Here is a 62,231-nt window from a genome sequence, read left to right on the forward strand (position 1 = left end):
CAAGGCATATAGATGTCATGGCTCCTGGGTAATGAGCCTTTGCAATTAAATGTTCTTCAGACAATGGGTGTCGTAAATCAGTCGTTATGACAACTCACCAAATTAACAACGCATGTCGGTCTGACGTTGATTAATGAATAATTTTCATACTCGTATAAGCAAGGGGCCGACGTATGGTTCCTGTAGGAAGTGACAACTTGGAGACGATGGCTTGCGGTATATACAGTTTTACTTTATACATGTAGATATATACATACAAAAGACACTATATGCCAGGTCAGCACATAGTGGTAGTGGTTGTTGTCTAGGTGCCCCGCAGCACCCTGCCTAACCCTAGCTAGGCTAAGGGTAAGACCTTTCTTCTTCTTTTTGTCAATCTCTCTGGACCAAAGCTTATATAGCCAAGGTCACCTGACATTTAGTAAGTAATAAATATTAATGTAAACAGTAAATCATCAGTGGCATTCTTGCACATCTAGTTCAGTACACAAAAATGGGGAATCAACAAATAGGATTAGCATCTTACATATAACAGCAATTAAGTGTTTCAAGGCATATAGATGTCATGGCTCCTGGGTGATGAGTCTTTGCAATTAAACGTTCTTCAGACAATGGGTGTCGTAAATCAGTCGCTATGACACTAGAAAGACTGACACAAGACCTTGTGAAGGCACCCCGAGGGCAGGTCTACTGTAACTTTGTTTAATTCAATGAAGTCAGTGCCTAAGCTGCGGGAGTGATGTAAGTAATAAAGGACGTGAAAGATTTGTGAGAGGTAGATGTGCCCTATGTAAATGCCAAGAGAGACAGAACTTAACACAGAATTGTTTTCTCCACCTACACCTATGATTTCGGTGAGGTGACATGCGCCTAAATGACAGGGTTTGGTGCCAATTTTGTGAAAGTAGTCCATGCTGACACAGCTAACTGATGCACCTGTGTTAACAAGAGCTGTAGTTCCCACTTATATTTTATTGCATCTTACTATGAACAGTGTCCTAGGTCAAGGGAGGCACAAGTGCTACAAACGCTGAGTCTTGACTGACGCCAGAATGTTGAGTATCAGGTACAAGTCCCAGAATCTTTCCATATTGTGCATAGTATGCACGCATACATATCTTTGCATTGTGTCCTGTACGTGAGCAATAATTACAGACTATTTCTATGAGGACAATTGTGAGGAAACCGAAAAAAGTCAAACACATCAGCGACATCTGCCTCTAAGGTGTTGTGGAAGTGGCAGCCCATGACTGTTGCTGTGGCTGGATACTCCTATGGGGGTTGGCTGGTATTGCTGTGGTGATAGTTGGTATTGTTCCTGTGGTGGTTGATATTTTTCCTACAGAGGCTGCTATTGTGGTTGTGGTGGTTGGCACTGCTGCTCTGGTTGGTACTGTTGCTGTTTTGCTTGGTATTGTTCAAATGATGGTTGGTATTGCTTCTGTGATTGTTGGTATTGATTGTACATCAGAGGGTCGTCAATTGCTTAATTTGTTGGACCAAGCTGGCCGTTGTGTTGGCCTGCGATTGTACAGCCAGTTGGGCCTCTTGACGAACCTCATCCAAGGTCGATGGCTCCTTCATATACACCCACAGCCTAATCTGTGGGAGTAGCCCTATCTCAGATTGTGGTAAGCTGTATTGTAACGCAGATGCTTGGACACTGGTGATGAGGTCTTCAACGTTCACTTGCTCCGTCTGCGTCATATGGAGATGACTCCAATCGAAGGCTGATGAACGTCAAAATCATTGCTGAAAGGCCGCTTGTGTGTCCAGCTGTGTATACGCAGTCAGGTCCTTGAACGACACTTTAGCAGCTCCATCTTGGTAGAAGGGCAGAATTCTACAGGATTGGGAGTGCGAATTGTAGATATTTCGATAACTTAGCATCCTGTTGGCCTGTATATTTGGGGACATGTACCAGTGTCGTTACTGGGGTTTGCTGCTGGGTAAGATGAGACTGACTGTGTTGCTTTTGTTGCTTCTGTTGGGGAGGATGGTGTCAGCAGGCACAGTATGGTGTCAAACTGTGGGGGTGGTGGTGCTAGTGTGGAGTAGTTCTTGTTCTAATAATCAAGTTACTGTCAGACCTCAATATGGGGAAGTAGCTATCGGGAACTAGCCCTGAAACAAGAGAGTTTATTGAAGCAAGTGCGTCGAGACATATCATTCAAAATACATTAATTCATATATGATAATGACATACAATTATTATAATGATAATAATATCCTAATACAGTTTCTAAGTCGGGGAATAAAGCAATGTATGTTATATTGGAGTATGTACGGCAAATGTACCGCAGCATTTACTAGAGTAATACCTGTAATGGCAAATAGCATAAGTTTGCAGGTTAATTGAGTCATAACAACAGTTTTACTCGTCTCCACTGTCAATGGCTGCCAATGTTGTTGTTGACATTCTCCGTGCATCAGTCAAGTTACAATGAAGCCAGATGACAACCGCTATCTGTGGTGTGGTTCAACATTAACCTGTAGATTTAATACTGGGAATGATCCTGCTCGTACAATGTGATTGCCAATGGAAATGGAATATGACTGAACAGCCATTTTGTTTTGGCTGCAGACGGGCCAGCATTTTTGCAACTCAAGAATTGAATTCATGTTTCAAGTTTTAAGATTTTACAGCATTCGACGCCCGAAATGTGACAGTTGTGGCCTAGACACAGTGGTTCGTGTCTGTTTTGCTTAGTTGTGCGTGCGCTGAACTAGATTTCATCAAGTGTGGTAACAGTGACGTCGAGGCATTTGTTTGCGTGTTTTCGTGGCCTTTCAAGGGAGGAGAGTGATGGACTTTCAGATCCCCTCCTGCCTTAAAGATCTTGACGGATATATAAAATATCGATCATAAAAAGGTTGGTAAACATTAAACAACATTTTGACATGAATATAGTTTCTGAAAACGCTTTTCTATGATGTTATATTTAACTTTCATTGTCGTTTGTTTCAGTGAGGAAATTACCTGTTTGCCACCGAACAGTTTCATAAACGGCATCATTTGTAAGCAAAATATATGTCTTAGTTAAGTGCTGTCACCTCATCATCGAAAGCAGTCGGGGTGACATCCGATATTAAACGTACCGTATTTCCTCTATCAGACGCTCGGTCGTCTATTAATTTCGCGAGATCAGTTTACCAGCTTGTGTCAGAGACCTGGCTTGTATGAGAGACTCCGCGTCTAATAGAGGAAATATCGATACAGTAGTAAAGTCACTATACAGTTCTTATGGCTGATCGGTGGCCGTCTTTTTATGGTTCGGTGAGTAGGCTATCGATGCATTCATACGCACGGTTTTTTGTGTTTGAAAAGGCTTAATATATTAAAAGAGCTTTCTGTAGCAAAGAAGAAATCTCACTTTATCCAATCAGGATTATGCGATCTTCAATCTCATGATAGTATACAAAATCTTTGATATTCTAACGATTGTAATTAATAATTTCCTGCAAAGTGTATTTGCATTTTTTTAAATTTCTTTTTCTCGGTGTAGGCTCTGATTGTCGTTAGTCGACTCGGTAAAATGAACAATGAAGAATGTCTCTCCTCCCATGTCTGTTTCCTTCCCGACTTGAAAAAGCATTGTCATGACAACAGTACAGATGGCCTTGCCAAATGTATGAAGGTGCAGGTTTTTCACAGTATAAGTTAATAAATAGTTAATATTTTGCGATTTATCTGCAATTATTCAGCTAATAAGATGTACAAAACTCTGGAAGAAGAATACTTTATTAACCTTCTTCTCTTCTACTTCTTCGTGATGACGACATAAGCTATAACGTTATCCCATCCACAGGTGGAGATGTCTTGCTGCTTAATATGTTCAACCAGCAGGTCATAGAATGTGTTGACCACGTCCCGCCTGGAGTCGGGGGATCTACTGGAAAGGGCCTGCATGAACATATATTCCGTCCAGGATCGGATTGCTGAGACGAATTTAGAAACAGAACTTTCCAGGTCATCCATATCCTCTGAAACAGAAGGAGAAGCTCCAAATACAACCGCTGATAAAGTCTGCAACTGAATGTTTTACTCCGCATTGCAGCAATATTTCAGTTTCATCAGACCCGTGAAGATCCGGGGTAGAATAAGTCTTCAGCAAACCATGCTTGCCGTAAAAGGTGATTATGCTTGATTGATATCATGAGCATCGATCCACGCAATTTGGATACGATGACATGCATCAACCAAGTCAGCGAGCCTGACCCCCCGATCCCGTCGTCGCCTCTTACGTTAAGCGGGGCGGTCGGGTGGCCTAGTGGTTAAAGCCTTCGCTGGTCACGCTGAAGACCCGGGTTCGATTCCCGACATAGATACAATGTGTGAAGCCGTGATATTGCTGGAATATTGCTGAAAGCGGCATAAAACCAAATTCACTCACTCTTACGACAAGCATAGTCGCCTTTTAAGGCAAGCATGGGTTGCTGAAGACCTATTCTACCCCGGATCTTCACGGGTCTACATACATGTCTCGTCATTACACCTTCACTCTTATTTCATGAGTTCCATTTTTTTTGTCGGAGTTATATGTGGTAATTTGTTTAAAAAGGTCATATTGGCAAAAGAAAAAGAATATCATTAGCCAGAAACACAAATCGACATAATTAGGAATTAGTATTAACACTGCACTGGAAGTAATTTCAAAGTTGCAACTAACATTGCGGTAAAACGGGGAACACTTTAGTGCGAGTCCAAAGTGGCGCAGGGCGTAGACGTTTATCACATGGTTAAAATGAAGCTGACCAGTACCCGATTATGTCATTTGTGATGTATTGTGTGACCATTCTGCATTAATTTGTGTTTTTAACTTATAGAGTAACTTGTGGTTCTGGTTGATTATTTCAACATTTGATAACATGTTGCAATGAATAAAGTATGTATGTATTATTAATACCTATTTTTGCGTTTTTAATTTTTGCGATTGAGTCTCGTTCCCAAAACTCGCAATAATAAAACGGTCGCAAAATATTCCCTGTTTACAGGAATCATTGGGATTCTGGGATTCCAGTCACCACCCAATGGATACCGACAGCTGAGGGTCTCAACCCTGCAAGGTTTACTCATGTCCTGCAAAAAGGGGTATCACACCTGTTTCTTGCTCTATGTCTTTACACCTCTGCTTCAAGATGTGGATTTTTTCGTGGGTTAGTGTTAGGGACCTTATTCGCAGTCCAGCCTTGACAACCGGGGAGGCGTCGTCACGAAAAGGAGCTCTTAGTTCCTCCTCATTCCTGTAGTAGCCGGGGTAGTTGGCTGCCTCGTACTCACACTGTAGGAAATGTAGGCACCGTCAATGTCTTTGGATGCACAGCACAACTATCCTACACAACGGCCAGAGAAAGAGTGACATGAATGCAAAATGCCAAGTGTTATCCCAAATATAACATTTGTTATTTGTGTCCAATCTCCCACAAAATTGTTTAGCGAATAAGTGGCAAGTGTTAAAAAAGTGTTTTGCAACTGCTTAAAAACTCTGGAATTAAACCTCTAGGTTTCATTTTCAAACATGCTTTTCCTTTGGTTTGATAAGTATATGACTGAAACTCTCTATTGGGGAGATATATAGTGCCACAACCAAGGGGATTAGAAATATAATTGATTGCCGGTGTGACATTGAAAATGGACCCTCGTTGAAAAGTGACCCGGGAGTCAGTATTCAACGTTGAAAACATACCAGGTCTCAGTTTTCAACAGACAAGGGTCAATTTTCAACAGTTGAAAAATGACCCTGTCAACTTAACAAGTCGTTAAATAGTGAAATAAGAAAATATTCTGTCACTAAACAAATACCCCCGTGAAAGACATATCAGCTACAAAATGTGTCGTTCATTGAGCTTTTGGACGTCAGTTTCGCGATCATATGACTATGATCGGAATGATCTCGTCCAAAGGGAAATCCGGATATCGTGCGCACAAATTCACATAACTTACTATAAGAAAAACATATCATCAGGCGTAGGTTACCAGATGGTAATAACATACATTTTGACGACACCTTCACTGTACGTACCTCTGTCACTTGATGCAGATCCCTTAACAATCTCCACACTGTCGTCATGGCTACCCACAGGTTCTGCAAATGAACTCTGCTTTCACCATATGTCATGTCTGTATCTTGTGCAGGAACTATCAGCAACATACACCCACCTAAATGATAATCAATGTCGATGCACGCAAAATTTAATTGTGTAGTTATAACGTTTTACAAAGACAAATGTTCAAACATGTTGACAAGAGGGATGACTTCAACTTTCTAATAGTCATATTGATATTTCAGCAGCTCCAGCTTTTGCTATGTACATTTCACAACCTTTTAGGCACAATTGAGCATGCTCCTTCAACATAGTTTTCACAGAGTCTCATACGACTCATGCTCGGACGTTGTGTGATCAATGTGACAAAATACATGGCCAAACATCTTTCATCTTTTTACAGTAGACATGTGAAGGACATTACAATATTTAGCGCATGGGTGACAAAAATGATGTCCGAGGCTTTTCCATATTTTCACTTGTACCATATGTTCCAGCCGATTGTACCGGTGAGCAACTGACTTGCCTTTCCATGTGTTTGTGACGAGGGTAGGATATGCTCACCTTTTCACGAGCACCTGGTATCATCACTATTTGATTGGGATTCATAAACACCTGCTTACCATTTCACCGGAATCGTACACTCGACTGCTTATTGCAGATATTTCTAATGAATATGGCAAGGGTTTTGTTGCTTTTATGTATTTATGATTCTGAATATCAGTAAGGGTTTTCTCGCGTATTTTTAGCTGTATGAATGGCATTGAATACAAAAGTTAACTTTTAACTAAAAATGAAAATTACTTTACCACTTTTGATTTCCTTTGCTCTAATGAGGAGGAATCGTTGCCATCCATCGCACGCCAAAGCCGCCATAGCATCGCATTCAGCACGTGAGCCGTCAGGAAACGTATTCAAGGAATCTTTATACCATACAGAACTGAAAGCAAAACAAAGCACGCCTTCGTGTGTGTTACCATATTATATTCTCACATTGTAACAATGGCCAGACATGTGTGCGCCTAAAATAGATATATACCTTATTACAAGGATTGAACAATGTGGCATTATTTCACTTTAAGTCTCCTCTGCCATAATTGGAAGTGATGAAATTGGTATGGAATGGACTGTCGCAACCCGATGTCATGGGATCTTTATCATGCTATCAACGAAGTGGCCTGTACTGATTCAATGATTTACAGGCCACAGTGACATTGTTTGAATATCACTGACTGCAGCGTAGAGCTATCAAAAATCAAAAGTAAATTTAATCATTAGACACAAATCAAAACAACGTTAATAAAGAGAAATGGTGCGTTAGGATAACGGTACGCCACATCTGGTTGTCGCAATGGCGGAAAGAGACATTGGCATTGGAAGTCAAGGTGAGAAGCTGACGTCCTTGGTTCTAAGAACAAGTTGAACAGGCATTTACATATTGAGGAAATTCTGCAGTGTGACACGTTGGCACTTGGGTCCACTGGGAGTATTCCGCTGCCTACATAAAACCTCGATCAGTAGTGGTATAAGGGTATTGAGTGAAAACACTGTATACATGTAACGCTGCTGTTTTTGAAGACAGGTTATACTGAAATTAGGTATACACTTTGATTTCGAGACAACATATATAAAACCAATTTGAAAAGTGATATAAGGTTCACAGCAGATGCCTGGCTGTGTTCTGTCATATGATGACACCAGCATGAAACTAGTTTCAATATAGATCCCTGCCAGTGTTAGCCGGGGTTCCGTTTACTTGGAGAAATACTTACTGACAGTGAGTTTTTTTAATTTATAGGTTTTTGGAATTTGGAACCGAACGCGAAGTGGTCATAGTGATTTGAATCGAGTATTTCCCAAATTCTTGGCAGAATAAAGCTTTACTCACCTAGGCAGGAAGTGAACAGACCAAAAACTGAGGAGCACGTGGAACGTGTTGTCAGGAACACACTGCTCATAGAAGCTGGTGGGGCACATGGACAGAAAGACCTTTTGGTGGTTAGGTGACTCTCTCCAATTACCTTAAACACATAGAGGGGACACCCAAGTAGGTATAAATAAATTACTTGCAAAAAAACCAATTATCGCTTACAGCTATTGTGTTGTCAGTCCAGATTCGAAGAGATTATTCCACGACAGACTCGTATTGGCCATTCCAGATATACACATGAATATTTATTGAAAGGATCCTTCATTTTGTATCCCTTGTGATGAGAGAATCATAGTCAGGCATGTCCTGCTTGAGCGTATTGATTTTGACATCACAATGGACAATTATTTCAAATCATCATCTGTCAAGGATCTTTTTAATAGTATTAGTTCTCATGTATTTAAAATAAATAAAATAAATTGAATTGTTTGAATATTTTTGATGTTTTGAAATGATCTACATTTCGTTTTAAAATCTGTAGATTAGATTCGCAAACTGAGATTTTTAGTGGCTGTACTCGAAAATTATTCCCCCCTCAAAGAGTACGCAAGTTCCACATAATTCAAAGTACATTAGGGAAACCGTGCTGGGGAACTGTGCTAGGGAACTGTGCTGGGGAACTGTGCTGGGGAACTGTGCTGGGGAACTGTGCTGGGGAACCGTGCCGGGGAACCGTGCTGGAAAACCGTGCTGGAAAACCGTGCTGGGGAACTGTGCTGGGGAACCGTGCCAGGAACCGTGCCGGGAACCGTGCCGGGAAGCGTGCAGGGGAACCTTGCTGGGGAACTGTACTGGGGAACCGTGCTGGGGAACAGTGCCGGGAAACCGTGCTGGGGAACCGTGCCGGGGAACCGTGCCGGGGAACCGTGCTGGGGAACCGTGCCGGGAAACCGTGCCGGGAAACCGTGCTGGGGAGCCGTGCTGGGGAACCGTGCCGGGGAACTGTCCTGGGGAACCGTGCTGGGGAACCGTGCCGGGGAACCGTGCCGGGAAGCTGTGCTGGGGAACCTTGCTGGGGAACTGTGCTGGGAAACTGTGCTGGGGAACCGTGCTGGGGAACCGTGCTGGGGAACAGTGCCGGGAAACCGTGCTGGGGAACCGTGCCGGGGAACCGTGCTGGGGAACCGTGCTGGGGAACCGTGCCGGGAAACCGTGCCGGGAAACCGTGCTGGGGAACTGTCCTGAGGAACCGTGCTGGGGAACCGTGCCGGGGAACCGTGCTGGAAAACCGTGCTGGGGAACTGTGCTGGGGAACCGTGCCGGGGAACCGTGCTGGGAAACCGTGCCGGTAAACTGTGCTGGGGAACTGTGTTGGAAAACTGTGCTGGGGAACCGTGCCAGGAAACCGTGCTGGGGAACCGTGCTGGGGAACTGTGCTGGGGAACCGTGCTGGGGAACCGTGCCGGGAAACCGTGCTGGGGAACCGTGCTGGGGAACCGTGCCGGGGAACTGTCCTGGGGAACTGTGCTGGGGAACCGTGCTGGGGAACCGTCCTAGGGAACCGTGCTGGAGAACTGTGCTGGGGAACCGTGCTGGGGAACTGTGCTGGGGAAGTGTGCCGGGGAACTGTGCCGGGCATCATCGACAAATAAAAAAGCAAAAGTCATTCGACCTGCATTGGGACAGCCAAGGAAATTGTGTAAAATATCATTAAAGTTAAGTTAAGTTAAGAAAAGGTATAATTTCAGCCCGATTTGACTCCCATATTTTTATTAATTATCAGTCGTCAGTTTGCTCAAAAAGTCACCTACAGCAAACCTTCTTAACCAAGGCATTGAAGTCATTATTGGCGGTGTCTTCGTAGATTATATGGACAGGGAGGTCTTCTCCATGGTGCTTCTTGAGGGCGCCTTTAATGACAAATAATACAACGACACAATATGTGACGTACATACTTTAATCAATAACCTCTTGATTTATCACTGTAATCAATGACAATTCTACCATGACATTGAACAACGAGTGATTCTGATTCTTCAGATTCTATACTAAAACGTGTATATGAAAACGTGGATCTTATCGAACGACAGCCTATGTAGACATCGATGAATATAATAATTGATGCCGATAACCGGTATTGTCCTATGGGTTCGTGTAATTTGAAATAAGCACTGTCACCAAGAACAACTATTTGGGCAACTATAATAACGGAAGTGAGTGTTTCCAGAAAAATATTTAATTATATTACAAAATCAATCTCCATTGAGAGCTCTCTGTAAATAAAGAATATCTCTACATAACTTCTATGCCAATAAATGTCATAGAATCAAGGATGTTGGTTTTGTAAATTGTATCAGTTGATCGAATACCTCGTATCTTTTCATTTGGAACCTCGGACTGTGTTCCAAATCAGAATTAGTGGTGTCTTATCTACAGTGGGACAACATAAAATTTCAGAACACTGCAGGGTTTTTTCCTGAACATGTAATTCAGGCAGAAAATAACAAGCGTCGAGTTACCCCAGTGGCTGAAGCGATGCTTCGTCACACAGAAGGTTTGGTTTCGAGTCCCTACATAGGTGCACAGTGTGAAGCTCTTTTCTGGTGTGTACCCAATTGCTAGAAAATAGCTAAGGTGATAGTAAAGTCATACTCACTAACTCGTACACATCATGTCGAGGTAATTACCTAGTAGGTGTTCGAGAATATCCTTCGATGAAGATCCGTCATGACTCCCATAGTCGCCAACTGTAAACGGTTCGCCTCTCGGAATGATTGAAGTTTCTTTGAATAGTGACCAGAAAAATGTCGTTCAAACATTAAGGCTGTCCTTCAAATCCCACATACATGTATGTATCATATGACTCACTTTGAAACTTGTCATGTGCTATGAACAACGTTTCAGTTCTATCACAGCATGTCAGCTTAACTGTGAAGGACACCTAACGGAATATAATCATTTACCCCCATTTTCTTTGTTTTGTGTGTTGTTTAACGCCGCACTTAGCAACATTCTAGCTATATGACGGCGGTCTGTAAATAATCGAGTCTGAACCAGACAATCCTGTGCTTGATATCATAAGCATCATTCCACCCAATTGGGATACGATGACATGCATCAACCAAGTCAGCGAGCCTGGCCACCCGATCCCATCAGTTGCCACTTACGACAAGCATAGTGGCCTTTTACGGCAAGCATGGGTCGACCATTTCGATCAGCGGATCCTCTTACTACTACGGAATGCAACTGTGCACACGGATAGCAATCCTAACTTGGATAAAACATGGATAAAATCCTTTTCTTTTTCAGAAATGAAACGTCAATCGTTCATTAATATTGGACGCGCATGCAGATATTAAAATTGTGTATTATATACTAAGTGAGAAATGGATTAACGAATATCTGGAAAAATTAAATACATATTACTCAAGTTATGCTTTATACAAGTTATATTTAGTACATTATCCATGTTAGATCTAGCAAATATTTAACAATGAAACCAGACAATTATACCAATACCTATAATCTGACGCACTGTGTCGTCAAAGTAATCGGTTTGCGACCTGACGATGGCGCCAACAGAGCTTGTGTACTGGTCATTAAAGACGGCAGGGCATTCGTTATTCATTGTGCTGCAAAAAGAATTGTCGAAATATTTTCTAATGTGGTAAGCCTGAGATTGGTTTCAACTATACATTTTCCCGCAATGATACACAATGAATATCGCAACACAATAAAACATATGTAGATAGTATAACAAGAAGGTTATGCATTTAAAAATTGACATTCACTTTGTGTGCGTTCATTGGAGTAAGAACCTTCATAGACTGAGGGCCAAATAGCGTGAAGGTCGGAGCTTGCATAAAAGGGAAAAAAATATAAATGTTTCAATGAAAGATGGCACCAGATATTCGCGAAAAGGGTAAGCATAACCGGGTCAGAGAGCAAACCAAATTGGTCACCCTGTATCATTGCAAAGACCGAGATTCATTTGAGGAATGTCTACGCGAAAATGATGTTATTTCTACCAAGCTTGAATGGGATAAAGTCAGAAAACTGTTAGCGAAAACGAAGTACCGTAAACTCGTATTAAAAACCGATCAACAAGCTGCTTATTCAATTGCTTATCAAAAATAGCAACTGTTGAGCAAAATTATAGCAAAAATATAGCAACTGCTGAGCAAAATTAAAACAAAAATAGCAAAAATATAGCAACTGCTGAGCAAAATATAGCAAAAATACAATAAATTAAACATAAAGGTTATCATGTAATAATGTGGTTTGAAATCCTCATTCATTTACCACAGTGCATTATTTTTGGCTGTATTGGATATGCAATATTTCATTATGCTAGACTTAAATATATCCTTAGGTATTACATTATGGAATGCGATGAACTTATCGAACAAATGCTCAAAGATGAGCCTGATCAACATACAGATAAACATAAAGAAAGACTCACGGCTGTGGTAGCTGGTGGAAAATGTTCCCAATATTTGGGGGGAAATTAAACCACTGCAAAAATTGATAATATGACCGACGAAGAAATTAATGGCAACAAAAGATATGCTAATCAAACAAGCGCTTATCCCAGAAGACATAATGAAGTAATTAAACATTTGAATATTTCATAAACATATAAACATATCATGGCATCAATTGCAATGATGGTTGGTGGGACTATTGTTAATGCTCTAGCTTTTTCAGGGAGTAATTTTTTATTTTCAAGTATGAGAGGAGAGGAGCAGAAAAAACATAATAAAGCATTAGAACAACTCGAAGCAGCCCAGTCACCATTGGCCAGACAGAGGATGTTGAGATTAGATTTTATTAATGATGAACTGCGTAAACAAGGACATTCAATTCAAACATTTAAGGATGTTGAATCTGCCATGCACGAATACTTCCTTGTTTATGGACACTTGACCCAATCCCGAGGCCAACACTCTCTCAGTTTTATAGAAAGACCATGAGATAACGTTTATAGTTTTGGGGTTGACTGGTGTGTCCATATTTAGCTACGTTATTATGCATAAGCTATGATCTATGTCGCGCTGACAGACTAAGCTATAAATAACGCTGACTGGTTGAGAGACTCTATGTGTGGTTTGCCTTTAAGGCAAATGATATGATAGGTGTATAACCATGAATCTGCAGATTTACACTCATGGGGAAGCCAATTCAATGCAACCTACGTTGCATGGGTATATATTGCGGAACTCATGCTTTTTACATCAGACAAGGAAATGCAAATTATACGTGTTCTGTATGTGGGATAGGAGTCAAAGGTCGTTATTGTCTATGTAAGAAACATGGTGCTGATAGTGTCAGGAAGCTTATTATTTATGCTAGTAAACAGAGATTACATCAATGAGAGGAAGAGGTTGGGGAGAATAAGATATATAGAAATATAACCATTTAGTCATTTGACTCATTTTGTATATACCATTAAACCACAATGGTTTTTGTCAGAGAGTTGAAGGCTTTGGCAAAACAACGTGGTCTACATGGTTATTCTCGAATAAGAAAAGCTGAATTGATTGATTTACTCGGGTTGGAATACAACAAACCCCAGACTGTTAGAGAACTCACAGCTCAAAAGAAAAAAAATTGGGCTGAGAGGTTATTCTCGAATTAGAAAAGCTGAATTGATCACTTTACTGAATGTTGATAAAAATCAACCAGATGATAAAAATAATCAACCCGTTGAGTTAAGGTTTGTGCCCACAGACGGCGTTGGTAAACATCTAAGAGGTTGGAAGATGGATATTAATTCCAACATGGATGTCATTGAGAAAAAATGACTCTGAATAAACCAAACCCAATCTGGAGCAGTCAAGAAGTTATAACCGAATCTGATACGATAAGAAGTCAATGATTTGTCATGTTTGTAATAAACCCCTGAATGGGGATTCCATAAGAGATCATTGTCATGTCAAGGGTAATTATCGGGGAGCCGCGCATAACGAGTGTAATTTGAAACTAAGAATGAATTCTCAAGCAATACCCCTCCCCGTTGTGTTTCATACCCTTATCATCTCATTATGCAATCTCAAAGACTGACGGCGGTTTAACGTCCATTCCTAATAAAATGGAAAAATACATATCATTCTCGTTGACTAAAACTATACATTATACGGACAAATCTAGAATAAAGCAAAGTAATGGGCTTAGATTCACGGACTCTGTACAGTTTCTGTTATCTTCCCTGGACAATTTAGCTAATGGGAACAATCCCGATGACTTTGCAATAACAAAATAACAATATACTGATCAGTTAACATAGCATTTGTTGCTGAGAAAAGGTGTACATCCTTACGAATATATGGATGATTGGTCTAGATTCGATGAAACTAAATTACCACCTCTTGAATCATTCTATAAACTTAACAGAATCTAAAACAACCGATGCTGATTATAAACATGCACTGACGGCGTGGGATAAATTAGGTCGTAAGAATTTAGGTGATTATCACGATCTGTACTTAAAAACCGATGTACTGTTTTTCGCTGATATATTCGAGATATTTAGAAAGACATGTTTAAAACAATACATCTTGGACCCGGCATGGTACTATTCCAGCCCCGGACTATTGTGGGATGCATTGTTGAAGAAGACCGGTGTAGAACTAAAACTACTCACCGATTACGATATGCACTTGTTTGTTGAGAAAGGATTAAGAGGTGGTATATCGATGATGGCAAAAAAGGTATTTTGAGGCTAATAATAAATTAGTGGAAGGATATGATCCGAGTAAACCCGATACGAACATATTATATCTCGACGCCAACAATTTGTACCAATGGGCTATGATTCAACCTTTACCTACGGGTTGTTTTGAGTGGATCGATGTGAATGATATCCCCACAGATTCTGATAAAGGGTACATACTAGAAGTTGACTTGGAATATCAAACAGAGTTACACAAAGATCATAACAGTTATCCGCTAGCTCCCGAAAGATTAATGGTTAACAAAGTCTGGATGTCGGAATATCAACACTCCTTGATGGGCAATACTAGGTTAGCTAACGTAGAAAAACTCGTACCAAATTTTATGGATAAGACAAAATCTATAGTACACTACAGAAATCTCAAGTTATATCTATTGTTAGGTATGAAACTAAAGAAAATACACAGAGTTCTAAATTTCGATCAAAGCCCTTGTATGGAAACATATATAAGACTGTACACAAATTTAAGAAAGATGGCTACCAGCGATTTCGAAAAGGACCAAAATAAGCTCAGTATTAGGAAAACCTATGGAGAATCTAAGGAAGCGTATTGATATTTAATTAGTCAGATCTAATGAGGAAGAAAGACTCAGGAAACTTATAGCCAGTCCGGCTTTTAACAGAAGCAAGATATTCGATAACGACTTAGCCACACTACATATGCAGAAGAGTAATATAAAATTCAACAGACCGGGGTACGTTGGTATGAGTGTTCTTGACTTGTCAAAACACTTAATGTATGACTTTTATTACAACGAACTTAAGAAGCAATACGGCGATAGGTGGGAGGTGTTATATACTAATACAGTTTCTTTGTTGATGGAAAATACAAACCGAGGATATATATAAAGATATGGCAGAAAAAATATACATGTACGACACGAGCGATTACCAAAAAGATAATCCACTGCACGGCGTGGTAAATAAAAAGGTGTTAGGTAAGATGAAGGATGAATGTGCTGGGACCCCTATAGCAGTGTATGTTGGATTAAGACCTAAGATGTATTCTTTAAAGAAGTCTGATAGTGGGGAGATAAGAAAAGCTGAGGGTGTTAAGAAGTATGTGGTAAAACAGCATATCAAACACGAACAGTATAAAGAAGCATTATTCAATGGTAGAACATTGAAACATGAGATGAACGCTTTAAGAAGTGCAGATCACAGGATATATGGATTAAGATATGGAACAAGACATCATTATCCCCCTTAGATACAAAGAGATGGATTGATAAGGATAGTGTAACTACCTACGCATATGGTTATGGTTATGGTGGTAATACTGTATCGTTGGGAACTATGAGCAACTCTTCTCGTACAAATGCCATGCCCTGTCCATCTTTAAGATAATAAAGAATAGGCTCTCCTTCTTTCATAACCAACTAATGTTTTATATCTTAAGGGACCAAATCGGATCGGTTGCACGACGTTGGCCTCCTTTGAGTTCACCGGGCTGGTATAAATATCTTACGCTTACTCTATCCGGAATTGTTTTGTTCTTTGCCTGTCCTCGGTGCTGAAGATTTGGAAGTCACATATTTCATTTTAATCGTATTGGATGGTTTCTTCCCGATTCATCTCGTTACTTCATTATTCAGCGCTGATATGTATCCGGTTAGGGTGGTGCAAATCTCACAAGGAAGACCAACGCCTGCTTGGAGTTGTGACCAAGAAGGCACAAGTTTATTTTCAATACCAATATTCACCCTGTCACATAATTGAACAAATAATAAATAAATAGTTATACACATTAAAACATTACACTTATCACCGTTATTGATATCATAATTAAAATGCATCCACCACATTATTATATGATGTCTTCAATATTACTTCAACTGCATCAATGCACTTTTATATACAAGACGTATGTTATACATATATACATGAAATAACAATAATAAATAACTGAATTACTATGCCTACAGGATGTGTGGCACTCAGGTGATAGTAGGCCAAATCACTTGTCACTCAGATCCATCTAAAAATAACATACACATGTCATTCTAACTTAAAAATATATATCATAAAATAATAAACATAGTAATCTACTGCCATATAAATTCAATCTAAACCTACTACAAACATAATCTCAAATAGAATGCCACAGATAAACCTGCATAAATATACTCTTATCTAATCCTTACTAACACAACATTACCTGTGCTGTAATATGCTCACACATTTCTCATGGCGAACAATATGGTGGACACAATGAACATAAGAACTTACCAGCCCAAGTTCAGCTTGGAGCAATCAGGCTGGAAACTTGTACCGTACATGATCTAATAAAATACACCAATTACACTGCCTAAAACCAGTACCATATATATACAGATAAATTATAAAAATGCCACTGACACAGATACAACAGCTGATAATCGTGTCACCCATTCGGTTAATCTTAATCGTTCCGATTTCATTTCAATCCCATACTGATAGCCAAACAAATGTTCCGCTAATGTCCGGTTAAATCTTTTTTACAATAGCTTGACTACGGTGGGCCTCTTTTTCACCACGCCCGATTTAAACATCGTGCTTTGTTAACAGTTTAGTTACTGATCCCATAAACTCGCGACCGGGATCTACTTGAAATAGCTAAAATCATTTTAGTGGTCCGCGTTTATATATGCGACTCAGTGCATTAGCTACTTCTGTTGAATCTTTTGAGGTTAATGGTTCAGCCTCCTTGTAGCGACTAGCCACGTCCACTATGGTTAAAGGTTACCTTATCATGGGGAAGAAACAAGAGGTAAGCTTGGTGAACTTCATTCGTTGTAAATATATCAAACTTCTTCCTCGGGATATAACGCGGTGCCGGTAAGTATATTTGCCACATCGCTTGTTTCTTCAGTCAATCCTTGGCCACATCTTTAGATACCTTAGCCGCGGTAGCTAATTTTTGTATTGCTCCAATACCTTTCCACTACAGGGGGATTTTTTATGCAAAAATGATGATGCGATTCAACGATCGTCATCATTCGTATTAAAAGAAACATCAATATTAATTAATAATGGATAAAATTTACTATAGCCCATGAGGATATTGGAAAGGTATAGGAGCAATACAAAAATTAGCCACTGTAGCTAAGGTATCCTGGTGGGTAAATAAGTGGAGTGAGTGAGTGAGTTGGGTTTAACGCCGCTTTTAACAGTATTACAGTTAAATCACGATGTGTCAGCTTAATGTGGGAGGAATGCTCGAAGTGATGCAGGTCTCAGACGTTTACCACTTTGGTGAAACCCACGAGCACGGGTATGGTGCTGACAAACCTAGAAACATAATCGGGGCGAACCGGAAGTAAATACGTGTAAGGGAATTGACTACATTGTATTTGATGGTAAGTGAATGTAACTAAATTTTGATGAAGGACTTATTCGTGTTCAAATAATAGAGAAATCTTTCCTGAAGACCGCTAAAACACATATAGTTGACACGCTAAATCCTTAACCTATACAATATATTCAGAAGTGTGTGCATCTCAAACTTTAATTACTGTAATGCGGTTTAATTCCTACATGTGCACATTTTTTCTTTCAGTTTGTGCTGGTAATGAACATACACCACACACTGCCAAAAATAGACACTGACAGTCATCTGACTTACTGCCTGACCTAGAAAGTAACCATGTGATCAAAACTCAATGATGATGTTTAAAATTAACAAAGTGGAAATTTCTCGAAAAGTTCACTTTGAAATATTTGTCATTACTGTAAGTAATATAATCATTAACGCCTAAAGTTGTTTTCACTTTAAAAGTATTAGAACACATGCATCCATTTTTGTTAATTAACAATCACGACATTTTGTGATTCTATTTCAAGTGGCGCCGACAAAACAGTACAACCAGTAATATTCCTAATCATGATAACTGCTGTCACTGGTTGTTTGGCTGACTGGCATATACTAGTAACAGTTGTGCGTGACAGTGAAAAATCTTTTTAATTCTCCATATGAAACAAAAGGAAGCAGAACATAATTACTTTGTTCGTTCACCGAACATACATGAATAATCGCAGGTGTTACATCATCATCATCATCATCATCATCATCATCATGTGTTAAGTAAATAACTATAGTAACCGGTATTCAGAATACAAATTGATAAACTGTTTAACTGACTCAAGTGTGGAGTTTTGCACATGTGCACTGACAGCCCAGTGTTAATTATTCTAATGAGACACTAATTATATTCAGATGACAGCAACACACAGATATACAACTGAGTATCTGACATAAAATGTAACTGTTGAATACAGAACAAAGGGAAACACTATTGATTAATTTTAGCAATTATCTAAATGTTGGTGATAACTGAGAGGTTGAACATACACCAACATCCTTCTCCTGGCCATTTACATTCCATCCCTCTTCTAGTCCATATCATTCTGTATTTATCAGATAGTTTATTTTAAGAGCATCATATCTGTGGGATATAATGTCAAACAGCAACAACCCGGGCACATCTGCCAGGACACAGGTTTTGTTGTTTCGTTTGTATGTGGGGCATGTACTAGAAGTAGTTTGTATGTGGCTTTGCTTTCTATTTTCTCGTATTGTTTTTCTAGAGCTGCTTCTTGCAAAGTTGCTAGCTTCTGGGTGTCTGATGATTCTTCTACAGAAATAGGATTCCAGGAAATTGTCCCCCTACTAGAATAGAATTGCTGTGCAGGTTGTACGCATATATACAACCCTACTTGTTCGGTATCGTCTTCCTCTGGGTTGTTTCCTGCTGTGGATCCAGCAAATTTCTCTTTCGAATCTGTCTACATGGCTTTCTAAAAGTCGTGGCATTTGTCTAGCACTTTTGCGAGTTGTTTGTTCGACCAAACAGCAACAACTTCTCCTCCTTCTTTGGGCACAACTACAACTCTGTAGGAGGACCAATTTTTGTTTTGGCTTCGATATCCTAGTATAGCCCCAACAGTTTTTACGTCTGCTATTTCCTTTGTTTTTGGAATTCGAAGTATATCTTCTACCAAGGTTCGTGTATTGTTCGAAATTTGTAAAATATCACGCTCAAAACGTCGAGATAACCACAACGTTCATAGAAAGTCCTGCTTTACAAATAAATTTCACGCTTTTTCAAAATGGCTGCTCCAAATCACGAGACTTTTGATAATGTCCCAAGTCTTTTGATTATACAGAAACATATACAGTCAAGTCCCGTCGGATAAACGAAATGAAGTAGTATCAACGTTCGTGATCGAAACTACACGATAGATATAAGGATTCAAACACGTAATAAAAAATATAAAATAAATATTCATATTGTTATGTTACATTAATATATTGTTGGCGGAATATGTTTTCTAACCATGCAACTTCTAAAGTTTAACACAAAACAACTGTTACGGACTGTATGACTTTTTCAAAATACTTTAAAAAGCATAGTCTGGAATGGAAGTCGCAACTTTGAAACTGGTACCTAAAGCTTAAGCAAGCTGCTTTCTAATAGGCTAACGTCGACTTCCTGTTGGTCATTTCATTGGTAGGTCATAGATCGCGAAAGGTTGTTCTGACGTGACCTGTAATGGGATGTCCTCCTCGTGAGCGAGAACTTGTATCCGATTTTAATAAGATTGAGTTAATCTAAGCATGTGATTTTTCCTGTTTTCTTTTTATTTAAAGCATTAATTGTTTATTGTAAAGCAAGTTTATCTCGGCAGCCGTTGTAATATGCAGCTACCAGCCGATTCGTCTCGCATCAAAACATGGGGCTGTGTACTCGTGGGCAGATGACCACAGAGTACGCTGATGACTGTGTCGGATTAACTTCACTTTACTTCAATTTATTCTCCAGAGAACCACGCATGGTGGTATTAGAGTACATTTTACATGTCAATCATTATATACAAGTAGTCAAATGGCGGCGGACTCAACAAAATATTGTAGGTAAACAGTTTCAGATATAATATGCATGTCTATTATCGAAGATTTGATATAACAGAGAAGATAACATTTATACACTTTGCTAAGTTTCTTAAAACAGTGAAATCTGATGATGTAAACAACCGTCTATGAGATACCATATTGGAAAATTTGGTTAGTTTTGTTGAAATAAATCTTTTTCTATTTTCATCAAAACCTTAAGCAGGACAACGAAATATATAATGAAGTCGTCTGCAACTGAGAGTCACACAATTTACAAGTTCTAAATTCCCTTGGAGTATTATACCAACGCCCTGTCTCAATAGGTAAACAATGATTGGATGTTCTAAATTTTAATAGTGGGTAGAAAATATATTTGGGCAATAAGATAAAGGCATCAAGTGGTTGTAGGGTCTTAATGTTGTCCCTTGGGACTTACTTCTATTGCATTCCTCCACACTTGGTAAAGGTGATCTTTTAGTGTAGTTTCTACTTTAGTAAGCAGCCATGTTCTGTTAAAATTACCTGGGAACATATAAACATTACCTAGCCCACATGAGTAAAGGATATTTTCAACAAACTTAAGCCAAGAATAAGAATGATTATTTTACACACTATCTAAAGACATGAAATTGTACAGTACCGAGTATAACTTGAGGTGAGACAGGGGCGTGTTGAGTTTATACCAATAACTAATAATTCTTTTAGAAACATGGATGCTGATAGGAAATCTTCCAAATTCGACATATAAGGATTCATTCGGTGTGGACATTCTGAGACCAGAGGCTAATTTTAAAAACTTGGTATGGTTTTTTTCAAGTATATCTATTTTAACATGTCCCCAAAATTCAGAGCCATATAACATAATGGATAAAATCATTAAATCGAATGCTTTAAATACGCAGTCAAGTGGTAAATCATTGTTACTTGCCATTTCAATAACAAAAACATACATTTCTTAGCTTGTGTGGCTAGAACACTTATACCAAATGTAAATTTTCTATTTTTGTGAAAGATAAAACCTAGATATTTATAATTATCAACTATTTCAATTTCTTCTTTGCCATAGTAAAATGATGGCTTATTTACTTTACACTTATCACTTCCAAAAATAACAATTTTAGTTTTATCACTATTTACAGTAAGTTTTCATTTCTGACAATATACATGAAAATAATCCAGGGACCTCTGCAGGGCTGACGCTGAAGTAGCAAATAGCACTGTATCGTCTGCACAAAACAGAACTAGTAGTTGTAGACAAACTAAATTCAAATCATGTTTGCAGGATATATCAACACCATTACAATCAATGTTTTTAGTCTGGATCATTTATAAAGATCGAAAACTATCACGGAGAAATGTTTTCTCCCTGTCGGACCCCCGAAAAACTTGGGAAAAACGCAGATTTTTCATGATTAAACTCGACACAGGATTTTATATTGGAATACATTTTTTGTACTAATGTAAAGAATTTTCCTTGGATACCATAAGTTAACATTGTTTACCAAAGACCAACTCTCCAAACGTTGTCAAAAGCTTTAGAAAAGTCAGTGAATGCACAGTACAATTTCTGTTTGTTGTGTTTTAGAAATTCTATAACTGAATTAAGAACAAACATGTTATCAACTGTTGAGTAACCTTTACGAAAACCGGCTTGGCAAGGGGATAATAAAGAATTAATGTTTATAAATCTGGATAATCTACAGTTAAGTATACTTGTAAAAAGTTTTCCCAGACAGCTCAAAGTTGTAATGGGTCAATACGAACTAGGATCACACGAGTCACCTTTACCTTCATAGATAGGTTTAATGACCCAAATTAACCATGAGTCGGGAACTTCACCTGTGTCAAGTACGACATTAAAAAGTTTCTCTAAAAATGGGAGAAATAAATCTATTGAGTCAATTATATATTCGTTTTCTACAAAGTCTTCACCTGATGCTTTATTTCTTTTCCGTTTTGATACTGATTCACTAATTTCTTGTTGTGGTATGGCAACATTAAGAACTGAGCAATCTAAGGGTACATGTGTATTATTAATATCTTCAGGAACTATATCATCATACTCTTGTGCGTTTATATTCTTAAAGTATTCATATAGTTCTTTAACACTAGGGGATGAGTGATTATGCACAGGCTTACGTTTACGCAGTAATTTCCAGTAGTCCCTTGGGTTCTTCTTCTGCCAATCTCTAATTTCAACGGCTAATTTACATTTATATCGTTTCATATATTTGTTCATACATTTCTTATACTCCTTAGGTGCATGACTAAAACAGATATGGTTGTCTTCATTCCTATGTCTTCGATATTTTCTTCTAGCTTTATGGTAGTGTCTTCAGAGTACATTCTTTTCCGAACCAAGGTTTGTTAACTTTATGTTTCTTATTGCCAGTATAAATATATGAGGGGGAAGAGCGTATGCCAAATGTATTGATCGCTGCATTTGTAAGAATATCAGAGAAGATAACAGTTGCATTATTTATTTATTCATTTGCCTTCGTAGTGTCATCAACCACTTTATCTAATAATGTGCTTACATCTTGTATCTGCATTACATCAATATTGTTCCTGTATTGGTTTGTTTTTGATGAGTCATATCTTTTGGGTTTTGTAGAAATTGTTACAGGTTTACTGGTAGATGATTTATGTACATTACCATACATTCTGCTATTCATACTTGATAACGAAAGTGCTATAGGACAATGTACATCTGAGTATAGGGGAGAACAATCAACAATGTTAAAGCTCTTAAAATATGACAGGCACCTGTTGGAACATATGACATAGTCAACAGTACTTGTATCCTTAGAAGCACCTTTCCGGATTTCAAAATATATTTATCGTTTCGGGATATTATAACCCGTGTTTGGTTTCTCAACTGATCACTTAGTTTGTTTCAGTTGTTTCACATAGGTGTCAAGTCTAAAAGGTCAGCTGAGAAAGCCCACGTGACAACTGTTTTCATAATGTCCACGGTTCTTTAAAAAAATCCATTGAGTTAGATAACAATGAGCAATCAATCAACGTGATATCGGCTTTGAACAAAGTATGTTGTTTTCACATCGGCACTTCACGCCCAGATATTTGGGTATTCCGTCTGCTTTAGTAAACATACACATGTAAACGCTAACTTTTGACAAATTCACTGTGCAAAATAACAGTGATTATTCAATCAACGTAATTTCTGCTGACCCTTTGATGGCGAGGAATGATGGTGATCACTCCTCTTGCTGGGCTGAAACGTGCATATACATAACATACATTTCACCTCACTTCAAACCGGGATTCGGTTTAAACCTGGATTTGAATTGATAAATACCCCAGACACACGAAATGCCTAATGGGAACCTTTATCAGGTAATCTGAGTGGTGCCTCCAGTAATTATACCTGTAATAAATTAACTGAGCATCAATTGAATGACGACAAATACGCAAGTGTAGGGTTATACCAGAAAACATGGATGACAACAAGGGAGTAGTTTACCCACGCAATCCGAAATCCGAAAATGCTTTCACTGCAGGGATACTTTTCTTCTTATAAACTATAACCGCCAGGGGTATTTCCAAATAACGACATCCGATGAGCTTTTGTCGTGCTTTTTGTCTGTTTATTTAGGCTGAAGAAATTTATTAACATGCTCCCTTTGTCCAAATCTTCATAGATCACGGTTGAATCAGTGTTGAAAAATGCGTAAAACAAATATTGCCTCCAAGTTTATTTAGCTGTCCTTGCAGACGGTAGCCCAGTCTCTTGTCACGCTCAGTTGCGTTAGCGAGCAAAATCGACTAACGGCAGCTAGTGTGCCCAAGCGGCAAATGTCAGACTGCCGAGAAGAAGCTAGAGATTAGCGGCATTAAACCCAACCCACTCACTGATTTCAGTGATTCGTTCTGATAAGTAGTGCCCCTTCTAACTATTCACTTATTATACCTGTTGTCAGTGTTAGAAACATTTCAATGTTCTAAAACAGATAATTAAATTGTTGGTTCACATACTCATCGACCCGTTGGACGCGGACATTTCGCAATTTCATAAATCAATTTCTTAAGTGGTCTAACGGGTTCATTTTGTGACACGTGTACGTAGCAAAAGTGTCAGTTTAATGTAGGTATATAACGTACGGGCTTTGTCTTAAATATATGCAATATTATTATTAAAGCAATACACAGACTTCAAGCCAATTGGACGTATCCGATAACACACTCGCGAGTAATCAGAGCCTCTCCTACCTTCTTAAACATATGTTCGAGCTCAAATTAATGAATTGAATTGTTTACAAATATCAAACGATGCATGGAACCCACGTCGCCAATATCTTCTCTATACAGGGAATATTTACAAGAAACAGCGTCAAAAGAAAATTAAATCACTCTATTGCGAAAAGCGTTTTTGTAAAACGATAGCCAATGAAGCGTGTTGATTGGTAAAACAATAGAGGATTATAGGGGCCGTCTCACAGGCAAGTGAGCGAAGCTCACGATGGTGAGCAGAGGTTTCAGCTCCACAGGATCCCAAACAACCAGCCAGGTCGAAGGCTGGCATTCTAATAAAAGTAAGCGGGGTTCGATCAGACACGCATTAATAGACGGACCAAAAAGCTACAGAAACCCTGGTCATGCAGCTGAATGCCGGGGGTCGCCTGACACCTAAGAAGAAAAAAAACCAGGGCGCCTGATAACGCCCTGCAGACCACCCAACACCTGCCATGGGTGGCCAAGCAACCATTCAGCAATATCATGACACTGTGTCAAATTATGTTTGCTTGTAAATGTGCTTATTTAGAACATATGTACATTCGTATTTGAATAATCGCTTATGAATCCTTGACATGATCATCATGCTTGTGACAACCGTTACGGTCGGGCGTAGCGGTAGTAAACCCTCCATTATAGCTAAAATGTTAACTTTCTTTAAACACGACCAGGTGCTATAAGCGTACGCATAGACAACAAAGGCACACATTTGAACCGACTGTCGCCGCTCATTCATCGTCATGTATATCATGAAGTAATTAGGGTATTGTCACTAAAGCTTCGCGCCCGTCTGTTAGTTCTGTTAGTGAGACTACATCGTTACCGATTACATAAGCTTTGTATTGATATGTTTATCGAGACGAATCAAAGTACGTGAGGGGTGTAAGAATGTTTTAATGCCTCACCGTCACACGAAATGAAAACCGGAGTCACTCGAATGGTTTAACCCCTTATTTACATTTTCAATTTTCTCATCAAAATCTTTTCTTACTTCTATTATCTCTGAGTCTAGCAATGTCTTCATCTTGCCGAGCATAACCTGTTCCATCTGGTTAAAACGTCTATCTACATGATCCGTGAGATCTTTTATTGCGTACCACAGGTCGGCCATTGTTTTCTCGTCGTGTTGTTTACAGACTTGTTTACCTTCATCGGCGGTGCTGGTTTTCAAACGCTTATTCTCACCTGTTGATTTATCTGAATGTCCTATATCATCACTTTCATCTTCTTGACTTAGATGTCTTTTCCTTTCTTCTGAAAAAGTGACTGGCGGTGTCGATAATGTTGTGGTCGCCATTACTGCATTCATGAAATCTTGACTCTCACCTATGTCCATGGTAAAGTCAACACTATGTACTCGCTGATGTCAAACACTGCTTGAAAACACGTAGACGGGACTGTTGGTTATCTTACATAGCTGACTTTTGAATATATAAAACCGGTATATGTTGCACATAAGTGCAGGGCGTCAGCAACAAAGACAGACCCAGCCAATCAAGCCAATCAAGACCCAAGCTATAGAGCTCTCCTCAAACACGTCTGCACCCTACGACAGCCAAGCCGGATTTCACCCTCCACGTTTATGATGTTATATAACGCATGACTCTTCCTGTTATTTCGTGCACCTGCTTAGCATTGTGAGAAGACAATGTAATTAACTATCCGAGTTGTCTCGCTATAAGTTACATAATAAACTGTGGGGTGCTTTTTTTATTGGAGTAGATATTCTGAGTATATTCATTGTGAATAATGCTGCAGTCTGGTTCGCTCTCAAATGTCTAGAGAATAAAGAATTCATCAAATCACAACTATATCTGCAGACCCCGCCACCAAAAACCCTAATCCTTTCAGATTCATTAAGTGGGCTCCAGGCTATAAACAAACTAAAACACAAAATGCGCCCAAAACTAATACAACAGAAAATTAAAAGCGTCAACAATCTACTTAAACTAGGTAAAGACATAGAAATAGTACGGATCCCTGCCCACGTTTGAGTGTTTGGCAACGAACACGCAGACAAAGCAGCCAAATCAGCACTAAAATTAGAAGAAGTAAGCATCAACCTACCAATTTAAAAAAAAAAAAAAAAAGTAATACAAAAGTGGCAAAATAACTATCAGAAATAACTAAACTACAAACAGGCCACACTAAGTTAAACTCCCACCTACACCAAATTAAAAAAACACCAATCCTGGAAATGTCCCCACTGCAACTTATAGAAACCCCATAGAAAATCCTGAACACGTAATACTATATTGCACACAGTACCAGCAACATAGAACAAAACTCCAATCCACACTAAACTGCAACAATCAAATGACACTAGCAACGGTACTAAACACCCTAAATGACTTACAAACCTTTAAAGCACTAGGCATACATCTAATCAAAACAGGCCTACTCGGCCGCATCTAACAAAGTACAACAAAAAAGCTGCCAATAAACCTTAAAATTCTAAACCTACAAAAACACACTTAGAACTACAACTGCTAAAACTACATTGAGTCCCCCCTCCACCTTTTGCATGGCATATTTCAAAATTCCAAATTTGTTATCCAAATTAAGTAAACAACCCTAAAAGCCCCCCTAGGTTGCCCCACCTTCTCGGACATACCCTTTTCGACCAAACACGAAATGGCCTGGCGGGCCCGTGAGCGAATTACGCATGTGTCGGAAAGTGCACGTTAAAGTCCCAATTTAAGTAAGTAAGTAAGCAGACCCCGCGTATCTGAGACACCCGACATGTGTATACGTGCACCAACTTTTGCACAAATCAAGTGTAGCAGTAGTTTGTCTGATTAACGAGCAGAAACTCATCTTACAACTTACCACTATGTGGAACAGATAACCAACACAGTATTTGACCTAACATTTTAAAACCGTCTATGTATCATATCTTTGAAAATCATTTACAAGTTCAACACATAAGGAAGACATCTTTAATTTGGGGAACACAATGTTTCGGAGTGTATTCTTACTCCTTCACCCGATGAAGGAGTAAATATTACTTCGAAACATTGTGTTCCTCATAATAAAGTTACCATCCATAAATTCTCTTCCTTACATGTATGTATCATCCGTGTATCACCTGGTTTCTACTTCGTTTTGAGGAAAGTTATTCCGTTTTCATAAGCACATCAAAACCGAAATGTATTTTCATATATTTAATCCTGAATGCTATAAATGCTAAACCGAGACTGTGATGGCCGCTGTTAACACTCAGCATTTCAGGCATTTACGGACGAACGCAAGTCCTTAGTGTGTATGAATCAGATGAGCTGAGGAACAAAATCGGGGTGAATCTAGAAAATAAGTGTTTTCAGGCACCACTAGGAATTGCGTTCTCATACACTACTCCCAATTCCGAAGTCTATTGATAACTTATAAAAATGAGTTACACACATCAGGGAATATATACATTTGTCAATGAATTTCTTATTGAAATATATAGAATAGGTCATGCATCCTTGCGGAAAAAATACAGTTTAAGAACATATCCATGTAAAGCTTTATATTGTTAATATACACCTACACCTCTTTAAATATAACACGAGCAACAGGCTTATATAGCTCCAGGTTAGATTGAACATACATCCGTCATACATGGGGAAGTAACGCACGACAGCATTTCTGAAGTGTACATGCAGTGTACCAATATGGCGCCACTTTCTCGGCACTATTACCGACTTTTGCGGCACTATCGCGCCACTTTCACGGCACTATCGCGGCACAATCGCGCAACTTTCACGGCACTATCGCGGCACAATCACGCCTCTTTTGCGGCACTATCGCGGCACTATCACGGCACTTTTGCGCCACTTACGCGAAACTTCGCGGCATTAGCGCGCAACTTTCGCGGCATTTTCTAGCCACTTTCGCGGTTTTATCGCGCCACTTTCGAGTAACTTTCGCGATACTTTCAAGGCACTATCGCGAACGTATAGCGAAATAGTTTCGCGATACAGGGGAAGTGACTTTTGAAATGTAGTATATATATATATATATATATATATATATATATATATATATATATATATATATATATAATTAAATAAGTGGAGTAAGATTGAACACAGTTTTAATAGGCTAGCGCTTTCAACTCGTACCACGTACGAGTCTCATCAGGCCATACCTGAATAACGGACATGAAGTAGTAACATATAGTTACGTCACGTCATAACATTTAGGAAACTATGACGTCACAATACCAAGGTGACAATGGACAAATAACTTACGCCTTTTCATTTAACTTATATAGAATACTAAACGAGCTCCCGTGTAATTCCAATTTTATGAAACGAGTGAATAGTTGTGGTATCTGACGAGCGAAAGCGAGTCAGATACCACAACTATTCACGAGTTCCATAAAATTGGTTTAACACGGGAGCGAGTTTAGTATTTTATTTATTACTTGCCATTTATGTTTTTAGAACTATAATGTTGAGGGTGAATAGGCTCACACCTACACGATCCACGGCATAATCCAATTGAGTTAAGACCAATAATACTTCAAACACGTCAAAAGTTGAAACGTATGAATTTAATACCATACAACGGCCCGCCTTTAGAATTCAGGCGTCCGTTCCACAAAATTATCGTAGCGTTAAGGTTATCGCAACTCACATACTTTAACCTAGACCAACGGCTGTCGTTGCGCTACAGTAAGATCGCCTTGTGGAACGTGGCCTTGCACCTCAAAGTTTATAATCACGTCACAATACCCGATGACGTAATTTGTGGAATTTTGTTGCAAGATCCTTCGGCACAACAATGCCATGTGACGTCAGCCTAGCAACAAGGTTGCTGGGGTCATCGAGTGTGCATAAGCTCCTCTCAGTGATCTATCATCTCCACACGCAATGTCGTTGAATACGCCAAGGGATGTTGAGAGCTTTCAATATGTGCTCGTGAAACGTGTTCCGAGAGTACATAAGCACGCGTTTTGGTATTACACAATGTGTAATACAGCTGTATGTTTATTAAACGGGTGATCTCTTCACGGGCAAGTAATAAAAGCGCGTATTTATGAATGAAATGTTGCTCTTTTTGAAACAATGTAGGTTCATGATCAACATTTAGCTTATATAGCGGGAAAACTAAAAAGTTGCCGTTTCCACATGCTTCTAAATGTTCACTGAGTGGAATCGTGCGGTCGTGTGGCTGCTTTATTTGTGAACGGTGAAGATTCATTCTTCTTTTTAATCTAAGTTCTGTCTTTCCTATATACTTTTCATTGCATCCGCTACAAACAATCAAGTAAATAACATTTCTAGTATCACGAGTCATATTTTGTTTTACAGTAAATTTATTGTCCTTGGTAATTTGGACTGAAACCTGTGGAGTGATGACAACAGAATCAAATTTAGAACTTGTCAAAATCTTTCTAAGATTTGGGGGTTGTCTTTGGCTGTTGATAATTTTGTATTTGCTTAATATCTTCTCCACTTTAATACTTTGATTCAAAATAAGCAGGTATCGTTGAACCATGGATAATGTTTTTTCATGATTAGGGTTGAAGGTAGATACTAGAGTTAAATTATTCCCCATATTGTTTTCTTCAGGCTTTTCTCTCAGTTTTAGTTGCTTAATACTTAGCGCCTTCTGTATGCTATCTTCAATTAGCTTTGCGGGATAATTTTGATGCAGTAGGAAACTCTTAAGTTCAGCAAGGCGAGTAGTTTTAACATCATTCCCGGAAACAATGGTACAAATACGTCTTGCGAGACAGTTAGGGATATATCGTTTTGTTTGATACGGGTGACATGATCCAAAATCCAAATATTGGTGCGTATCAGTATCTTTATAAAAGATATCAGTTTGTACAAATCTCCCAGATATTAAATTGATTCTTACATCGAGAAAGTTTAAACTGGATTCGCTTTTTCCATAGTGAAATTGAATGACGCATTAAGTGAATTTAAAATTTCATGAACAGCGGTAAGTTGACTTTCACTGGTTTTTAATATGATAAAACAGTCGTCTAAAAACCTTTTCCATGAATATTCAATTTGTTCTTTCATAGATTCACCAAGAGTATCTCTCACCTTATCATAAAACATATTCTCTAAAAATCCCAACACAAGAGTTGCATAGGAAGCCAAGGGGCTACCTTAGTACCAATGGCTACTCCTTTCTTTTGTGAATAATAAGATCCATAAAAATAAAACATGTTATTGGTAATAACCAACTTCAATGTATCAATGATAAACTCACCCGAAAATCTATCTGATATTTCATGGCGGTATTCTTTCAGCCAGTATCTGATAGCTTCCAGTCCGAGCTCAGTTTCAATATTACTATACAAACTAACAACATCAAAACTAACTAACATAGATCCTTCCGGTACCTCAGTAGGTAATTTACATAAAAAATCAATGTCATCCCTGAGAAAACTTTTTACATGTTTACATAAAGGCTTAAGAATAATATCTATGAAATTGCTAAGACGCTGAGTACAGCTCTCGGGTCCTCCCACAATTGGTCTAAATGGTAAATCTTCGGGATTTTCAATAGAAATGACTTCACAATTTTTATCATTAATTTCCTTTTGAATACATATATGTATATATATATGTATATATATATATATATATATACATATATATATATATATATGTGTGTGTGTACATATACACACATGCACACACATAGACACGCACACGCACACGAGCACTCGCACGTGCACAAACACACATACAGTGTTTCACTCATCACAGAAATCGTTTGTCTCTTTTCCTCATATTTGCTTGTAAATATTGTGTTGGAATCAGGATGAATATTTTCCACTGTGTGGGAAATGTCGCCTGAAGATACTTGAATACTGAAATAGCATATATTGAGTACATGAGGGGGCTGCTACGTCATGCATTTCAAGAACTAATATCCTGAGAACTAAATCTAACAACATAGCTTATCTCATTCAAAAAACAATCTTTGCACACTGTAGCAATTGAAGCTTGGGTCCCAGGCAGTGTATTGTGTAGTAATTCAAGACTGTGAGTTCAGATTGTTTCATAACCTTAGCCTTATCACCATCTCATTAGTAATCTAATATGATCTCTGTTTTTAAGTAGTAGTTAGCACCTCCTCTCCCCCAAAAATCACATACAAACGTCGATCAAATGGATAGCGCGTATTTTTGTGCTTAAGTCACTTGGACATTGTTTAGCTTCATAAACTGTTCATAAGAAACATGTCCCGACTAGAACAAGATATTAAGACAGGACAACTAAATAAACAATATACCACAGGCATCTTCTTAGACTTCTCTAAAGCTTTCGACATGGTATGGCACGATGGGCTAATACAAAAACTTTAAAAAATAGGACTCAAAGGTCAGATAATAAACTACATCCAGGACTTCCTAAACAATCATAAAATAACCGTGGGTATAGACCAAACTCTATCGGACCAATGTCCCCTAGAAAATGGTACTCCACAGGGCAGTATCCTCAGCCCCACCCTCTTCAATATAATGATAAACGATCTATTCGAGGGCCTATCCCCTAAAGAAAACACATCAAAATTCGCGGATGATGGAGCCATCTGAATCCGCACTAAAAGAATGAACATGGTCCAAAATTTACTCCAAAAATCTCTTAATAAAATACAACAATGGGCTGACAAATGGGGCTTCTCCCTTAACTCAGAAAAAACAACAGGAATAGTATTCAAACATAAAAACATGAAACCCGCCTCCCCAATCCTCCAGCTAAACAATCAATCAATCAAAATTTAAAAACAAACCAAATTCTTAGGACTTATTTTCGATGAACATCTCACCTGGGATGCTCACATCCAAAACCTAACAACTAAATGCAGTAAAGACCTAAACACCCGAAGAGGCCTAACTGGCTCTAACTGGGGAGCATCCAAAGATACCCTCCTCTCTCTCTACATATCACTAATTAGATCAAAACTAGACTACGGCTGCGCCATATACAACACCCTAAACAACTCTCTATCTAAAAAACTTGACTCAATACAATATCAGGCTCTCAAACTAATTACACGCACCCAACATGGCACCATCTAGACCTCACTTCAGGCCTTAACAGGAGAAATGCCACTAAGTCTACGCAGGGAACAGCTAAGCTTAAATTTCTGGGCCGCGTCCCAATCAAACCCTCTCATCAAAAACTTAATAAACCAAAACATCAGCCCCAAAAACCAAGCTCTAGCTCGTAAACACCCCTTACTTACCCCAATATCCCAAAGAATAACAAACTACCTAAATGAACACCAAATTAAAAATCTGCAAACAATCAAATATCTTCAACCCTAAACTTAAAATACCCAAAATAGACACAACACTAGCTAGCCAAATAAATAAACAAACCGACCCAAACATAGCTAAAACTACCACACTAGCATACATACACGAAAATTGGCCAAATTGGTGTCACATTTACACGGACGGATCCTCAGATCCGACCTCCAAACACACAGGTTTCGGAGTCCATACCACACAACCAACTAAAACCATACAATCCTTCCGACTCCCAAATCAATCAATATTCACGGCAGAACTAATGGGCATGGCCTCAGCCCTCCATAATCAAGAATCCAAAAAACACAAAAAAATCCTAATACTTACCGACTTCCTAAGTGGACTGCAAGCCCTCCAAAACAAAAATACCAAAAACCGACCTAAATTAATAAATCAAATACTTAAAAGCTCCAACGACCTAACTAAGGCAGGCAAACAAATAACCTTCTTGTGGATACCCGCCCACGTAGGAATATACGGTAATGAAAACGCTGATAAAGCAGCTAAACTATCCCTCAAAATCCCAGAAATAAGCTTAAACCTACCCATCTCAAAATCAGAAATTAAAAGTGTAAACAAGCAAAAAAACACAAACAAATGGCATAACCTATATCTAAACTCAAATAGCCAAATCAAAAAAGTGCTCAGCAAACCACTAACCAAACCAAAAATTCTCCATCCATCCCAAAAAATCGACAGAGTAATCACTAAACTCCAAACAGGACACACCAACCTAAATAACCACCTAATAAATTTTAAAAAACACACTACAGGTAACTGCCCTAACTGCAAACAACCAGAAACCCCAGAACACGCACTCATCCACTGCAAACACTACCTAACACATCGAACCGCATTACAAACCACCCTCAATCTAAACAAGGCTCTAACTCTAGAAGCAATACTAAACCCACAAAATAAACTAGAAAACTTCAAGGCCTTAGGCGTATTCTTAATAAAAACGGAACTAATAAAACGCATCTAAAAACACAATAACCTACCAAATCAAAATCACATAAACAAACAAACATCCACCATACCCAGCTCCCTTAGTTCTCCTCCCCAATCCCATCGGCATCTATTCCAAATCTCAAAACTCCCAAATTCTATATAAGCAACCCCTAAAACCCCCCTCTTGGGTTGCACAGACCACTTTCGCCCCTTTCGGAAACACATTAAATGGCCTGGCCGGCCCGTGTGCGAAATACGCATCAGTCGGAAAGCGCACGTTAAATCTCCAAAGTAAGTAAGTAAGTAAGTAACATGTCAGACAGCTTTGACATCATTGATGACTTAGTCTTATGAGATGATGTAAACATTAAGGAAAATGAGCTCAAGTAAATACAGAAACAGAGGGTCTAAAATTGCCACACTGTTAGGCCCGAAAGTCTATTTAGGATTTAAATTGTGATTAAGTAAGTAGAGGGTAGAGAGAGAACAAGATAACAAATCTTAACAAAACCTACCTGCCAAACAAGTTCTAGTTCGTTCGTATCCGTAAGCCTAACAACTGCATGATTCCCAAATAGAGTAGAAAGTCCCAAACTATGATGAACGCAGCGTGTGTTCGATGAAGGAAATACAGCCCCTCAGATCTGTGCTTACTGAATACACCTTGCCAATGTTCAGTGACATAACTTATTAAGATATTGAAGCTGCATCTTGATTTACTTCAATAATGCAATTCGACAAAGAAGATGTACAGATGCCTCGACAACATTTTTCACACATGAATGAGTTCAACCTTGGCAGTCCACTAGTACAGGTAAACAAGGCTATTAATGCTCATGAATGTCAGGTTGCCCTTACCTGGCCGTCACATCTGTACTAAAACAAGTACATAGTCTAAACTAGGCTGCCTACAGATGCCTCGACAACCTTTTTTCACACATGAATGAGTTCAACCTTGGCAGTCCACTAGTACAGGTAAACAAGGCTAATAATGCTCATGTATGTCAGGTTGCCCTAACCTGGCCATCACAAACTAGGCTACATGCATTTCTTCAGCCGTTTCAATAATGCAGTGCGCTGTCACAGCATGCTGTGAAGGTCTATACATCACAATGTATTTTATCAGTAATTGGTCGATCCTTCATAAATCATATTTTTGCCATTCATTTCACATATGCCTCGGTAGAATTGAGGTAGGGGAAGGACTTCTGGTCAGTTAACAAGGTATTCAGATATCCAGAAACTCGTTTATCCGGACAACATTTTAGAAAAAGCAATTGTCCGGATAAGCGAGGTTCGACTGTATAGCGCGTGATACATGACAAAACAGATGTGTTAGGACCTGATTCGCACTTGCTGAAGGGATACCAATGGACCCTGATCATAATACATTGGTTGCTTATAATTATTATTAAACATATTGTATTGTCCAAAAAGACAAAGGGATTGGGCACATGTGCAGCACTTATTACTGCCTTCTCCCTTATAAACAGTTATACATAATATTGCAAATGAAAATGAACAAAATACAGTTGAAGCTTCACATTGTGGAAACATAGTGCGCAATATATATACAGTGCTCATATGCAGGATATGTACAGTGTGCTGGAAAGTGAAGACAGTACCACAGCAAAAAAAGTGTAACCTTCCGGATACCTACCCATTTTGGATCCGGCCCGGATACCTTCCGGAAACCTTCCGAAAAAAATGTCAAAATTTGGGGGGTGCATTTTGTTCACTTAAGTGTGAAACACATAAAAAAATGATCTTGAAAATACCAAGAAATTTGAAGGTTGCTGAAGGCATCTGGTAGGTTTCCGGAAGGTTTCCAGAAGGTATCCGGATGCAAATTTTCTTCATGTCTTGTTTCTGGTTATTAATGTTAGCCTGTACATATGAGATAGCTGTTGTAATATTCTGTGTTATTTTAGTTGTAAATATCCTCCTAAAACTGAGATATGTGGGCATGCATTGTTCACAAGTTCGATTCGCGAAATGGGTACAAATGTGTGAAGCTTATTGCTGGTGTCACCCACCGTGATATTGTTGCAATATTGCTAAAAGTGGCATAACACCATTCTCACTCAGAAAAAATGGAAAGTCATTGGTTATGTGCTTTGGCATTTGGCCCCGGTATCAGTACTTGTTATATCTGGACAGTGTAGTTTCATGGGAACATGAAACAGAATACAATTGTCCCAAATAGGTGCATAAGACTAATGGCATCCATAGAAAACACCTAAATAGAGCACAGAAAAAAATATCAATGTCATTTGATTACTACTACAACTTTTGTTAAGTGAGCTGTATTCATAGTAGGAAAACATTCAGGGCATTATTATATTTTATATTTGTTCAGCACCTATGTTATGGCTGATCAGTATCATATTTCTTTATGCTTATGAAGCAAAACAAATAATGTTTTTGGAAAAAAAAATTATATTTATTGATTATATGACATTTCATTGGTACATATCACAAATTGAAATTTGATCAAGCAAGAAGAGGAACTAGCATAAAGTAACCAGTGGTGTTTGCAAGAACTTACAGAACAGACTATTCAATGCAATTTTCTAAATAAACAAATTAGTCAAATCTCAGAAGAATTTCATGGAAGAAGAATATGTAAAGTCAATTATGTTTCAGCAGTAAACCACAAAAGTCATTCAGATTTGTATAGTCAGCGTCGGTGTACACAACCTGGACATAGTCACAGTGCTTTGGCATAAATTCATTCAGACTTGATTAGTGTCATACTATAGTCACTATACTATAGTCACACTGATGTGGCATTATTCATTCAGAATCATCACTTTCTGAGGTGAATCTGTTGGTTGTTATCGGGAGGATTGTTCATCATCCGGCAAGTCCCTTGTCTGACATGTCTGAGCAAGATCTTCTTAAATGTAGCTGGTGTCAGATTGTGAAATCCAAGCCCTGAAACAATTCATAACATCTTTAGAAACTTGTTATTCAAAAATTATGAAACACATATTTACACATGTAAAAAGTTGTTTTCTCGAACAGTGGGGTATTGACAATTTATCTTGCAACTGATATTTAACCAATCTTTGAACATGTAAATAAGCCATTGCAAACAGAAAAGTGTTCAGAAAATACAAAAATGTATCCGGTCTTCAAAAACAATACCTTAAGCGCCACACTGTTCACCTGAATTTTGCTTGAATGTTTGCATTACAAATATATGGAAGGGTAAACAAGACAATGCAGAAACTAAGTTACATAGGTTCTTATACATAAAAACAGAACTATTCATAATAATCAAAACTTTCAATCAGACAGGTCATGTAAGTGATCTCAAAATACAACATAATGAGCGAGTGAGTTGGTATAGTTTCATGCAGCTCGTTAACAATATTGCAGCTATGGGCTTCACACATTGTACCCAAGTGGTGAATCGAACCTGGCTTTCAGAGATGGTTTTACCCACTAGGCTACCCTAGCACACCAAATACAAAAGAAAGTACATTAGGATTTCAGACAATAGATATTCTCACCAAATTCATTCATTCATTATTGGAAGCTATATTGAAATTCAAATTTTGACAAATTAGGATGAGACTGTAGAAGTATTTATCTAAGTTATTATGGATATTTAATATCTACTGTTAATTGGTAGTCCGACAAAGACAGTGGTAAGAAATTCAACTGAAAAGCACAACCTGAACCATCAACTAAAAACTATGTATATTACATTAAAGGGGCCGGTCATGTATTTCCGGTATGTTCTCATTCATTTCTGACACTACCCTCCCTGAAAGAAAATGCAAAGCACTTTATATTTTATTGTCCATTTTTTCATAACCCTTTTTACATGACCGGTCCCTCCCCTAGAGACTCTCACATTTTTTGGGTGACCCTCCCCGTTTGTTCTGATCTGAATTAAAATATTCATGGCAATATTCTTGACTAAAATCATTATCATATTTTTATCATATCTTAATCCGCCAAAAATATTGGTCTGGCAAAGTTTAAATTAATCATGATTACTGTTATAAAGTTTTGGATACATCGTCTGTTTCTAAATACATGTACAGTGAAACCCAACTTTGACTTGCATGACATTATTGAATCATCTACCCAATGTTCTTTATGCATTGATATGCATCTGCACAGAGTGGTCAAAGTCCTTGTCTGACACATAGTGTGCTACAAGGGAGACATCTGTTTGTGTCCAGCCAAACTGTCTGATAATCTCAAGGGCTGCCTTGGTAGCATCAAGGGATCTAGCTAATCCTAAATAAACATAAAACAAGTGACATCATCTTTTCTACAGAACACATGATCAAAGCCTGCCCCACCTTTGATGTTTATTACCTTGCTACTCTAAAAAAAGCTAATTAGCAAAATGAACTCAATGTCAACTCATTGTGGGCTAGGGATTAACAGGGCAATTAGTGTCGGGTGGGTATTAGCACTTGCAATTGTCTGTTAATTACTTAATTGAGTAGTGACGGCTTAGTCAGTTGTGCATTTACAACCATGCTGACTGCTATTCAACCTATCAAGTCAGTTTACTATGTAACATGCTTCTGGGGACGAAGGAAATGTATCTTGCTGGATAACAGTTTTTTTTCTTCTTCATGAGATATCTGATATATAATAATAACAGTTTTGATGGGCATTTCTTTGTTTTGTTCACTAGGATGATTAGTAGTGATGGTATTTGAATTATTAGACACTATTTATTCCAAAAGAGGAATAGGGTTGGTGAAGAGGCAAAGCTTATTTGAACACAAAGACATTTAACAATTAATAAACAGAAACTGTACAAAAATCAGATTAACTGTTTAGATTAACTGTGCCTACAGTTGAAACTATCATGATGCAAATTTTCACTGAATCAAAGTCATGTCTTTTCACTCAGATCAGGTTGTAATGATTTAAGTTCACATAAAACTTGCTAATCTCAAATGACCTATCCCGACTTATGGCGCTTTTTATGATTTGGTTTGGTTTGTTGTTTTATGCCGCACTCAGCGATATTCCGGCTATATGTAAATAATCGAGTCTTGACCAGACAGTCCAGTGATTGACATCATGAGCATCGACCCACACAATTGGGATCAATGACATGCTTCAACCAAGTCACCGAGCCTGACCGCCACCCGATCCCGTTAGTCAACTCTTTAGACAAGCACAGTCGCCTGTTACGGCAAGTATTGGGTTGCTATATATTTGTGTGTCCAAATTACCCGATTATTAGAAATAATATGTATTATCATACACATGAATATGATATAAAAATGGCTTAATATGGTAATGTTGAAAATTATGTACAGGAAAACATTGAAAGAATTCATCGATACATGCATTTTTGTCAGAATCTGTTAGATTTAATCAATATGGTTTCATACTTGAATTATCTACTTACAATTTAATGATTACATTATTGCTTAACTGATAGTATTGAACTTTATTGTAATTAATACTTTTTGAGTATTTGATAATCACATATATAGGCAATCAAATTGTTTGCAAATCCATTACATTTTGAAATAAATATGTTCAAAACACATGTAGAAGTACATATTATTTAGAAGATGGCAATAGTTATGACATGAAAAGATGTAATGTGTAGGATTCTCTAAATGGTATCCACAACGACAGGTAGTAGAAACATGTTGTGTTTGTTGTTTAACGCCACACTCAGCAATATTCCAGCCATATGACAGTGATCTGTAAATAATCGAGTCTGTACCAGACGACCCAGTGATTGACAATGTGGGCATTGATCTAAGCAATTGGAGCAGAATCGTGAATATTAACCTAATGAAGGAGTAAGTATATATTCAGAAATTTTGTGATCCTCATAACAAAGAAGTTGACATCAATACATTTCCTCCTTTAAGTCCTTATGTGTATCACTTGTAAATAACTTTCATAGACTTCAGGAGTATATCTGTGATACATGTGTGCACTTAAATAAATCACTGCATCCTTACCTGAGGCAGGAATAGATAATTTGACAGAGACCTGTTGTCAAATTTATAGCCAAATACAGGTATTTGAAGATTTTCAGTTGTGGCAACACTTTCAGTGAAACCCATACAGTATTTGATTTGTAGTAGTAAACTGTTCTGGTATTTTCTGTTTGTAGCTGTAAAGAAGTTCCAAAATTGTAGCGAGCACCTGCACTGACATTAGGAGAAACAAGATGACATAGATATTGACCCATTTGTAAAATTTACAGCCTGAAGTATGTTTGTTGCCACATATCAATAAAATAGTTCCATATTGGTTGATTTATTTGTTGTAATGTAAGGGCAGAAATAGCATCAGTTATTACTGACAAAAATCTCTTGTAAAACCTTTCAACATGTTCAAATGATACATCAGTGTGAATAATTGTGATCTGACAGCACCATGTTGGGACTTTTAAATACAGTTTCAGCTTGACATTGACTGAGTACTTTAAACTTCAAAGCTTATAATATATTCACAATAAGTTAGCTGCGTCTGCCAATCAGAGTCGGAGTAGGGAGCTAATTTCTAAGGTAAACTTGTTTTAACGTTTCACAACTATTTGTGTTTGTATGAGACGATGTGTGTTTAATTCCATATATTTTACTTCAAAGCATGTTATCACAATAAATTGAGTCGCGTATAGGATACGTTGGAGTAGAGGCTAATTTCTAATGTAAACTGTTTTAACATTTCACAATTATTGGTCTTTGCAAGTTATCAATCCAAGTTTAATTTCATTTATTTTACCAAGGTAAAAAAAATAAGGCGCCATTTTCGCCAAGTAACAATCACCGTTTTCGCTTTCGGCAAGGGTTTTGCCAATCGGTGACGTTTTAGCTATAACCTGCTTATTGCACATTATAAGTTTCAATATATAATCAATTTAACCACTGGAATAAGTAAAAAATGAAATAAAAAACATATAGGAAACAAAGGTGCTTTCATAAACAAGCACTTGATATAAAATGCGCAGCCGCAGGTAATATTTAGTAACCAAATAATTAAAACTGTCAACATTGCTTGGCTTAAGCAAAAACAAAGCGTGTGGAGACGATAGACCACTGAAAAGAGCATATATATGTACACCCAATGACCCCTGACATCACAAGGCATTGTTTTGCCAGTGTGTCAGGCAACAAAATACTACAAATTACATCAGAGGGTATTGTGACCTGTTTGAAAAGTTTGTGGTACTTCTAAAGGTAGGCCCAAGATTCTAGACAATCCAGTGATTGATATTCTGAACAACAATCAACGCTGTCAGATGGTCACTGTCAGATGCCATGAACCAGGTAAAATAAATAACAAGGTGCTGTTTTCACCGGGCAATAGCAGGCGAGGTGCCGTTTTCGCTATATAGTATAACCCTCTCATAGGTTGGGGACCAATTCCAACCCTGAATCCCCACATGAGTGGGTATGGTTTTACGCTGTTTTTAGCAATATTCCAGCAATACCACAGCAAGGAACACCTGACATGAACTTCACACATTGTACCATGCATGGTACCCATGACAAGAATCGAACCTTGGTCTTCAGCACTTCAACCACTAGGCTACCCCCTCGGCCAAAATTCCCAACATGATAAAGTTGTCATCATGGTATTCTTCAACAAGTTCAAGTGAAAATATCCATACCTTTCAAATGTCTTATCTTCCACTTCACTATGTTCACTGTTGCGAAACTTCTGTCATTTAATTTGTTCTTGATTCTTGACACCTGCAAAAGTAAGTTTAGTCTATTAACCATTCTCACAGATTGTTGAGTACCACAGATTGCTTTGACGGTACGATATGAACTAAGAAAATGAGTCACATTAGAGTATCTAGTTAAAGGAATATAAGTAGGCAAACATATTTCTACATCATATATCCCCATTAGCAAGGATTAACATAAGTTAGGCAGATTGCTTATCATACAAAAATAAAATCACACATTTACTAACATATATAAAACTGAATAAGTGGCTTACAGAAGATAAATAACTTTAATACGTGATCCATATTATTCACATATTCCTTACCTGAATCAGAGACCATGTAACAGTCTATATGCAATATGGTCTCTGTCTGAATATGTCACGTCTTCAGCTCCCTGCATGACATCAGCTGCCAATTTTGACGAGGTTGTGAAACATTTCTGCTGTAGGAATATTACGTCCCCTGGGATATCCCTTGTCACACTGCCTTATCTAGGCATGGTAGGCAAACACATATTCCATACACGACGTAGGTATACTTCCTAATACACACTGTCGAAATCCCCGCGGCTCCCAATATGGCCTGTACGAACTGTAATCGGCCAACCTCGTCTCTTTCCGTAACTGCTTCAGAAATGACCGCTCGTCATTCGTGACCAACTCGTGTTATTCCGGGACAAGCAAGTCTACCCATAATTCCCTGTATGGCCGAGGGCGCCATTTTGGAACACAAATGTAAACAAAACAAACCTCGTGTAATCCGTGATGCTTGATTGCGATATGCCTACCTCGTGTATCGATACATTGTTCTCAATCACCTCTAACACGGAAATCCCGGTCTAAATCCATCGGAGCCATTCACAACGAGGACGTCAAGTATTTCGAAAATTCGATTGACAGCCGAAGGAAGAGCAGCTTGCGGATGCCAGGTACGTAGCAGGGCTTCGAGACATAATGTTCCATGATTTCTATACAGAGGGGAGTAGTGTACTTTACCGGGCGCACTTTTTCAGATCCAATTAGCGCTGTGGGGGCTCGAACGCGCTTCGCCGGCTCACCGGCTCTGCTAATTAATGCGTTAATTAGCCTACGCTCTACCACTGGACCTCAGGCGCTATCACATGTAATCAGTGCTCGTTTAACAGGTCATTATAATCCCCATTGACATGCATGCGTAATTCAGTAAACAATGAATTGCGCATGCGTGTGACGTCACTGCCCGCTCTCCCATTCATCTTTTCTTGAAACCACACCCGCAATTGTTTATGTCAACATGACCGACCAATGGGATTAACTGGATTAACGCTTGAAAAGGTAAGAATTTATGGCTAACCCTTGCCCAAACCCACTGACCCTAATGACCGAAAAGGGGTTTTGGATCGTAAAGACGTGTAAGTTTCCCTAAGACCGAAAACGGGTGTTGGATCGTAAAGACGTGTTATTTTCCCTAAGACCGAAAAACGGGTGTTGGATCGTAAAGTTGTGTAAGTTTCCCTAAGACCTAGAACGGGTGTTTGATCGTAAAGATGTGTAAGTTTCCCTAAGACCGAGAACGGGTGTTGGACCGTGAAGCGAGAGTCACCAGAGCGTGAGGCACGGTAACGGTATAACGAGACAGCGGTGGCACTATAGCGCGGTAATTGAGCGGATGGTAGAGCTCGGGCTGCGCCCGGTAGTTTTATTGTTTTCGGAAACCTTTTGTTATTATTATAATCAAGTGTTTGTTGTGACATGAGATTTGGGCTTGCATAAGAGTTACAGGTGTAGGACTTTTAAGGGTCGTGTCCTTATTCTCAACATAACGCTGGGATTTGATGATACGGGTTAGTTTACCAAGGGTATAAATCTGGAAAAGTGCATGTCATACAAAACGTGGCACTCAATTCCAATCATGTGTTGCCACCTGAACCACCTGAAACTGAGATATGGATTACAATGAATAATCATGATAATGGCAGCTTATCAATCTTTAACAAATTCACACTGAAACTTTGAAAGGATTAAGACAAGTTAGTTGTTTTCTGTTTCAGCATGTTCAGGGTTTGTGGGGAGGTTCACAGACATCCTCAGGGAGGATACAAAGTAATGAGTGAGTATTTTTGTGTGTGATAATTACAAACTACATGTATTCATCATGGTATATTTCAATTCAATGTGAAACATCACAATCACAATATTCGAGCTCTGTGATGGCGGCCTGTAAATAATTGAACATGGACCAGTCAATCAAGTGATTGTTATTATCAGCAAAGATCAATGCCCTCAGAGTATCATGACAACCTCGTCTGACCACCCGATTCATTAGTTGATTAGTGTTTGGATGTTGTTTTGTCGTTGTGTTTGTGTGTATGTATGAGTGTATTTAACTTAAATCATGAATCCTAAACTTGTTTCTCTGTGCTTTTACAATGTAACCAAAATTTCCTTGGAAATAATAAAGTATTATCTTATTCATATCATTTCTGAACAAAGTGTCATATCAAGGTAAGATCTCTGTCAAAACAGTGCCATGGAAAAGCCAAACAAATAGCCTAGAAATAAAAATAAATACTGCATTGCATTAATCTGCATTTCAAGAAAAATTAGCAATAATTCATGGAATGATATTGACTTGGTGAGGATCTTTCTGCATTGTTGAACAAGTTATTCCCTATGTAATGTATGTGTTAAATGACCCTGACTGTGTTGTCAAAATATTGTTTTGACATTTGTTAAATATGGGGATAAATGTCATCTCTGAATGTTTGACATGAATTATTATAATTAGGGCAATTGTAAGTCACAACTGGGGTCTTTTCATTTGAATAAAATGTACAACATGTACAGTTTGGACATTTCTGTGATGTGAATGCAACTTATGTTTGTAGAATGTCCGGATGAATAAAAGAGACAGTCACCTGTGCAGCATCAATGCAAAGAAAGACCATAGAAGAGAAGCAATGAGGAACAAGAGAAGAGCAACAGTGAGTGATAAATATTTTGAAATTATTCTGTTTGGTTCATATGGTTATTTTGCAAATTTTTCTTCAGTTTGTTCCTGATCCCTGTGGGCACAGATGTCCTATTATCTTAGGCACTACAATTTGCTGTGCAGAGTTGCATCTCTTGGGCTTAGCAGAAACCTATAGTCATGGGTTCAAATCCTGGTTCTCCCCGATTATGTTGCTAGGTTTGTCAGCGTTATACACATGCTCGTGGGATTCATCAAATACCTGCATCACTGAGGGCTTTCTTCCCACATCAAGCTAACAGGCGGTGATATATCTGGAATACTGTTCAAAGCAGTGTTAAACCCAACTCACTTATTTAACACTGCATCCAGCAATAGATTGGCTATATGACAAGAATTGTAAATATATATTTTCCCATGTTGATGAGTTGAAACAATCACTAAATGACATCTCTTAAAAATATTCCCAGCAGTCTATGCTTGCCATACAAGCCTAATTAATAGATCAGGTAGTGATCGAGTAGGCTCATTGATCGCATGTAATCATACCACAATGATGTGGGATATTGTCCATAACAGTTATCATCGGTTTGTCTGGACCGAGTTCATAACATTAATCACTGGTTTGTCTGGTTGAGATTTGAGATGTGATTATCTTAAATGTTTGGCATATAACAAGACTCACATATGATAACTTAAGTGATTTTGCTCCCTTCTATCTGTAAGTACATGTGGCAACAATTCTTTTTGATTGCTAAAATCTTTGTACATAATGCTGCAGAAACTGAAGTCCTGCTTGAGGTCCCTGGATGAGTACTCCAGGTGGACAATCTGGAAGGACCAGACAAGGGAGTACTTAACAGAGTGTGCACCCCTTAAGATATCAGAGGTGATTTGCAGACAGGGATGACGAGGGTCCTGTTATTTCAATGGAGGCCGACCGAGAAGTTGTATGCCAAATGGTACTGGGACACACAAAGGCTGGTCTTGCTAATGTGAGAAGACCAAGGAATGCCAAGCTGGAGTGGGATTCTTCCAGGACATGCAGGAAATTCTTGTCTTGAGCCATGTGGTAAACACTTGAAAGGAATGATAAATGGGACTTATTGTCTTTCAATGTGGACCCAAACACCAAATGGAAAGTTCACAATTCTACTAACACAATGCGGCAGAGATAGTCCAACTGGCATACCCTCATCCTGGTTCCTGTTCATCCATGGCAATATAGAAAGAAAAGGAGGATTGAGGGAAAGTAAGTTCTCTGAACTGGTGAACATTATCCGTAGGTACTGTCAAGCGAACAGTTATCACACTCTGTTATGAGTTTTGAAGAATAGGATGAAATTGCATACTGCATCAGGAACCATCACGTGAACACTGTTCAATGTGCGATATACTATAGGCATATGAATAAAAGAAATTGATAATTTGATTGTTGCTTATGTTTCATTTGCCAGCTGTGTAAATATGGATGTTTCATGATTTTGCCTCAGTTTAATAGCCACACTTATCTTATGAAACCATGCATTGCTTGGGCATCTCAGGAATAATTAACACATGTTTCCTTAGCTCTGTGAACGTCTGATGACACATTGATCTGTTATGTCAAAGGTCAAAGTCACAACCAGACAAAAAGTTTGTTTGTGGTCTAACTCTTCCTTTGGGCAGGGGTCGAAGTTGGGAAAAGGTCGTGCTTGACCTATATATACTACATTTTCGCCTAAATTGCCTTTTCTGCAGAAATCTTAGTAACTTTTATTCATATACTGGTTATATTATTTTCATATTTTTGTCAATAATATGTTGAATTCTACCAAAGGACTGCATATTTGGTTTATGTGCTGGAATGCTCTTTGAAAAGTTTTTGAAATATTTATCACTGATATTGAAAGTCAAATTGACACTCCAAAGTGAAAACTCATGAAGGGTTGAAGTGTAAGATCAAGGCAATAGTAAAGGGGTCATTCATAAAGTATTTCTGCAATTATAACTAAAATGCCTATTTCTGGAGATATTAGTGAAGTATTAAGCACATAGTTTTATTATTTGAATACACATATATGAGCAGTGGTTACAACTCCAGTGTCAAATTAACTCTCAATCTCTTTTAATAAAAGAATTCACAGTAACTGAGGAAGAGCTCACTGTAGTACCATAAAACTAGGGTGAGGCAAATTTCAATGAAGTTAGCATTTTTGATATAACAAGTACATGTACCGTTACAAATAGTCTTATTATCATCTCACTAGGGACCAAAGGCCCAAGTGAGCACATTGTCAACGACTTTTTCTTTTTCTCAGTACAAACTGGAAGTCTGGACATGAAATTTAAGGATATCACTATACGAGAACTAATGTTTGTTCATTAAATACCATTAACATCTGAAAAGAACAATATTTGAAATTGAACAATTGTCTTCTCCAAAAATGTTTTAGGAGGATATTTACCATTAAAGTAACACAGAATATTACAACAGCTATATGTTATGCACAGGCTAACATTTTTTACCAGAAACAAGACATGAAGAAAATTTGCATCCGGATACCTTCCGGAAACCTTCCGGAAACCTACCAGATGCCTTCAGCAACCTTCAAATTTCTTGGTATTTTCAAGATCATTTTTTTATGTGTTTCACACTTAAGTGAACAAAATGCACCCCCCAAATTTTGACATTTTTTTGGAAGGTTTCCGGAAGGTATCCGGGCCGGATCCAAAATGGGTAGGTATCCGGAAGGTTTCCGGAAGACGGAAACCTACACTTTTTTTGCTGTGAGTGTGCATCTCATATATATGCTAATATTTTACATGTTAGTGTTGTATATAGATTTAACAATATTAATGATTAACAGTTTGGAAACATATGCTAGCTACTGAACCTGTTAGTCGTTTCTATAAATTTGTGTACAGACAAGAATATTTTTGTATTCAGGAAAACATCTAAGTTTGGATCACCAAAACGAATACTATGTTTTTTGTCCTCCAAGATTATCGATAGCTGTCAGTAATATCTCCCTAAAATCATCATATAAGTTACATTCGAAGAAGAAATGGAATGCATTTTCACACGGAGCTCCGCTTTTACAGGAAATAGTATCAGAAAAATTAACGCGAAACAGGTCGGAATTTAGTGTGCTACAATTGTGTCTCAATCTAGTGTGCCATATGTTTGTAGATCTCTTACCGCAGTTATAGTGCATAGGTGTTGATGTAGGCTGCTCAGATGCGACAGCTTTAAAATAAGATATTGACGGACTATCCCTGATTACAATATAAGACCTTTTAAACGTAGATGTCCGTGCAAATGGAACTACAAAATGATGGCGGTTTCTGAGATTATAACTGACGTTCTGTGACACAGCTGGTGGTGTAAGATCAGTTACAGATGAAGGACATTGTATATTTTATTGTTCATTTTATACATAGTTACAAGTTTGTTGACGTTTCTTCTATACGCTTATATATATAATTTGTATGTATCCACGTCACACACACCAAGAACGAATACACTTATTTGAATATTACTAATATGACATGAATGTTACTGAGCAGTCAATGAGAGTTTATATCTTTGCGCTTAATCAGCAACATTAAGCCTTTCACGTATATTACAACTTTGTAAGTTAACTTTCCTTTCCAGAAATACTATAGAATGGTGACAGAGATCAACTTCTACCCCAAGAGATGTGTCTTTGACTAAAATCTGCTTTGTTTAGCCTTCACCTGGAGGGAATTTATATTTGTATTATTTAAATTTTTCTTTCCATAAATATCACTCTGGATTTTGGGTTTTGAAATAGCATGTCGCAGAAATAACTTCTGTTAGACCTTTAGACTTGCAAGAATACTCGAAGCATTGGCCGAAACATGCCCCATTTGTGCTTCTTGCTTTGTCAGACCATACCCATACTTTTGAATTTCTCAAAAGCTTTAAAAGGGTTAAAGCTATTTTTGGAAGTATAAATGGGTTGATTGGTGACTACCACAGAAGTAGCATATGGAGTTATGTCCGATAAAATTCTCTGTTTTGACTTGTGCCATATGTTTCCGTGTTTTTCGGGTTTAACAACTAACTTGCCTTTGCATGTGTTTGTTCCACCGGTGGTGCAGGATACGCTCACCTTTTTGCAAACACCTGTTATCCTCACTGTTTGATAGTAGTTTATACACGTAAGTATGTATGTCATCTTAATATATCACTTGTGTAATCCCTCTTTTTGGGGTGTACTACAAACATAAATTAAAGTTTCTTTTGAGCTAGCCTGAATATCATGAAATACTTAGCAAGTCTATGCTTATCTTTCCCTCTACTCATACCAAAGGCTCTAATTGTGGCTAATTGTTAAATATTCTTCACGAATACTGTAAATCATGAAACGTGTAACCAAATTAATGCGAGTTTAGACCGCTGGCTAGACTAACATCTAGTTTCTGAAATGAACATATTTTACAAAAATAAAAACAATTGTTAAATTATATTAATAAAATATATAACTGCAGTAATCTAGTGTGCATGGACTACGTGCAACTAGAGGAATCAAATGGAGGATTCCGTAACATTCTTGTGATCACAAATGTTTAGACAAGATATGCTATTGACATACCAACCAAGAATCAATTTGCCAAGACAACAGCATTTCCTTGTGCACAATTGATTTCCAGCCAAACTTCACAGTGACCAATATAGGATTTTTTTTCGCAATATCATCAAGAAGTTATGTCAACTGACAGGAATTCGGAAGACTCGAGCCTATCATCCCAAAGGAAATGGAATGTGTCAAAGATTCCCCCTGGCTCTTCTGGACATGTTCGGGACCCTTGAAGAAGATAAGAAAAATGACTAGAACACTTATGTTTCTCCACTTGATGCCACAAAGCATGAGAGTAGAGGATACTCGCCTTTTTACCTTATGTTTGGTCGACATCTACGCCTGCCTGTTGATGCTTTCCTTGGAGTGAAGAAAATTGGTGATGACTACACTACCACGACTGAATATATCAACAAACTGAAAAAGAAATTAAACTTACTTATGAATGTGCATCAGGTGAAGCGCACAGAGGTGGTCGACGTCATAAGAAAAGATAATTATGATTCCAAAGAGCACGCCTCAACTCTCCAACCTGGTGACCGTGTCCTTGATCGTCTTGTAGAACTTACTGGGAATCATAAGCTTGCTGATGAGTGGGGAGGGGATCTGTCCCAAGTTGTAAACCAACCAAATTCACACTGCAACAGATAGATTGCATGCTCCTGACATGAACCAGCGGAACCAGTGTTTGGACATCAGAAAAACAATGAAAGAACGGCAGGAACGAAGAAATCTGTATCCGTGAAGGTAAAAGAATACCAAGAAACTATGGATGAAGATGAAAGGGCTGAGGAAGTTGTTTGTATTGTTACCAGATCCGATTAGTCTTCCAGTGTCTCAGATTGCTGGATCCAATAGAACCTTGGTCGAGATCTCAAAGAAAGAACTGAAGCTACTAGAGAGGAACCCGTAACAGAGTTCCTCCAGTTAAGCTTCACCGCCTCAGTCCACTCTGACTGAGTTGGCAGGACCCGTGACATAATTTTTGTCAACGATGCATCAAATTTGAAAATGTCCTCCACATGTCTATCTTAAAAAGTTTGTCTTGTGGGATAGTGGTGTTCAAAGTTGCAAAATCAAATGTTTGGACAGATTTGAACTTGGTTCGTCTTAGACTGCAAGTGTTTGAGAATCCACTCGGTATTTATTCCACTTGTCGCAAATACTTGCTGTTAATATAAAGAAGTCCTTCCTTGATTGGAGACCGCCTCCGTGGTCTAGTGGTAGAGCGTCCGCCCGGAGACAGGAAGGTCCGGGGTTCGATCCCCGACCTCGTCATACCAAAGATGGTACTTGTTGTTACCCTGTCTGGCGCTCGGTAGTAAGGGCTAAAACAAGGACTCGTCGGCTCGGAGTCAGTGTACTGTGTCTAAGTGGGGTATTAATGTTAAACTGCGGCATGGTATCTCTGTGAGCTAGCACTATAAATCGGCATCAGTCCGGACAAGTAGAAGCAGTCACACACACATGCATGGTCGTCGCTATATAAGTGCAATAATCTTGGATGCGGCGTTAGTTCAGTTTAGGTCAGGGGAATAAATACCCACCACGGAGAGGCGTACATCATCAGGCCCTTATTATGCGCCATGCATGCACTACACTACTAGCACCCTTGTCAATGGATCAGTGAGCACTCGATTTTCATTCATAGGTCCCTGAGGAGTACACAAGTTGAACCCAAGCTGTGTGTGAGAAATGGGCTTCACACATTGTACCCATTCGGGAATCGAACCCGGGTCATCAGCGTGACGAGCGAACGCTTTGACCACTAGGCTAGCTACCCGACCGTCCCGTTTCGTGACAGAATGGAGCGAACAGTTAAAAAATGTATCCGTTGGGGCTTTTGCGGATAACGTGCAAATAGAAAAGCTTAGGTAGGTACCACTTTTTGTGTTGACAAACAAACATGGCGTCGTCCTTTTTCTGTTGGCGGTCTAGTGTTATTGGGATCCGGACAAAGATCAGGTCAGTTACACTGAATTCAATTTAATTGAGAAGCCCTTCTTGGTCCTGGTCGATGGAACTGATTGTGAAGGACAAATTGAACGACAATGCTCGAGAATCATACTGTTTATTCCTGGGATAATTACCCATTCCACTACACACACTTGATAACCTCTACTTATCAATATTCTAGGTATGTATGCTCAGCGTAATTATTGAAGGGTCACCAAGTTAAATATTTGATTTTAAACATGAACATAATCCAGCAAGCGCCCATAGATCTGAGTTTTGATGATGTGATTAACATATGAAGCACATCTTGTTTATGCCCATGCCACAAAGATTTTATGATTTTATAAACCTTGCAAAATGGATAACGACTTTTAAAAACAATGAAAAGCGCAAGATTAAAGGTTATAGAAAAAAACCTACACAAAACACACGCCTAAACGCAACCAGTAATGGTTAAGCACATGTACGTGCAATACATGACAATTAGCAGTCAATGTGGGTATAAAATGGTTCATTCCAGATGCAACCGAACTGCGCTCTCGGAAGTTCGGCTGCGCTCTTCATCTTTTTATTACCTGGGTGATCCCTCAATAATGACGTTGAGTGCACACAACTTACCACCTCTCAAAACAGACCAGGGTAGCTGGAATAGGTAGTGCGTCGACAAACTATTTGTCTGAACGTATTCGCTAAACATACGCCTGTCTGTTTTAGTGTTATTACATTTATCCGTGTTACTGATCATTACCAAGTTATTTGTATAATAAACAAACTAAACATGAAATGTGTTAGTCTTTATGAGATAGTAAATCAGCATAATAATCGAGATTGATATTCCGCCTCCGTGGTCTAGTGGTAATGGTTATCAGAATGTTCTATTTCTTTTTAAAATCCTATAATTAAATGAGACCTAATACTATAAAAAAGATCCCTTAAGAGATGATTTGAAATATTTATCCCTTGTGATGGCAAAATCAATACCATCAAGCAGGACATGCTTGACCGCGATTCTCTCACCACAAGGGATACAAAATGGAAGATCCTCACCTTTCAGTAAATATTAATGTGTATACCTGACATCGTCGTATTTTGACATCGTGTAACAGACTTGAACAAGAGTCATCAGAAAGATGACATATCCTCCCGGCAGCTGTCTTTAAAGTAACAAATAAATGTGCTATTCTGTATTCTGTGGTGTTTTTTAATGCAAACGAATGACAAATTACAAGAAACAATGACTAAACAAGCGTACAGTCACGAAGTCATCTATATCCCCCGCCCATTTTAACAAGTTATGGTCCCAAACCAGGTAAGTGACCCAACATTTCTTTTAGCCCATTACAAAATAGCTGCAATGGAAATTCTAAAATAAACATTTCTAAAACTTATTAACTTCCTTAATATCAAATGGCACCAGTTCAGTATGTGCTTTATATATATATAGACATGCAATGTTTGGCAAGGAAACATTTAACAGTTTATTTGTTTTACTTCGTAAGTGAACCCACCCTATATTAAAACTTAAATCCATCTTGTTGCCATGGGAACGTAAAAAATAAAAAAATATAAAATTCCTAAATAGCAAAAAGCACCAGTTCAGCAAGAGTCTGATAGACAAGTTTTGTTAGAAAGTTTTGAATAGATTTTGAGTTATGCTCCGGAAACGAACTCTACCCTATAGAACCTAAGTCCAAATTGTTGCCATGGAAACGTAAAAAATAAAAACTTAGAAAAATCCTAAATGGCAAAAGGCAAAACTTCAGTATGAGACTGATAGATTTGCCCCGGAAACGAACCCCATCCCCAATAGAGTCTATGTCCAACTTCATTCCATAAAAATTAAAAAAAATTAAAATTAGAAAAATTCCCAAAATATCAAAAGGCACCACTTCAGTATGTGCCTGATAGCTTTGCCAAGTTTCGATCAAATACACTGAATGGTTTTCGAATTCTGCCCCGGAAACGAACCCCATCCCCAATAGAGTCTATGTCCAACTTCATTCCATAAAAAATTAAAAAAATAAAAACTAGAAAAATCCCAAAATATCAAAAGGCACCACTTCAGTATGTGCCTGATAGATTTGCCAAGTTTCGATTAAATACACTGAATGGTTTTCGAATTCTGCCCCGGAAACGAACCCCATCCCAAATTGAGTCTATGTCCAACTTCATTCCATAAAAATTTAAAAAAATAAAAATTAGAAAAATCCCAAAATATTAAAAGGCACCACTTCAGTATGTGCCTGATAGATTTGCCAAGTTTCGATCAAATACACTGAATGGTTTTCGAATTCTGCCCCGGAAACGAACCCCATCCCAAATTGAGTCTATGTCCAACTTCATTCCATAAAAATTTTAAAAATAAAAAAAATTCGAAAAAATCAATAAATATCAAAAGGCACCACTTCAGTATGTGCCTGATGGCTTTGCCAAGTTTCGATCAAATACACTGAATGGTTTTCGAATTCTGCCCCAGAAACGAACCCCATCCCCAATAGAGTCTATGTCCAACTTCATTCCATAAAAATAAAAAAAAATAAAAATTCGAAAAATCCCAAAATATCAAAAGGCACCACTTCAGTATGTGCCTGATAGATTTGCCAAGTTTCGATCAAATACACTGAATGGTTTTGGAATTCCGTCCCGGAAAAGGAAATGATTACGGACGGACGGACGGACAGACGGACAGACGGACAGACGGACGAACAGACCGACTGGCTGATCGCTATACCCCCCTGCATTATATGCCGGGGGCATAATAAGGGCAGGAAAATGGTCACTTCCACAGAGGTAATCGTGGACAGACCAATCAAGTACATTACGTAAAATAGAATCTACAAGTGACAAGTCCTGACAAGAGTTAGTTCCATTTGCAGGATGAAAATACGTGTGAGAACCACCATTAGGTATGCATAAATCGTTATTTATGAAAGAATCCTCCAGTAATTTGCCCTTATTATTGGTGTCATAACTACCCCAAAGTGGGTTATGACCATTCCGATCTTCCATGATGACGCAATGTTTAGGAAGCTGGTCATACAGTGCCTAAAGATCAGATTGTTGAAGAGAATAGGATGGTGGTACATACAAAGAGCAGAAATAAAAACAATATTCAATGTTACATTTACTGCGACATCCTGAAGAGGGGTATTGAGAGAAACAGGACTGAGAATGATGCCCTTCGTCACCATAACAGAAGATCCTCCTGTTGCTTTAGCACCTGGAGGGAAAAAGCAATGGTAGGAGTCATACTGCCGTAAATCAAATTTATCTGTGTTTTTTAGGAAGGGTTCTTGTAAACAAAATCATGATGGTTTTAAATTTTGAATTAGTAGCTGAAGGTCATTACAATTGTTCCGAAGTCCTCGGCATTTCCATTTTATTAAGTTAGCAGTGCAGCTGGAGATCTTGAGCGGGAGAAAGGTCCTCTCTGTTGAATTGGCGGATATGGAGTGACTTCCATATCTGGAGGTTCATAACCACTGTCAATGCTGAAGGCACCTCAATATGTTTCTTTGTTGTTTTCTTTCTTTTTTGGACATGGTGACATTTTTTATTTCAGTGATAGGTTCAGGAGCAGGAGCAGATTCTGGCAGAGATTCTGTAGAAAGTACAGTTTGTGAAGCTGTTGATGATGACACATTGGTCTTGTCAGTATCAGCTGGAAACAAAATGGTCTGTTCATCTGAGACCCGGTTAAAAGCCGTTTGGCATCCAGCATCAACTTTGAGAGGAGACGAGGAGACTGCAGCAGAGTAAGTCAGCTTATATAATTAGAAGAGGAAGTGGTGGCTCTTGGTTTAGTAATTTCTTAGCATCTATGAGCGAAGTTTTAAGAAGTTTTGTTTGTCTCACAAAACAGGGGCATGGTTTAAACGAGAACATGTGATCACTGCCGTAGTTTGAACATTTGATCGTATCTGTGCAGTCTGTGCTATCGTGTGTCGTACTGAAGCGGGAGCAAACTGGCGAGTTCTGACAAGATTTCGCACCATGTCTAAACTGTTGGCATTTGAAACAACGGACTGGATTTGGTATATTGACATCCAACCCGATGTTGAAATACCCTGCTTTGATAGATGATGGAATATCAGTGAGTGTCTTTTATGAAGCTGTCACCATCTTTCCTTGTGAATCTCTTCACAGATGTCACACATTGATTCTTCAATGCTGTTGCAATCTACTCCTCAGACATATCTGAAAGGCACTTTGCACGATAACGTACAATGCCTCGACATGAATTCTGAGTTTTGTGAACTGAGACAACAATCTCAGTATTTGCAAAATGATGGGCTTGAAATAGATTTAGAGATTGTTGTTTCGGTGCACATTCCACAAGCAAGGAACCGGACTGGAGACGAGTAACATTTCCACATATACCTTCAATGGATTTGGAGACTACAAAGGGGTTGATTTTGAGGGGTTCACCATCAACTCCTTCTACAACAAGAAAACGGGACCAAGAATCAATAATGTGTACAGACTCTTCATCAGATGATGTTGCATTATTTGGTTCAATATGCTTTCTTTTAGTTTTTTTTTTATCGAGAACCAGTGAACATTGGGAAGGCCATGATGAAAGAAAGATATTCGACACCCCTTTTCCCCGCCCGCCATGGAGTGTCAACAAGGACAGTGTCGTAGTGGAAACCGACTGCAAACTCCAGGGTTACAAGGCTGCTCTATACTCCAGCAAAAAGGACACAGGTAGCTAAAATTGTCAAACAGGGTTAAAGTCAGTTACCTGAAGACCAATAGAACCCGGAGATCAATAATGCCAGATTGGCCCATGAGCCACCGCCTTCTGGCACAGGACTCTTGGCAAAATTAATTATAACATGACTATTTAGATTATAATATAACAATTGCAACTTGCACAGGGCATGTCGTAACCAGCCGATCGGTAGAATCAGGCCCATCCTACCACCCGTCTTGGCAAAGAAAGGGTCCAAGTGGTGTATTGGGCAAAGGAACGCTATTCCTGGAACCAGTGCCCTCAACCACCAGACTCCCGTCCTCCGCTGACACAGGGATGCAACCCACGGCAAACGGGTTGCCCAATTCGTTCGCCTTTTACGACCAGCAATGGGGTGCTGAGGACATATTCTTATCTTCCCCGGGTCCCCACGGGGATTGCTAAAGATCTCGACTATAAAACGTAATGCGTAAAATTGTGTACATCTGTTGAAAATTCCAAAGACAATATTGCGTTAAGACACAGCATGCCAACAAACAACATGTGACCAATAATCAGTCAGATCTCCCGTCAAAATGAGAGTATCTGACCAAAACTGAAACGTAAAAATAATCACAAAAACAGGGGTTTTTTTAACCAAAAACCAACTCTCAGTAGCGTGTAAGTGATCCATCTGATACGATCACAGTCTGGCACCATCGTCTGGATGGTTGCCAAGGGGAGATTGTACCCTTCTTAGTAAGAACATTGCCGAGTTCCTGTTGAGCTTCCGGAAGGACAGGGAGTCATGAAAGGGCGATCTGCAACTCGTTCCACTAGTGTTTCATTGCTTTAAAGTCTGGTGACCGGGCTGGTCACTCCTGCAGACAATGGTCTCCTGCCTCTACAATCCTTGACCGATGAGGTCGTGCGTTATTGTCCATGAAGATGAAGCTTGAAAGTCAGGTCCGATTGCACCACTATACGGTCTTAATTACACATCCAGAATGTCATCCCTGTAGCGCACACCTGTCATTGTGCACCGCTGTGGGACATGGAGATCGGTTATTCCATCTCTTCTGATCCCATCCCAAATCACGATTGACCCCTCTCCATAGCAGTCATGTTCGGCTAGGTTGGAATCCTGAAATCTTTCTCCTTGTGTACGCAACATTCGGGCGTAGACACTCTGTGAGCTCAGTCCTTGTCTGTCCAATTGACATGATGTTCAGCGCAATGCAAACATGCCTGCCTGTGTCAGTGTGTCGAGCCTGGATCAGACAATCCAGTGAATGATATCATGAGCTTCGTCTCCTCTCACCGGGACACTTTACTTACATATATAACTATCAATAACCATCATATAGCCAATTCCCTTCCACTGATTTACCAACCTGAACGAGAAATAAAGGAGACCAGAGACACTGCTTTATCTGTTTCATATTTAGATCTATTCATAAGATTCAGTGACAGTCTTTCCACAAGACTTTATGACAGGGGGGATGATTTCAACTTTCCAATAGTCAACTTTCCCTTTAAAAAGCAATATTCCTGCAGCTCCAGCCCTTGGTCTATTTTTTGCAGGTATAATCGAGCATGCTCTTTGTTCTACGATTTCGAAGAGCGTCATACAACTCTTGCTCAGAAGTTGTTTGATCAAGGTTAAAACATTCAAGGCCTCAGTAGAGCTTTAGAAAGGTTTTATGGGATTAAACATTTTGAGAACATTTCCATATTTGACGCATCAGTGACAGAAACTATGTCCGATGCAAGTCCCTATTTTTACTCATGTGCCTGTGTTTTTTCTAGATGAACAATGACTTGCCTTTGCATGTGTTTTTGACTGGTCCAGGATGGTCCGTGAGGCAGGGTATGGTCACACATGATATCGTCACTATTTGATAGTGATTCATATACACATGCTCATGATATAGTCGGAACCGTACAATCGACTCTGCTTTTAGACTATTAAATGGGTTTTGCAGCTTCTTTTATTGTGAGTGAGTGAGTGAGTGAGTTATTGTGATTGCTTATGAGAACGTAAAGGGTTTTCTTACTTTTAATTAAAACTATTGTTGCTTTGGTATATATATATTTATATATATATATATATATATATATATATATATATATATTCTGTTCATAGGTTGAGACACTTCGGCCTTCGTTCCACATGAAACTGGTTTTTATGAATGGTGTTTAAAACGGCGTTAAACCCAACTTGACTTCCTGTTCATAAGTCATGCGATTGTTTTTGTTACCTGTCAAACAATGAAAGTCTGTTTTCCGTACTGATTCACATTATCGCACGTATCGGTTTTGGTTTGTTGGTCAACAGTGAAACCTCCTTAGTCCGTTAATCCTGCTTTTCACGCCATTCTATTCAGAACATCTGCACATATAATTATTAGAGAACATTATATATACACATGCACAAAAGGTAATCGCCACTCACCATATTTGTGAGCTGTTACTTTTGGCACTTAATGATGACTATTATAACGAGATGTACGATTGTTATAAGCCGTATATGTAAATCTCATGTGATGCAAAAGTTGTCCCAAAGCAAGTTTATCTGGTGTTCCAAAAGAAAATGAGCAGAAAGGAATTTTACCGAAGACCAGAAATTGAAGGTTTTGGTATGGTTTGTTGTTTAACGCCGCACTCAGCAATATTCCAGCTATATATGACGGCGGACTGTAAATAATCGAGGCTGGACCAGACAATCCAGTGATTAATATCATGAGCATCCATCCACGCAATTGGGATCGCTGACAAAGTCATGCATCAACCAAGCCAGCGAGCCTGACCACCCGATCCCGTTAGTTGCCTTTTACGAGAAGCATAGTCACCTTTTACGGCAAGCATGGTTTGCTGAAGACCTATTCTATCCCGGAATCTTCACGGGTCAGAAATTGAAGGATTAGAAAACATTGAAAAACTTTTTTTTGTCATGTAACTGTCATGATATCAGCAGACCATATCAGGTGTCACATAGACACCCTAGGGAGTGCAGAGTCTATTGCAAGACAGTAACGTGTGTATGATCCACGGACATTGACCACAGCTTCAACACTACGCCTCATACTCATTACAAGTTGTTGAATGCTTCTCTGAGACAAACGGATCCATTCTTCATGAAGTGCGGCTTCAAGTCCAGCTAGATTTTGAACTGGGGGATCACGATGTCTGATTTTCCAGGCAAGAATGTCCCAGAGATGCTCAATCGGATTAAGATCCGGACTACAGGCCGGCCAAGGAAGAGTGGCAATAGCTTCTTGACGAAAATAAGCCAAAACGTATTCGACCATCAACAGTTCGTAGCAGCATTCGACACTCGTCAGACCAATGGATCCTTCTCCAGTTGGCCAAGTTCCATCGACAACGGGCACGACACCATATCAGGCGATTCCGCATGTGCCTCTCAGTCAGTTGAGGACGTTTTACTGGTCTTCTGTTGTTATAACCAGCCGCTTACGGTCATCGTCGAGAGTCTCTGATGGGCAATCCACTGCAGTCTTAAATCTGTTGAAGCGGCAAATGCATTTCGTCTGACTATCCTGAAAAGACGTCTATCCTCTCTGTTAGAGGTCTTTCTTGCCCTACCAGACCTATGTCTGTCATTGACATCATTGGTTTGACCATGTTTGACAATCAAACGAGTGATAACACTGTGATGACGACCCATTTGTCTTGCAATGGCCCTGCATGACATGCCAGCATTTTTCATGCCTATCACTTGCCATCTTTCAGCGTTAACTTTCTCCTCACCATGGCTTAGTTTCAACCCCTATTGGAAGGGGATTCTCACACAGGAGCAAAATGCAACCACGTGTCTGAAACTTGAGTTTCACTATTGATAGGGTAGGGGAACTGCAGCAACACGTAAAGCACGCTTTCCTTGTGGTATCTGGACAAATTTGGGTTCATGAAAATATGGAAGCCTAATTCAGTCATACATCATCATATTTCGTATTTCTGATTCCCACACGTGAAATCAAGAGACTATGAATATGGTGGCGCTTAACTTTTGTGCATGTGTATAGTACTATAGTGGTGGATTAACGGGGTTTTCACTGCAGTCAGCCTGTACAAATGAACATCAGATGTGCCAGAAGCGTCGTCGTTCATTTGTTGTATCAGGTAACCGCACTTAAATGAGGTAGTTACAACTAAATATCTTGTGGTGAATACCAGCACAAAATATATTAAAAGTTCCATCTGAAAGTGTTTATTCCTACTGTTTTTATTTCGAACACGTTGCATGTTACATTATCCGGCTGATTTGATATCTGCAGGATGGTAGCATAATGTATGATTTGTTTCTCATAAATATATTCCATATGGTCTTTAGAATCTTGAAACATTGCAAAAACTAGCTTGCTTATACATGCTTATTATTGTCATCCAGACTGCCTATAGTCTTGGCATAGTCTTTATCATACACTGGTATATGTTAGTTCCTTGTTAAGTCTGAGTGATGGCCCTGCTTGTCATAGCGAACTTTTTGTTTCATGAGTTACGTGAAGCCCCGTGAAGACCCGGGCTAGAATAGGTTTTCAGCAACCCATGATTGCAGTAAAAGGCGACTATGCTTGTCGTAAGAGGCGACTAACGGGATCGGGTGGTCAGGCTCGCCCACTTGGTTGATGCCTGTCATCGATCCCAATTGCGTGGATCGATGATCATGATGACAATCACTGGATTGTCTGGTCCAGATTCGATTCTGTACAGACGACCTCCGCCATACAGCTGGAGTATTGGTGAGTGCGGCTTTAAACAACAAACAGACAAAGTTACGTTAAGCTTAAGGGTGCAGTATTCAGTCTTTTTAAGGAGATTGACACTGACATCTCGGCTGAATTATGTCCAAAGAAAATGGATGAATTCTTCTATCACACTCATAATAATGTACATAGGTGATTAGGTGGTAAAGACATGTTGCAAAAGTATTGTTCCCGTTTTTCAAGGACTCCCGCTACAGTTGTGTCACGTATATGTCAGGATTCGATGCTTGTGGGCTCCAACTTTCTCTGATTAAGAACCTTAGTTTAACACCCCAAGTCTTCTCGTGTTTGGGCTACTTTCTAAATGGAGCCCTTTAGGATTCCCGATGTTGAAGAAGTTTCAGTCTGGGATGGCTTTTTTTTGTCTGAGAGAAAACACTGGGACTTGCTTCTTGCTGCCTTCTCTGACATGACTGCTCGGGGGTGTCACCAAGTTTGTAAACGTCTAAGACCTGCATCGCTTTCCACTCACATCAAACTGACGTTCCGTGATACAATTGGAATACTATTCAAAGCGCCGTTAAAACAAACACACTAACTCACACACTTAAAACACCGTTCAGCATTTATTATCTTACCTTATATTTCAACTACGAGAATGACCTCTTGATAAATGTCCTTATAGCCCTCTAGAACGATCTACAACTGGAATAAATATACTCTGTTGTTATGGCAATAGACATTTTGCCGATGTCTGTAATTAAATCTCCTTACACGGTATTTTAGTGGGCTAGCACTATAAATTTGGCATTAGTCCGGACTAGCACAAGCAGCCACACACACACGTACCTGCACGTCGATATGTAGGTGCAATCAACTTCGACGCGACGTTCAGCCGCATTTCACCTCACCTCAAACTGTATTCCCTTGTTATAAGTTACAGCTTATAATATTTGCCAAGCATTGTATACAGTTAACGACAACATTCACCGTCGACACTTTTAAATTAGTGAATAAGTAAAGTTGAAGAAAATACATTTAGTATGTTCTTTCCGTAAACATGTGGGGGCACGGGTGGCCCAGTTGTCTAAGGCGCCGCAATTCGCTGTGCAAAGTTGCGTCATTTTGGCACGCCAGAAACCAATGATTGTGGGTTCGAATCCCGGTTCACCCCAGTTATGTTTCTAGGTTTGTCATCACAATACCCGTGCTCGTGGGTTTCTCCGAAGCGATAAACGTTTGAGACCTGCATCACTTCGGACTTTCCTCCCACATTAAGCTGACACGTGCACGCTGTGATATAACTGGAATACTGTAAATAGCGGCGTTAAACCCACCTCACTCACTCACTCTGTTAACATTTATATATTCCGCATTAATGCAAATGTTCAAAACGTTGCACATGAAAGGAAGATACGATAGTGTACTTGAAACTTGGCATTATTGTGTGACACCAATGGACGGTTTACAGCGGAACAAATGCCAGCATACTGATCACATCGCAAGATAATTTCAAATAGAAAGTACTGAACTATGGAATACTGTAAGGGGCATTCTCGCGATCTCGACCTATGGAAACGAGCTGACCTATGGAACACGAGAAGGCGAGATCGCCAGAACGCGAGATTTGGCCAAAAACTCGCATTCTCGTGTTTTT

General features: G+C 38.9%; 1 protein-coding gene and 2 long non-coding RNA genes across 8 annotated transcripts; 1 reads left to right on the forward strand and 2 right to left on the reverse strand.

The window, feature by feature from the left end:
* Nucleotides 1-346: 346 nt before the first annotated feature.
* LOC124130991 (loganic acid O-methyltransferase-like) lies at nucleotides 347-34,982 on the reverse strand. Of its 6 annotated transcripts, none has more exons than XM_048400819.1 (10): nucleotides 34,853-34,982; nucleotides 11,435-11,547; nucleotides 10,603-10,698; nucleotides 9,727-9,825; nucleotides 7,934-8,066; nucleotides 6,855-6,985; nucleotides 6,024-6,160; nucleotides 5,102-5,282; nucleotides 3,750-3,984; nucleotides 347-2,124 (listed from the first exon to the last, which is right to left on the reverse strand). In XM_048400819.1, exons 2-9 carry the CDS (start codon nucleotides 11,541-11,543, stop codon nucleotides 3,761-3,763), a joined length of 1,110 nt encoding a protein of 369 aa, XP_048256776.1. In that variant the 5' UTR covers nucleotides 11,544-11,547; nucleotides 34,853-34,982; the 3' UTR covers nucleotides 347-2,124; nucleotides 3,750-3,760. The 6 variants fall into 6 exon arrangements, 5 of the variants coding, with proteins under 5 accessions (XP_048256776.1, XP_048256775.1, XP_048256778.1 ...); XM_048400818.1 differs by lacking the exon at nucleotides 34,853-34,982 and adding an exon at nucleotides 34,510-34,846; XM_048400821.1 differs by lacking the exon at nucleotides 34,853-34,982 and adding an exon at nucleotides 25,960-26,236.
* Nucleotides 34,983-36,447: 1,465 nt separating this feature from the next.
* LOC124133667 lies at nucleotides 36,448-42,284 on the reverse strand. Its single transcript, XR_006860975.2, has 3 exons — nucleotides 42,005-42,284; nucleotides 41,619-41,700; nucleotides 36,448-36,931 (listed from the first exon to the last, which is right to left on the reverse strand). It is a non-coding gene; the product is annotated as an uncharacterized LOC124133667 (long non-coding RNA).
* A 15-nt stretch (nucleotides 42,285-42,299) lies between these two features.
* Nucleotides 42,300-46,049, forward strand: LOC125382674. The gene is made up of 4 exons (XR_007222529.1): nucleotides 42,300-42,609; nucleotides 43,711-43,769; nucleotides 44,548-44,643; nucleotides 45,412-46,049. It is a non-coding gene; the product is annotated as an uncharacterized LOC125382674 (long non-coding RNA).
* Nucleotides 46,050-62,231: the final 16,182 nt, after the last annotated feature.

This window comes from Haliotis rufescens, unplaced genomic scaffold (assembly GCF_023055435.1).
Source record: "Haliotis rufescens isolate VD_foot unplaced genomic scaffold, xgHalRufe1.0.p SCAF_20, whole genome shotgun sequence".
NCBI lineage: Eukaryota > Metazoa > Mollusca > Gastropoda > Lepetellida > Haliotidae > Haliotis > Haliotis rufescens.

Bases quoted from the DNA above. Each gene is read 5' to 3' on its own strand.
- LOC124130991 (XM_048400819.1), bottom strand. From the start codon at position 11,543: ATGAATAACGAATGCCCTGCCGTCTTTAATGACCAGTACACAAGCTCT. The intron at 10,699-11,434 runs GTATTGGTATAA...CACTATTCAAAG, and splicing joins CACAGTGCGTCAGATTATAG to AAACTTCAATCATTCCGAGA. The intron at 9,826-10,602 runs GTAATTACCTCG...TTGTCATTAAAG, and splicing joins TATTCTCGAACACCTACTAG to GCGCCCTCAAGAAGCACCAT.